The 72,089-nt window shown below is 37.7% G+C and overlaps 2 protein-coding genes and 1 pseudogene across 2 annotated transcripts; 2 read left to right on the top strand and 1 right to left on the bottom strand.

Moving 5' to 3' along the window:
* The first annotated feature begins 35 nt into the window (after nucleotides 1–35).
* LOC124846171 (putative O-methyltransferase 3) lies at nucleotides 36–1,653 on the top strand. Its single transcript, XM_047323381.2, has 2 exons — nucleotides 36–867; nucleotides 948–1,653. The coding sequence occupies exons 1-2, from the start codon at nucleotides 97–99 to the stop codon at nucleotides 1,233–1,235; spliced, it is 1,059 nt and encodes a 352-aa protein (XP_047179337.1). The 5' UTR covers nucleotides 36–96; the 3' UTR covers nucleotides 1,236–1,653.
* A 29,240-nt stretch (nucleotides 1,654–30,893) lies between these two features.
* LOC124827090 (trans-resveratrol di-O-methyltransferase-like) lies at nucleotides 30,894–40,209 on the bottom strand. The gene is made up of 2 exons (XM_088093164.1): nucleotides 39,432–40,209; nucleotides 30,894–31,380 (listed from the first exon to the last, which is right to left on the bottom strand). The coding sequence occupies exons 1-2, from the start codon at nucleotides 40,089–40,091 to the stop codon at nucleotides 31,087–31,089; spliced, it is 954 nt and encodes a 317-aa protein (XP_087949290.1). The 5' UTR covers nucleotides 40,092–40,209; the 3' UTR covers nucleotides 30,894–31,086.
* A 6,193-nt stretch (nucleotides 40,210–46,402) lies between these two features.
* On the top strand, nucleotides 46,403–48,272 carry LOC148197032 (uncharacterized; annotated as a pseudogene).
* Nucleotides 48,273–72,089: the final 23,817 nt, after the last annotated feature.

Genomic DNA, 72,089 nt, shown 5'->3' with positions numbered 1-72,089 from the left:
CAGAGTTTGCATTATAAATATAGAGAAAAACTAATGAGGTTTCATCAAAGTGAAACAACATATCAATATACATTGAGTGGTTAAGGAAGAAAAACAATGGAGTGCAAGAGTGAAGAGCGTATCTCAAAACTCCTTGGAGCTCAAACCCATGTTTGGAATCACATTTTCAGCTTCATAAATTCCATGTCCCTCAAATGTGCAATTGATTTGGACATACCTGACATCATACACAAGCATGGTGAACCCATGCCACTCTCAAAACTCACTGCTTCAGTATCACTCCATCCTTCCAAAGCCAACTGCATCTACCGGTTGATGCGAATCTTGACCCATTCTGGCTTCTTCTCTGAAGTCAAGGTGAATGAGAATGAGCTTGAAGTGGGTTATGTGTTGACTGATGCATGCACTCTATTACTTAAGGACAACCCCTTGAGTATGACACCTTTCTTGCATGCCATGCTTGATCCAATTTTGACAAAGCCGTGGCATGAATTGGCTACATGGTTCAGGAATGATGATCCCTCGCCATTCCACACAGCACATGGGATGAAAATCTGGGACTACGCTGGGCGTGATCCAAGACTGAATCATCTTTTCAATGATGCGATGGCAAGTGACGCTGAATTGGTTGGCAATGTGGTTATTGAGAGGTGTGGGGGAGTGTTCAAGGGGTTGGAGTCACTTGTTGATGTCGGTGGAGGCACAGGTACCATGGCAAAGGCAATTGCCAAATCATTCCCTCACTTAGACTGCACCGTGTTTGATCTCCCACATGTTGTTGCCGACTTACAAGAAGCTGACAACTTAAAATTTGTTGGAGGTGACATGTTTGAGTCAGTTCCTCCTGCAGATGCCGTTCTATTGAAGGTAAAATTTTCTTCAAAGTTGATTATTAAATATTTTTTGTTTTTGAAATTGGCCCCTGATTTAGTTTATTGATGATCCAGTGGATATTGCATGACTGGAATGACGAGCAGTGTGTGAGAATACTGAAGAAATGCAAGGAGGGAGTAAAGAGGAAGGTGATTGCGATAGACATGGTGTTGGAGAGTGAAAAGCTTGATTATGAATCAACTGAAACGCAGCTCATGATTGATATGGTTGTCATGGTGTTGTATCCTGGAAAAGAGAGGACCGAGAAAGAATGGGCTAAGATCATTTTCTCTGCTGGTTTCACTGACTACAAGATAACTCCACTGGTGGGTTTGAGGTCTCTCATCGAGATTTATCCCTAACACTTTACTTCTTATGGACTGTACTGTGTGGCATATTATTATATAACTCCACTTGAATTTCAGCACCACTTCGTCAATAAAGGCCCTTTCATTGCGTGATGGAATGGATTCAATGAAATGCTTTTTCTAATTTCTTTTTTAACTCTATTGTCTCTATCCTTTTCCCTTTCTGTATCATTCGTCTTCTGCCTTTTTTTTTCGTGTTTGTGTTCACACGACTGTCCCAGTATTTATCAATACAATAGAATTGGCATCTCAAATAATTCTATTGTTTGATCCTATCTTAGTGCTGGTTTTTATGTAAACTGATTTCTTGTAATGTTACTATTTATGTTTTTCTATTAATATTATAGTATTGGAAGCAAATAAATGAATTTGTTGGTCATGCATAAGCTTGACAGATTGTATTAAAACAAAAGTCATTTTGATAGTACCGTAATCCAATGTCATTTTAAGCAATAACAGTAGCATACATGAACAGCGACTAAAGGAAAAGCACAACAGTAGCATGTGTTTGCTTATTGGCCAATTGGGTATGCATATAATTTAATTGAGGGTGCAATGTGGTCACCTAATGTGGATAAGAACGTGCAAAGTAATAAATAAACAAGTTAAAATTTGATTATTTAGCCATCTGATTGAGAAAGCAATTTGGCCACGCGATCGCTCACTGTTCAATGTTTGGCATATTACTGGTTCATTGTAACCATTAATTACAGAACACGTTATATATATATATATAACTTATCATTTTGTGAACATGGTTTTGGTGATTACCGTGTTCTCTCACTGAACTGTATGGTGATTTCACAAAATCCAGACCCTGCTTGCTTATTCTATGTATAAATTGTCTGCTAGTAATGTGTATCAGCACTTCTGGTTCTACCAACGTGATTACACACTTCATCTCTGTTGAAAATCGTTGACAATTGAAGATTTTTAAGGGGAGATTTCTGAGACCTGTGAACTTATTTACTGGACCTACACTGATAAAAAAAACATGATTTTTTATAGGTTTCTACTCAAGAAACCTTCACAATCAACACAAAACGTACCAAACTCACACACCAACTAATGAAATGCCTCTTCTTGTATTAAAAGTAACCAGAATGAAATGTACAGAGAACAGAGAGCCTAACCTCCCCCAGGATAACAATTCCGGTTAGAAACTACAATCAATCCAAAAGTCCTCTAAATAATTCAAAAGCTATTTATACCAAGTCAATTCCCGCCTTTCCTAATTGCCAAGGCAGTTAGACTATTAATATTTCTTTCTTCTCTCATACACTCTCAATCTCCTAACATTACCCTCCACCTCTTCAACAACCTTGTTCCCAAGTTGAATTCGGGATATTGATCCTGGATGGTCACCCTGTCTTCCCACGTTGCGCCCTCTCTTCCTCCTTCTTACTACTCCACCAAAACTTGCTGTAACAGCTCATCTTCTTGTTGCACTTGCAATTCTGAAGGTAAGTCCTTCTCCACTTTCTTGTCACCTATTGCCTTCTTCAGCTGGAACACATTGAAAACTGAGTGTATCCTAGCTGCTTTGAGTAACCTGAGTTTGTAAGCCACCTCTCCAACTTGCTGCACTACTTGAAACGGTCCAAAATACCGAGCTAACAGCTTTGGATGAAGTCTTACTGGCATGAAAGATTGTCTATGAGGTCTGATCTTAAGATAAACCCAGTCATCCACCTTAATATCAGCTAGTCTCCTCCTTTTATTCGCCTGCTATGTCATTAAATCTTGGGCACGAGTCAAATGAAACTTTAAATGCTTAAGTGCTTCATCCCTTGTTTTCATCTCTTGAGCAACTGCTTCCACTGGTGTTTCTCATGGCACAAATCTACTCAAAGATGGGAGAGCCCTGTGCCATAGACAGTTTCGAATGGGGTGCATCTGGCCGTCCCCTGGTAATTGGTATTATACCAGTACTCGGCCCAAGGTAGCATTGTGTTCCAGCTCTTTGGCTGCTCGGAGCAGAAACACCTTAAGTAGCCCTTCACAATCCAATTTAATACCTCCGTTTGGCCATCTGTTTCAGGATGATAGGTTGTGCTCATCCTGAGTTGGGTTCCCTGCATCTTAAATAGCTCCTTCCAAAAAACGCTTAGGAATAAGGGGTCCCTATCACTAACAATCGAAACTTGGATCCCATGTACCCTCACTATCTCCTTGACGAACACCTCTGTCACTGTCCGAGCTGAATAGGGCTGTTTGAGCGGCACAAAGTGAGCATACTTACTCAGTCGGTTAACCACTACCAATATTGCATCATAGCCCTGTGATTTTGGCAGTTCCACTATAAAGTCCATACTCACCTCTTCCCAAACAACGTGAGGTATGGGTAAGGGTTGTAACAGACCTTGAGGAGAGGCTGCCAAGTACTTGTGCTGTTGGCACACCAACACTAGTGCAGAAAGGGCTTTAGACGTATGTTATTTTGGCCTTTTAAAGTCGGATACATATTTGACATCTTTGTGGGTGACGTTGGATGTGGGATATACTAGACGTCTATGTAGAGGTCGGATATGGAGACATCCGACGTCTATATTCCCTGAAATGTTTTGTTCACTGTAACTCATTGGACGTCTGTTTGTGCATTGACAGACGTCAATAGACGTTGGACATAGCATTAACCGACGTCTAGTGGGTGTTTTTTTTAAATCAATTTATTGTTGCAATAAAACCACACCTGAAAAATAGAAATTGTCCCAGAACAATATACTATATATATATATATATATATATATATATATATATATATATATATATATATATATATATATATATATATGCGTTTCATATAAAGAAAGTTCTACTTAATGTAAAAAAAAATCCAATACCAAAACTATCAAAATATAAACTTAAACTAAAGCAAAGTAATGTTCAACAAGAAATATAAGTGTTCCTAGCTCCATCTTTGCAGAAGATAAGTTGTCCACTCCTACCTTATCTGCCTAATTATGTCCGCTGGTATAGGAGATGTGCTCTTGAATCGCTGCAAAATGAAGAAAGATTCATTATGGTTTCATATATGTTTAAAGATAAATTTGATTTGTAATGCATTCAAGGTATGCATCATTACCTCATTCCAGTCATCTGTAATGATAGCTCGAATGATGGTCTTAATCCAACACATGACATAGAAGCCACATTCCCATGAATCTAGCTGCTTGTTACACTAAAATGACAAACTAAATAGTCAAGAATTTAGATCATTCAATAAAATAGAAAATGAATTAGAAGTATAAATGACTTACAACCTTTGGATACAAAATTTGAACTAGTTGACCTTGAGATTTACCAATAGCTCTATTTAGATTCAAAACACAAAGTAAAATTAATATTACTATATTTATCATGAAAGTTTAAGGTGAACATCAAATTCAAAGTCATTTTTGGAGAAACACTTACCCTTGAAGCATGGTTCTCAAGTTAGTTTTTGTCTTCCTATGCAGCGAACAAAACCATATAATTTTACATTGTTTGGGAATGATGACCATCAGTTGCCAGTGCGACCTATCACGAATCACAAATAGTTATTTAACTAATTAAGTAAACTTTAATGAACTTTTACATATAACAACACCTACCCATCAATGTATGGCACGAGGTATACGTCTCTTTTTGACTCATCCATCCATGTTTGCAAATAATGTTGTTTGCTTTCAAGTGTGTTACCAGAAGGTTGAATGGTCTGAGGTTCAACAAATCCGTACATGGAAGAGCGACCTTAGTCTACAACAATTGTGTCCATGTACCTAAAACAACAAAGTTAAGTTGTTATAAACTATGAATCTAAATAAAATTAATATGGAAGACAAAATTAACTATCTTACATGCACCATAGTTTAATGATGGAAATATTCAACATCCTGTCTCCCCGAATTACCTCCAATGCATTAGTCAATGTGATATATACTGGCACATGGGAGAGGGAGACCACATACTCTCAAATCCCAGTATAGTTCTAATGGTGCTCTCTTCAACCTGGGTAATCTTGTCATTAGCTTTGATAGAGGATCATCCTCCGCTTCAGCCATCTCATCATCTTCATCTATGACTATATCATGAATCGACTGCTTTTGAGGACGTGTGAACTAAAGAAAAGAATTTCAAAGTTATCAATAAATATTTTTAAATTTAACATAGAAATACTAATAACAAAGACATTATACCTGTGGAGTAACAATGTGTGACATGATCAATGCTCTAGGCCAGGATATAAATGATCCTATGGCCTCCCCCACAAAATGAATTTCTGGAGTGGGTACAAGCACTTGAGCCAGGGGATCCCGAACCTCGTTAATTGTCACATGCACGTGGTGGGGTAATACATGAACACCATGAATAATCTGCCTTCCCTCAAGCACTTGTTTGACAACCACAATCCGTGGGGGATCTCCATCAACCAACAGCTCATACTGACCGCTATACTGAGCAGGTTCTATAGTAGAGCATGATCCTCTAGTGCTGACACGAGGTGGTGTGGGAGCTTCAGTGGGCCCCATGGTGCCCTGCGTCATGGAATGCAGATTCTCTTCAAGCACTCTTTGTATTTCTTTTTGTTCTCGTAGCTGCTCCATGAATCGTTGCTCCATTGATCTCATGCTTTGGTTGAGTCTTTCCTCTCACTGAAGATCCATCTGCCTCAGTGCCTCCTGACTCATTGATTGAGTGTTTTTATGTGTAGGGCTAAAGTAGTCACGAAGACCAATCGCCCCAGGAACTCCACGTACATGTCTTGGGTGCTCGGACTTTCCAATGGCCGTTGTTAGAATGTCGTCCCTACCTTGGACAACAAATGTTCCCTGAGTCTGCTGCTCAACCAACTCATATTGCACATAAAAAAAACTAAGTTACTTAGAAGACATGCTATGATAAATACACAATCACACAATGTATAGAATTTGAACTTACAATTCTTTGTGACATCAAGGCAGTTGAGGAAGATGTCATGTTCCCATCAGATTTAATCCGAGCAGCCTTCCACAGCTCGTACCTAGCAGGTGCAGGTGCTAGGTCCGGGGATACAGCCCCAATGCATCCGCTCGAGACTTTCTAATTTTTTTTCCATTTTTGCATAACCACCTCATGATAACTAGTGTGGTGCATCATTTAGCCTTTGCCTTTCTTGCGCGACTAACCTTTTACCCTGTGAAACCATGTATATTCATAAGTGTAAATTCATAAAAACTCAATGAAAGACTTTGTAGAAATTAAGAAACATACCTTCCATTCCTCAGACTCTCTAGATGCACGAAACTGCATCCACTCCTCCTCTGTGAAGGTATAATGCTAACATGGATTTTCATGTTGTTTGTCTCCAAAGACATATAGTCATTTCCGCCTTGTCTTGAAATCCCTCCATCTTATCGCTATATGCGATAACACTTTCTTTCTAATCTGTATTGTGTTTGGAATATCATAATATTGTTGTTTAAAACAAAATAACATGTTAATGACATAATAAGATAAAAGAAATAAGTATATCAAAATTCTTTTAAGTAAACATACCTGAATATCTTTCCATAAGAGGTTCTTCTCGACCTCTGGGACGTCATCCCAAGATGCATGAAGGATAGAGACATGGTTTTTAGATAACTTACCCAGATAACTCCTAAACCTATCAACATTTGGCCCTGATGCCAGACCTGACCTGGGGTCAATGTCAACATGTCTGCTCTGTCCATCAACGCGTCCGGATGTCACATCTGGCAATCGTGTGATGCCTCGACCACAACTGGTCTGTCCTGATCCTGAGTCTGAGGTCGACATACCTAAAAAATATATACAAGGTTAGTAATAATTCAAATATGATGAAACTACATATAAAGTCATTACAAAAAATATCACAACCTATTAAGATATTGTTTTCTCCCCGATCCCTTCATTGTGATCACTACGAATTGCCTGGATGTCATCAACTAAGTCTTCAATGGGTCTTGATGCAATAGATGTTGTCTCAAGTATATCAAGAGAATCTTCATCATCATATCCGTGCATGTTTTTTCCTTCTAAACCACTGACCATTTTTTATTCGCTGGATCATTTACGTAGAATATTTTTCTTACTTGACTAGCCATGATAAATGGTTCATCACTGTATCTCATCTTGTTCAAGTCTACCACTGTGAAACCAAAGTCATCTGTCATGAAACCATAATTTTTATCAACCCATTTACACTTGAAAACTGAGACTCTAAAACTGACATAATCAACTTTCCATATTTCTTGTATTATTCCAAAATAACTCATGGATTTTGTGATTGGATTTTTGTCTTTAGAACTAGCAAAGTGCATAGCCTCAACTTGTAGTGTAACGCCACTATTTTGAGCTCTACTTTTGTCATCTTCTACCTTTGTCTGAAAAGAAATATTGTTTATATAGTACCCACCATATGTAATGACATTTGTGTTCGGCCCACGAGATAACCTCAATAAACTTTCAGAAACATGTGGAGTCGCATAAATCTTTTTCTTAAACCATTGTAAAAGGGTTTTGACATGCTCATTAAGATGTCATTTTTCACTCCTTCTTCGGTGTGATGCTTTTATTTCATTAACGTGTTCAGAAATGTAAGGAATCACATCAACATGTTGTTTAAGATGTACAAGTGAGCTTGGTCAACTCCTTTCTACTAACACTTTGAATTCTCACACCTCGAACACCCTTACCTTCACATTTTCCTTCATGTCTGCTCTTGGGAAGACCCACTGGTTCACAAGTTGGCATATAACTTGAACAAAATTCAATGGCTTCTTATGCAACGTATCGCTCTATAATTGAAGCTTCTGGTTGATACTAATTCTTGACATATCTCTTTAAGATCTTCATGTATCTTTCAACTGAGTACATCCACCTTAAGAAGACCGACCCACATATTCGAATTTCTCTAACTAGATGAACAATCAAATGAACCATGATATCAAAAAAAGAAGGTGGAAAATACATCTCCAATTCACATAGTAGTCTTATTCCTTCATTTTCCAATTGATCTAAACCTCGAGGGTCAACAACCTTCTTGCAAATGGCATTAAAGAAGAAACTCAGACGTGTTAGAATACCCCTAACAAAATGAGGTAATATGCCTCGAATAACAACTGGTAACAATTTTTGCATCAATATATGACAATCGTGAGACTTTAAACCAACTAACTTTAACTCTTGCATAGAAACAAGGTTACTAATATTTGTAGAATAACCTTATGGAACCTTCACACTTCTTAAACAGTTACAAAAACTTTGTTTTTCCTTTTTAGAAAGAGTGTGACAGGCTGGGGGCAGATAGGTGCGTCTTCCTATTATCTGTGGATGTAACTCAGATCGGATTCCCATGTCAGCCAAATCTTGTAATGCTTTTATTCCGTCTTTGCTCTTCCCTTTCACGTTTAATAAAGTTTTGGTAACACTGTCAGAAAATTTTTTTTTCAACGTGCATCACATCAATACAATGTCTAACATCAAGTTTACACCAGTATGGAAGATTAAAAAATATTGATCGTTTCTTCCAAATATTTTTTGCAAAGGTACTTTTATGATGTTTTCCAAACACAATGTCAATGTTTTTTACTTCGTTGTACACCTCTTCACCATTCTGGGGTCTGGACACAACCTCATCCTCAGCACTTCCATTAAATGTTTTTTTCAATCTACGATAAGGGTGATTACGAGGAAGGAATTTCCGATGTCTTGTATATACCGTCTTCTGACCATGCTTCAATTGAAGGTAACTAGTGTTTTCTTCACAAATGGGACTTGCAAAATGACCTTTAACACTATAACCGCTTAAGTTTTCATACGTTGGGAAATCATTTATAGTGCAAAACAACATTGCACTCAAACGAAACTGTTCTTCAATATGTGAATCAAACACTTCCACCCCTTCTTCCCACAACAATTTTAAATCATCAATTAAAGGTTTTAAGTAAACATCAATTTCATTTCAAAGTTGTCTAGGACCCGATATCCTCATGGACAACATCACATATTTTCTCTTCATGCACAACGAAGGAGAAAGATTGTATATCATCAACATAACTGGCCATGAACTGTGTTTGCTACTTAAGTTCCCATAAGGATTCATACCATTAGTTGCAAGTGCAAGGCTTAAGTTTCTTGGATCTACACCAAATTCTGGAAATTTTTCATCAATCTTCTTCCATTGTGGTGAATCAGCTGGGTGTCGAAGAAGATTATCGCACTTTCTTCCGACAACGTGCCATTTAAGGTTCTTTGCATCTTCTTTAACAGAGAACATACATTTGAACCTAGGTATTATAGTCAAATACCACATCACCTTAGCAGGTGCACCATCATTACCTTCATCAGTAATGTTTTTGTCAGATTTCTTTTTAAAACGGGATAAACCACATGTTGGACAATACTTTAGCGAAACAAACTCCTTTATGTACAAAACACAATCATTAGGACAAACATGTATCTTTTGATATTCAAGACCCATATGACAATTTTTTTGGCCTGGTAATTACGAATAGCTAGAGTATTATTTTCTGGAAGCATGTCCTTCAACAACTCCAACAACTCTGTGAAACTTGTATTGGTCCATCCATTCCTTGCTTTTAAACTAAACACTTCAAAGTTGTAGATATACATGTAAAGTTCGAGCATCCTGGGAACAACAGTTGCTTTGAATCATTTATAAGAGAATCATACAAATTAGATCTTCCAAAATTATCTTCACCGTCATCACGTATCATGTCCTCTAAATGATCACTCATCCATTCTTCCTCATAATCCGTTCCTCGTGACGTGGTAGGCTGGTCTAGTACTTCTCCATGCCAAGTCCAAACGATATAAGTTCTCATTATGCCGAACATGAATAGATGGTCACGCACATTGCCTAAGTCTTGCCTTATTTGATTAAGACAATGAACACAAGAACAAAAATATGTCCCATTCACAAACTTAGGATTTTGTTCAACATATTGCAAGAACTTCGAAACACCCTTCTCATATTCTTCACTGATGCGACGTTCATTTATCTAGCTTCGATCCATACTATGTTCGTAACATACTTCATCAGTTTCAGTCTTATAACTCTCACAAGGTTAGGCCCTACCCATTCAGAAAAAAATATTTTTCATAAATTGCTAAGACACATGCAAAGAAGTCTACATCATAAATTTGATAAGATTTCGGCAACATTTCGCATTGGTCTCCGAAATACACGAAATGAGAGTAGTCAAGGATGGCCACAATCAAATATGCATCCGGAGAACAACACAAATACTGAACCGAAATTTTATCAATCTTATCCATAAACTCCAACGTACATGTTATAGCAAATTATGAAAAATAATTTTCTCAAACTGTTCAATCGGACAATTCAAAATTTAATACAAACGACTAAAAGATTAATTGTTTGTGTTAAATTTCAAACGGGAACTAAGTTTCACTCAATGATTTCATACCTATAATCTAACATGTCAATTATAATAACACGACTATCACATGCATATTCAAAAGCCAATAACACATGCATACCTAAACGCCCAAAACAAGAATACGCAAAAGCCAATAAAATGCATACACAAAAGCCAATAACATGCATACAATAAAAATTTTCAACAAAGCAGCTAACCTTTTTAGCAAATTAAAAAAGCCATGGAGGGAAATGGAATAATGCACGCCCAAAATCGTAGGCCAAAAAGAGTCAAAAACGCCGCCCAAGCACACACCAAAAACTGCACCAAAACGCAACGAAAACGAATTGTAATCGGTTCAAATGGAAGATATTTCATCAAAGAGTAATTTAATCGGAGTAAAAGTAAATTTAAATGGTCCAAAAGAGAGAAAACCTACATGGAAATGCAACGCCTCAAAGAGAAAACGCGAGGAAGACGATGAACAGTATGCGTAACACTCCACGGGTTTACGTTTTCCTGTATAATAGGTTATAGACGTCGGGCGTTGGGGGGTCCAATGTCTATAATAGTATAGACGTCGGGGCCCTCACTAATATGACGTCTTTCTGATTTAAAAATTCATATTCGCGAGACTTATAGGCGTCGGTTTAGAGGGACCCCGACGTCTAGGTGAGTGTTTCACCTACCTTGTCAGGCATATAAACGTCCGTTAAGAGGGGCCCCAACGTCTATACGGCCCCCTCCTAACAGACGTCTATATGGCGGAAAAAAATAACTTCTTACCTACTCTATCAGCCATATAGACGTCTATTAAGAGGGGCCTCGACACCTATAATATTATATACGTTGGGGCCCCTCTTAACAGACGTCTATATGCCCATTTATTTACGAAAATGCCATCGGTCAATAATTTACGTTGGTTATTTGGTGGACCGACGTCTACGGGGTGACGTTAAAGGCCAATTCTGCATTAGTGCAAACATCCTGCAATGAAATCAGTAACTGACTTCTTCATTCCCCTCCAATGCAACGACTGGGCAACCCTCTTGTATGTCCTATACACTCCCGAATGACCGCTCGTTCAGGTTACATGGAACTCGACCAACAACTTTGAATCCAAGCCGATTTTGCATACAACACCAGCCTCCCTTTATAATGCAATCGGTCTTGTTCTAAAGTAAAAGCTGCATGAGCATCGGGATCCTTCTTATGATCTTCAATCACCTTTACCAACTCCTTATCCTCCTCTACCTCCTGTAATATTTCCTCAAAATCTTGCTAGTATGGCCTTGCAATCAGTCTTATCTCCTTCTCCTCTTCTTCACCGCCTTCACCTCTTCTCGACAGTGCATCCGCCACCCGATTGGTGTTGCCAGCTTTATACCGAATGTCAAAGTCATACCGCAATAACTTTGTTATCCAGTTCTGCTGGTTCTGTGTAGTTATTTGTTGATGGATTGGCAAGTGTACCAAATCGCACAAGTAATATAAAATGGTAAGACCAAGTATCGTATCCCAGAAGACTCTCGGCACTAAACAGTTGTGTGATGACTCGATTAATTAATACTTAAATAAAACTAGATCATTGGTTTAAGATGCAAAGACAGAAAATTAAATAGGAATGCAAATTGATCAATAGTAGAGTAACACAAAGATGAACGAATGTTGTTTAATATGAGATGAATATGTTGTTAGAGTTTAATTTCACCAAGTTTACTCTCATGTATATAAGAATTCTTCTTTTTACATTAATGTTAACATCACTCACTAAATTACGTAGAACACGATCCCTCGGCGCAATAAGCCTTCCTTAATTCCTAGTTCGTGCAATTCCTAGAATTCCTAGAAAATTAAGTCTGAAGATCAAGAGCTTAAGACGACCAAGTACTCATACCCTCATCCCTGAGAAATATTACCCTTAGGAGAATTCAACAAGAACCTGAATTGAAGGAACCTTTCAGCACTCATGCAATTCATAAATCTTGCTACTAAATGAGTTAAATAGAGCAAGCATTGAAACAGATGAATTCCCTAACAATTAATGAAAAAGCATATAAATTAAGAATCAATTCAAATACATGAGAGTTCACAAGGTTACATCACCCCCCAAAAACAAATAGAGTTTAGTTCCCACAGACATGGAGAAAGTAGATGAATAATGGAAAAGCATGAGATAGTGAAACCCTAAAAGTAAAAGAGGAAGCTCCCGCCTCCAGATCCACCTTTAGAGAGTAGAAGAGTGTGTTGTTGTGTTGTTCTAGCCAAAGATACCAAACCTAGGACGCCAGGATCCTTTAAATAGAACAAAAGTAGAACAGAAACAAAGCCCAAGCCTAAGTCGCCGGTGCTCAAGCGGCCCCCCACTTAGGGCGCCTGGGTAGCGAGTGGTGGTCTTCCACGCTCAAGCCTCGCAGAGGTCACCCAAGCCTTCTACATCCGGCGCTCAAGCACCCCAAAAAGAGGCGCCCGGGCAGTTAGCGGCACTTCTTGTGCTTAAGCCTTCCAAAGTACGCCGAAGCCTTCTTTATCCGGCACTTAAGCGCTACAAAAAGGGGCGTCGGGCGATGAGTGGCACTTCCTGCGCTTAAGCCTCAAAAAGAGCGCCCAAGCCTCGAGCTTCTTTTCTTCTGGTGCTTTTTCTGGATCTTGCTGAGCTCTATCTTCTTAGCACTTTATACCTGCTTTCCATATTAACTCATTTTCTATCAAAACAAAGGGAATTAGTTATAAAATCATCAAATTCAACCTCAACTCTCTTATTTACAAAACTTAACAGAAAAACATGATTCCATACAAATTTCTAAGCAGAAAAGGGTGAATTTAGTATTAAAATTACATTACAGATAACAGTATTTTCAACCGTTATCACAACCTCAAACTTAGAACTTTGCTTGTCCTCAAGCAAAACAGATTGTAACTCAGCTTTTCAGAACAATCACTACAATGACTTAACCTTTTTCAAAAACTTTTTCATCCAGCCAAGAAATCACTTTGATCAACTCAGCATACAGTTTAAGATGTATAGATGCCTTATTCAACCGATGCTATCCTTCAGAAGGATCAATCAACCAAGCAGAGATGCAATCAGAAATTAAAAGAACTATTCCTCACTAAAGAAAGTAGTTCACTCAAGTACTCAAAAGTGTATCACTCAACTCACAGGTGTATAGTGAGGTGTTGGCGTTTCTTTCACTCTGCTATCACAATGTCACATAAATTAATTTTGCCTTTCATTTAACCAAAATCAAACATACTCATAAGCATGTTTTCATAACAAGAGATTTTCTTGGCTTGTAACTTGGTTGGGCTAAGAAGAAACACGGTTTTTCAGGAATGCAAAATCCTTGAGTTAAGAGAAATACTTATGAATTTGACAATTACACACAGGTTCTCTTTTCAAGAAGATCTTTTTCTTATTCCCAACCTCTTCCCTTGCAATGAGCTTTTGTTTCTTTTCTTTTCATTTTTCTTTTCTTTTGATTTCTCTTTTTCTTTTTCTTTGTGCTCACCGCTTATTTTTCTAGCACCCCAAACTTGAACCTTTATCAATACCTCACAAATATTCTCAACTCAACTCAAGGTAAAGAATTTAAAACAGGGTTTTCAAAACATGCTTAAGGCTAAAGGTTCAAAGGATGGAACAAACTGTTCTCTTTTTATTTAGAAAAATTCATGAGTAGGCTAAAAAAAATTAAGGGATAGCAAAAAATGGCCTTGATCATATGAAACCTGCAAGTAAGTAGTTCAATCACAGAAAATTTGGGCCAGATCATTCATGCTTCCAAAGTAATAGCAATTATTCACAACAACTCTGAAGCCCAAAACTCACATAGGTAAACTCTCAAGTCCCAAAACTCAAAAAAATATCCTGCTTAGTATCTCAATCAAATTTTACCTCAAGCACCTGTTTGATACTTTTTGAGCCATCACCTGTATATTATCACATCATGCATCATCTCAACATCAATCAACACACCAGAGCATCACAAAGCAATACTTTGGTTATTACCTCCACTCCTTCCCCTGACCCTACTTCTAGACCTTCTTCATCTTTTATACCGTCTTCTGAGACTACCACAACATCTGTTGATCCAGATTCCGTTGGTGATGCTATTGACCCGCCTCTCCATGATCGATCATGGATTGAGCCTTATGGTTGAGGGTAAGACTTTAATCCCTTTTCTAATTATTCTGATGTTTTAAGTTTGCCTTAATGGGATTGAATTTTTATTTCTTTATATGCAGGTTTGTTCCATCCAAGGTTGCTTCCCAGGCCATCACATGATCAATTAAGCAACAATATTTGAGTCCATGGCCTACTTGGGGAGCAATACCAAAAGACGACAAAGAGCCATTCTGGCAGCGTTTAAAGGTGAACAACTCATTAAACTAATTGTCATTCTTATTTTAATATGTTCATTAATCAATGTTTCTTTTGTTTATTGTAATAGATGAAGGTGTAGTGGAAACCTGAACATGAAACTGCTATACAAAGAAATTTCCACAGTAAAGCATCTCATCGACTGTCAGAGATGTTTAGGGATGCCCACTTTGCAAGGGAGTGGCCTTTCTGGGTGGGCGAGCACATTTTGAACTCTTTACTCGCTCATTGGAATTCATTAGAGTTTTGCAATAAGTGTGCTAGAGCCCAAAAGAACAGAGCTTCTGAAAAGGGTGGCACCCTGCATACCGGTGGGTCAATCACGATTCATGAGCATGCCATTCATATGGTAAACCTTCATTACTTTTATGTTTCTTTCATATTAACGTATGTATTTTCTATTTCATGTACACTTCTAACTCTAAATTATGTTACAGGCACAAGCTTTGGGACAGGCGGTCCATGTTGATGAGGTCTTTGCACAAACTCATGTTCAGAAGGGAACTACTGAATTCGTTGATGAAAGGTCTCGAAAGACTCATGTAAGCAAATAACATTGCTACTACTAGCAAGTAATTTTTATTTATGTTACTATATCATTTCCTAATTTTTAATGTTTGAACATGAAGAATTTTCTAGGAGACTTTCACAGGTTAGATCCGAACATGGGTCAGCTCCTACACCGAAGGATGTGAGTAATGAGGACAATGAATTCTATAGGACACAATGCTGGGTCGATGTCATTGGTGGGAAGAAAAAGGGGCGAGTGTATGGTGCAGAACAACTTGCTGCAAACTACATAGAGCAGGTACTCTAAAGCACCAACATTCTTCTTCAACCACCACTACTGTCGAGGCCGTCGTGCGCCTGACATAGCTACTACAACAACGTGACCAGGAAAATCCGGATTTGAGAGAATAATACACTGAATTGAGAAACGAGTTTACAAACTTCAAGTCATTGGTCATGAGAGCGTTGCCTGAAGCTTCTCAAATTCATTCTATCGTCCCTCCGACCCAGCCATGACCCTCCTCATCACTCGTTATCCCTTAGCAGCCCACATCAGTCCAGCCCACGTTAGTTCAGCCAACACCAGTCCAGCCATCTACACAACAACATGATGATAAAGATCATTATGATGATGACTATGTAGATTATTAGTTTTATTTGTTGTTGGACATAGTTGTTAGAACATTTGGATGTTAGAACATTTGGATGTTAGAACATTATGATTCTGCTACATTACATTTGCTCATGTTTTTTAAACATATACATTGTTGGTCTAGATGAACATATTGTTTTATGTTTTATGTTTCATGTTTCATTTACAAATACAAATTAGTAAATTTGAACAATACAAATGATGTTATTATATTGTTGTTTACTTCATCAACGATTGAATGATTTTGGGATGCATATTATGGAGGTCTGTCTGTGGTTCGAAAATGTTATGCAAGTCTGTCTGTCCTGTTAACATGTTATGCATGTCTGTGTATTTCGATAACAAATACAAATATAACTCAATTCTGCCTGGTTCTTACCGAAGGACTTTACCCTTCAATAATTACCGAAGGCCTTTACCCTTCAATAATTACCGAAGGCTTGTGCCCTTCGGTAATGGTTAGCGACAAATGATTTACCGACGTCAAACTGGTCGTCGCTAATTCGTCGATAATAGGCATTACCGATGACTTTTTGATGTTTCCGACGAACTTTGGTCATCGGTAATGCCCCCGTTTTTGGTAGTCCACAATGTATGGATGATAGATTAGATGAAATTGATTTAACATCAGTAATGTCCTTCGCGTTTCTTCTTTGGCCTTTGATTTCACTTGTGATTTTTGTCATGAAGGCTCTGTCATTGAATATAAAGTGTCAACGTGCTCAAAATATGATGGGTCATGTTTTGTAGACCTCTCATGTCGTGCAACTTTAGTCTTCTGTGCATCTTTTGTTTTCACTTCATGCGAAGGAGCGACCATAGATTGCATCTCTAGGCATGCAATTTCAAGCATCTTTTGCTTGGTATTGACATTTTCACCAATGTCAACCTTCTTGAATCGTTCCTGTACCAGTTCAACTTCACAATCAATGCTAAACTCTAGAAGCGATTCATTAGACACAATACTTGAAATGCTTAAACGGGTCCATGATGAGAGGGTCGCACCTCCCAACAAAAGTTGTGCATAAAAGAATGCAGTATAGTACTAGGAAGTGACTCCTAGGTCGTCTCTCAAGGACCAATTTGGGTTCAGTCTCAGGTCAAACACGAAGGGGGGGGTTGTGATTTTTGTGATTCAAAATGAACTAAATTAAAACACCAATAAGCAAAGTATAACAAACACAAGTACAATCCGGAAATCTCAAAGAAAAAAAAAAACAATATAATATCACTAATGACCAACCCAACTAACTTACGCTAACATTAAATTAAAGAAAACTTGCTTGACTCACTTGAATAAAAATTGATACATCAGAAAACACACATTACATCTTGGAATAAACAATTGCTACACTTAAGCTAATAAAACTTCAATTTAAAAGAGTTGGAACCAATTGAAATTCAGCGGATACAAATTAAATGCCAAAGTGTGTGACACGTGGAAATGCAATAAATAAATGACAAGATGCATCATTACTACTGGAATAAAAAATTGAAAGCAGCTATGCCTTATCTAATAAATGAAAATGCAATATTCGGAACAACTAAGAAAGCAATAAAGAAATCTGTGTTGCACCCAATTAAAGAGAAATCAATCTCCGTGCTCTTCTAAAATAAATCACCACTGCACCTCCTGGGACATGAGCTGCTGCCTCTCCCGTGGACAAAACCAAATGAAAAAGAATGTAATGAAAATCTGCTCATTCACGTGCTGATGCTCCAAATGTGCTAGAATTGATGTGACTTCTCCCCTTTGCTGGACGTGACACCTACTCCCACCTAATATACTTCTTCCAGCTCCAACACATCACCAATCCCGTACGTTCATTCTCTCCTCTCAATCAACATTTCATTCTGCTTCCAGCACCTTCAATCACCGTGCACACCATTTCATTCTCCTAAACCGAGACACATACCACTTCCTTTTTCAATCACCGCACTCCACTCAGCACCTACTCCCATCACCTCTTCATTCCAACCGTGCATCAACGCTTCTTGCTTCCAGCCATCACCGTTCCAGCTCTTCCATGTGCCTTCAAGCAATGCTTCCACCGAGACACATCCAACTCCACGCACACCATTATCCAGCACGCACACACGTTGCTCTACGTTCCCGTTCCAGCCATCCGTATGAATCAAAATAAAATTAAAAACCAATTGAAATCTAACAGCATCCGTGTGCAAGCTTCCAGTACGTCATGGACGTGGCAGTGATGACCGAGACCTGCTCATGCATTCTCTCATTCAGCACCAATTCATTCTCAAATTAAAGGGGCCATGAGTAAATCAGCAAAGAGGAGTAGTCACATCAATTCTAGCACATTTGGAGCATCAGCACGTGAATGAGCAGATTTTCATTACATTCTTTTTCATTTGGTTTTGTCCACGGGAGAGGCAGCAGCTCATGTCCCAGGAGGTGCAGTGGTGATTTATTTTAGAAGAGCACGGAGATTGATTTCTCTTTAATTGGGTGCAACACAGATTTCTTTATTGCTTTCTTAGTTGTTCCGAATATTGCATTTTCATTTATTAGATAAGGCATAGCTGCTTTCAATTTTTTATTCCAGTAGTAATGATGCATCTTGTCATTTATTTATTGCATTTCCACGTGTCACACACTTTGGCATTTAATTTGTATCCGCTGAATTTCAATTGGTTCCAACTCTTTTAAATTGAAGTTTTATTAGCTTAAGTGTAGCAATTGTTTATTCCAAGATGTAATGTGTGTTTTCTGATGTATCAATTTTTATTCAAGTGAGTCAAGCAAGTTTTCTTTAATTTAATGTTAGCGTAAGTTAGTTGGGTTGGTCATTAGTGATATTATATTGTTTTTTTTTTTCTTTGAGATTTCCGGATTGTACTTGTGTTTGTTATACTTTGCTTATTGGTGTTTTAATTTAGTTCATTTTGAATCACAAAAATCACAACCCCCCCCTTCGTGTTTGACCTGAGACTGAACCCAAATTGGTCCTTGAGAGACGACCTAGGAGTCACTTCCTAGTACTATACTGCATTCTTTTATGCACAACTTTTGTTGGGAGGTGCGACCCTCTCATCAAAATGGCGCCGTTGCCGGGGACCAATGGTTCGGTCTTAGGTTTTTGTTGTGTTTGTGTGTGTTGTGTTTTGTCTTGTGTTGTGATGTGATGTGATGTGATGTTCTGTTTTGTGTGTGCGTGTTGCATGTATAAATGTGTTGTGTTTTATTTGTTTCGTGATTTTTAGTATTCTTCTTTTTCCATGTCTACCTATTTTGATTTCGTGAACACTGCTTGTTTTGCTAGTGCCTCTGATTATGATTCTCCTTCTGCATGTTACTCTGATTGTAATTCATATTCTGCTGATTTCTATGTTGAGAGCAATACGACTCATCCTCTAATTTCTGAGAGTGCTCTTTGTGAGCCGGTTTCACTTAAGGAGGATGATCTTCATTGTGATCTCACCCCTGGACTGATACATTTGCTGCCTAAGTTTCATGGTTTTGCAGGAGAATGCCCACACAGACATTTGGAGGAGCTCCACATCATGTGCTCTTCAATGAAGCCTCCAGATGTCCCTCTTGATTACATTTTCTTGAGCGCATTTCCGCATTCATTACAAGGAGCAGCTAAGGATTGGAATGACTCTCTTCCTCTAAGATCCGTTACCGATTGGGGATATCTTGAGCATCAGTTTCTGAGCAAATTTTCCCCTGTGCAATATGCTTACAGCAACGGTCTTGGATGGAATGACCCTACCTTGGGATGGTATGATGGTCCACAGCATCAATATCAAGAACCACCATTCCAAAGTACTTTTATGCCTCCACCAGTCCAGCAATACGAGAGTCAGCAGTATGATGCTTCTACCGAAACAGCTCCTCAGCCTTCTATTTCTGAGCCTACATTGCAGGAGTTGTTGGAGCAGATGACCATGCAGAACCTTCAGTTTCGGCAAGAGAACATGCAGTTCCAGCAAGAAATAGGAGCTGCCATTCAGAGTATGACTGATCAGATAGGGCAGATGGCCACTCAACTCGCTGAGGAACAGTCTCAAGATTCAGAGTTACCATTTCAGACTGTTCAGATTCCAGATGATGATGATAGTGGCATCAACATAGAAGATGGGGAGAAGAGTCATGAACTTACTATTGTGCCATCTACTTTCCCATCATCCTATGTCCCTACCCTTGCACCTGAGGAGAGTGATGAGTATTTTGAGGAGCAGGCAGAATTAAGCAGTGATCCTGAACCAGGTAGACCACCTTCATCTTCCCACACTTTAGCAATCTTCAAGGAAGAGGAGGTAAGCATACCTCAATTTGATTATGTTGATGATTACGTTGTTGAGAGGTATGCTGATGATTGTATTGTTGATGAGTCTGATTTTAATTTTCCCTCTATGCATGATGAGAACCAATTTTTGATATCACATCCAAATGTTTATTCTCCATGCACTGAACATGAATCTGAGTCTGTTGTTGATATTGCTTTTGAATTTGAAATTGATTCATGTTCTGAGAGTATATCTGTTGTTCAGCCTGTTACACTGGGATTGGGTGTTATACCCCTGCATATCATTTCTTTGGAAACACATCGCACTAACCATGTTGCAGGAGGTACACATGAATTTGATAGACAAACACCCACAGTGGAAAATAAAGGTGCTAACACTGACAAAAGCTTCAAGATCAATAGGCACCAGCTGAACCTGCTCATCAACAATCTTTGCTTCTTAAATCCAGCTGTGGATGATATTTCCCTGCTAGATCAAATCTGGAGGATGAAGCAGTTCGTCCTCAAAACCTTCTTGCTGGATACTGTGGTGGAAGACATCTCCCTGAAAGTCCAAAATTGGCAACTGCCACCATGATCAGGGGAGTTTTCTTTTTCTCTTCTCCCGCTTTCCCTACTTTTATTGCACTTGTCCATGATCTGTTGACTGTTCTGATTGTTTGATCTGCTGATTGTGACACATTGAGGACACTGTGTAGTTTAAGTGTGGTCTATTCGGGGAGATTCTGATTTTTCTTTGATAGTTTTTGTTTTCCGTGTTAAATTTTTTTCTTTTCTAGGTTATTTTTGTCGTGTCTTGTGTACAGTTTTACATGTTTATCTTGATTTCTGGACTTTGATTAGGTTGTAGATGTGTCTTTCACTTCATTGATACTCTGATTTGTTTGAAATCCTTGCTTTTCTCTGCTTGGGAAGATGATTATGATGTTTGAGAGGTTGATTTGATTGTGACATAAATTACCCTGTGTGAGAATTTGAGCCACTTTGTGTTCTTTCTTGTGTGTGATATGTCTCTTGATTGCTTGCACATATGCCTTGGCTTGACTCTTGTTGATAATTCTTGATTGATATGCATGTTTGGAAGTGATAAAGGCAGTTTTGTTCTTGAGCCTCTCTAGCCAAATAAGCTTACCTTGTTTTGATCCTTTGATAACCCCTTTTGAGCCTATACTTTCCCCCATTTCTTTGTTTTGAAGCTCATACACTAGCCCCTAAGTGAAAAACCATGATTACCTTAACCTTAGGGAATTTTGGAGCTTTGGAAGTGTTTTGGGAACAAGTGTGGTCTCCTTGGGGTTTCTGATGAATTGGCTGGGTGGTTCCTCTTCTTGTTTTATGTTTGTAAATATGTTGTGTATCTTGTCTCTTATAGTTGTGTCCTAAACAGAGAGAAAAGAAAAGAGACAGGATGAAAAAAATATAGAAAAAAAAAATGAAAAAAAAAAAAGAAAAAAAAAATAATATTTTGTGAATAATGGAGTCAAGAAGAGGATTGAATTAGAGGTTTTGGGTGTGAGTTGACTGTGTTTACACTTGTTCCCCATTGCTCCTCTATTTCTTTTGGTTTGTAGCTTCTCATCCATATTTATCCTCCCTTGTCCTTGGCCCCATTTCACCCATTAAAGACCTTTTGATTTGAACATGCATATGTTTTGAGTGTTGATATTAGAGGTTTGCCAAGTCTGTTGTTGTTTGCTTTCTTGAGTGCATTGAGTTGAAATTCTTCACCTTATACACTTGAGAGAAACACTGATAGTGCATCTGTGAGGTTTTGTTACTTTTGATTCACCTCTTGAGCTGATTGATCATCTTGCCATGTCTTGAATTGCTTGGATGATTTAATGAGTATCTGCTTTCTCTGATTGATTCTGTGTTGGATATTGTCTACTTCCTTTCTTGGTCCAGATTCCTGGAGAACTGTGTAATTCTGTTTCTGTTCCTGTTTTGGAGTCTTTGTTGTCTGTCTGTCGAGTCTGTGTCACCTCACTGATGTTTGAGTAGTTCCCTGGTTTTCGTCTTGGTTTTGCCCAGGAGTGCAAAAGACTAAGTGTGGTCTATTTTGATGAGTCGTTATTTATTGAATTATATTTAGTTTATTGCACTTAAATAAACCAGGGAATTGTGTTTAATTGTTTGTTATTTCCCCGTTTTCCGAATTCTGCTTAATTTGGTCGGAAATTTGTAATTGTGCTAATTTGGGTTTTCTGAGCTGATTAAGTGCATTTTTTGAAGTGCAGGAAAATTTCGGAAATACATTTTGGGACATCAGGAAGAATGCCAAATAAATTCAAGACTCTCCAAACAGACATTTTTGAATTAATTAAATTGTAATTCGGTAGTTTAGAATTTCTGTATCAACTTTTACATTTTGGGACAATTTTTGGTAAAGTAGATTAGACCCAAAATGTGAAGGATTAATGACTTGGACCTAGGGTTTTTGTATGTGTGGACCCTACCCTAAAAAGGGACACACGGCCCTTAGAAAAGCAGCCGCCACTCCTCATATTTTGGCTCAGGCTTTTGTTTTTGAAGAAACGCTGGTTTTTATCTATGAATGGAAGCTGATTTTTTTTTTTACTCCTCTTTGCTGATTTACTCATGGCCCCTTTAATTTGAGAATGAATTGGTGCTGAATGAGAGAATGCATGAGCAGGTCTCGGTCATCACTGCCACGTCCATGACGTACTGGAAGCTTGCACACGGATGCTGTTAGATTTCAATTGGTTTTTAATTTTATTTTGATTCATACGGATGGCTGGAACGGGAACGTAGAGCAACGTGTGTGCGTGCTGGATAATGGTGTGCGTGGAGTTGGATGTGTCTCGGTGGAAGCATTGCTTGAAGGCACATGGAAGAGCTGGAACGGTGATGGTTGGAAGCAAGAAGCGTTGATGCACGGTTGGAATGAAGAGGTGATGGGAGTAGGTGCTGAGTGGAGTGCGGTGATTGAAAAAGGAAGTGGTATGTGTCTCGGTTTAGGAGAATGAAATGGTGTGCACGGTGATTGAAGGTGCTGGAAGCAGAATGAAATGTTGATTGAGAGGAGAGAATGAACGTACGGGATTGGTGATGTGTTGGAGCTGGAAGAAGTATATTAGGTGGGAGTAGGTGTCACGTCCAGCAAAGGGGAGAAGTCACATCAATTCTAGCACATTTGGAGCATCAGCACGTGAATGAGCAGATTTTCATTACATTCTTTTTCATTTGGTTTTGTCCACGGGAGAGGCAGCAGCTCATGTCCCAGGAGGTGCAGTGGTGATTTATTTTAGAAGAGCACGGAGATTGATTTCTCTTTAATTGGGTGCAACACAGATTTCTTTATTGCTTTCTTAGTTGTTCCGAATATTGCATTTTCATTTATTAGATAAGGCATAGCTGCTTTCAATTTTTTATTCCAGTAGTAATGATGCATCTTGTCATTTATTTATTGCATTTCCACGTGTCACACACTTTGGCATTTAATTTGTATCCGCTGAATTTCAATTGGTTCCAACTCTTTTAAATTGAAGTTTTATTAGCTTAAGTGTAGCAATTGTTTATTCCAAGATGTAATGTGTGTTTTCTGATGTATCAATTTTTATTCAAGTGAGTCAAGCAAGTTTTCTTTAATTTAATGTTAGCGTAAGTTAGTTGGGTTGGTCATTAGTGATATTATATTGTTTTTTTTTTCTTTGAGATTTCCGGATTGTACTTGTGTTTGTTATACTTTGCTTATTGGTGTTTTAATTTAGTTCATTTTGAATCACAAAAATCACAACCCCCCCCTTCGTGTTTGACCTGAGACTGAACCCAAATTGGTCCTTGAGAGACGACCTAGGAGTCACTTCCTAGTACTATACTGCATTCTTTTATGCACAACTTTTGTTGGGAGGTGCGACCCTCTCATCAAAATGAATCCTTCACATTTTGGGTCTAATCTACTTTACCAAAAATTGTCCCAAAATGTAAAAGTTGATACAGAAATTCTAAACTACCGAATTACAATTTAATTAATTCAAAAATGTCTGTTTGGAGAGTCTTGAATTTATTTGGCATTCTTCCTGATGTCCCAAAATGTATTTCCGAAATTTTCCTGCACTTCAAAAAATGCACTTAATCAGCTCAGAAAACCCAAATTAGCACAATTACAAATTTCCGACCAAATTAAGCAGAATTCGGAAAACGGGGAAATAACAAACAATTAAACACAATTCCCTGGTTTATTTAAGTGCAATAAACTAAATATAATTCAATAAATAACGACTCATCAGTCCACATAACATGTATTTCCCCAAGAGGAATTATTCCAGGCTGATATCGTGCTAATACACAAGCACATGGTAGGCCGTACGTTGAGCTTAGAATGCATCCGCAACGAGCATTGTCCATACCTATTTGATTCACTAGCTCAACTTCATCAGCAATAAGTCCCAGAGCGTATCGTGAAACACGTCCAACAAGTCTTCTATATCTTAATCCTTTGTAAGAATCACTCATTATGTTAAGAGGTTTTTCAAAGGACGCCTTGATCTTATTATGTTGTAGGACAATGACGTTATGCATAGCATCCCAACACGAGCATAGGTCTCCCATACTAGGTCCCAATAATCTCTTCACGTTCCAGTGCACAGACTTAACCTTGTCACAAAACACATTAATAGTATCACAACAATAACGCGTGGACCGCCCTCTGATGTCAATAATAATCCTTTGAACCTTTCCAATGCCCATTTGAAAATATTTTGGCGTTCACTTGAAAGCAATGCAAAGACGGGTACGAATGTCAAACAAGTTGATGTGACTACAACAATCTCAAGCAATGGAAGACGACATTTGTTCGTCTTGTACGTCATATCCATTAAGAAAATAATATTAAATGAATTCACCAAGTACATTGAATCGGGATGTGTCCAAAACAGGTCACTTACCACGTCAGAATCGTCCAAACATCTTCTTCTCTCAATGTATTTGTCTCTATCTAACAACATCATCAACTGCTGCATTTCAGTTCTTGACCCTCTCATTTCAGTTCTCGACCCTCTCAAAGATCGTTTGTAAGTGTACCTCGCATTATGTATTTGCTTTATCGTGGTCACGTTATCTTCATTATGTTCTTTGAGAGTCAAAAGAATATTTGACGGCTTTACTTGACTCTTAGTCATGTACCTCTCCGCTAAAGGATGACCAACCAAAGTCTTTGTTAATTCATGGTCATGATAGCCGCACATAACCTTTAACACCCAACCGTGTCCTTTAGGTTTACCCCTCAACCTCAACAGGCACTCACATTTTGTTGTGCCAGATACACTAGGTTGAACATCTGGCTTATACTTCCTATACTTCCCACTTCTTTCACAACCTAACAAAATAAATGTCTTTCTTCCAGCTTCACTAGTTGTTGTGTCAGATCTTATAATGATGACAACAAATCCAAGGTCAAATGCAATCTTTTGAACTCATTCAATTAAATCGGCGCATGATGGGAAGATATGATCAATGGGAAACTTATCTGTGTAATCACCCTCACCCACTTCATTTAGAAAAGAAAAAATTCTGACACAAAATCATAATTTATTTGAGAATCGAAAAATGGATAGTTATCCATCTTATATAATTAAATACGACCTACAATAAAGATTATTGTTGAGATTGTTGATAGGGGGCACTGGTTTAGCTGAACCCACAATTTCAGTGATATTTGTGTTTTTGATGATGAAAACATATAATTAATAACACATGAGTATTTTGTGTTACATGTTTTATGCTTACATGTTATATGCTTTTGCTTACTGTGTTAAATCTGTATAACCATACTTGTGAACATGATTATGTTGTTCATTGCATATAACTGTGTTTAATATGTGATTTTATATGTGTATGCATGACATAAGTTTTTGGAAATGGAGAACCACAAGCACTTTGGTTGAACTTTAATGTGTAGCAAAACAACAGTTTTAAGTCGATTACATTATGGGATGAATCGATAAAAACTCGTGTGTTTGCACAAAATTTTATCAAGTGTGCTGTGAGTTATTTTTGAAGAGAAAAGTTTTCAAAAATGTGCTAAGTGATTTTTCTTAATCAACTACATGCAATTTGTATTCGACTAAGTTGGCTGTTATTTTGAAAACTAGTTCAATGCTTGACATAACTGTTTTAACGGTCATATTTTTAAATATATTGACCAAGCCTTTATTGTGAGTCGACTGTATTAAATGTGCATTCAATTAATGAGCTTGACTGATGTTAGTTTGTTATAATTACAAGATGTATTCGACTACATTAGTAGCTAAATCGATTAAAATGCGTCTGATGTGTGTATTACTATAAATTGACACTGATTTGAATTCTGTAAGAACTTTTGTGCATTTGACACTTTCATATCTTTTACAGAACGTTGTGTGATCTTATAGAGAAAGGAAAAGCTCCAAGAACCAAGATTGACCGTGGTGATCAAAGACTTGAGGTTTCTTGAGAAGCAAGACTTGTTGATTTGAAGGTCTGATCAATTTTCACAACTGGGTGTATTCTACGTGATCAGGATTTGCAATCTTTAAAGATTGGCTTGGATTCCCTACGGTGTTTGCAGGAAGAAGAACGATGTTTTTTACTTTGAGGGTGCCTCAAAGGGATAGACAGCAGAAGAGGGTGTTCTTGTTGCCGGTCTTGTTTGTTTGTTGCCTATATTTAGATTAGAGGGTTAGAGAGGTGTTTTACACTTTTGACGTGAGGTCTCTGTAAAAACCTTGTTGTATCTTTATAGTGTATATGTTTCCCGTGGTTGGAAGGACACTGGATGTAGGCAGGTTTGTCGAACCAGTATAAAAATCAACGTTTGAACTCTCTGATCCATACACTCTTTTATTAAGTCGATTAAGCTATTAGCATATTCTGTTAGTGTAAAGCTAAAGAGCAGAAATTTTGATGATGTCTCAAAGACAAGTCTCAAGTGCTCTTATTGTAGGAAGATCTTCATGAAGACTTGTTTTTATATTAAAGCTTTTATAATTTAGTAGATTTATGTATATAATGTGGTTTATATTTGATTTTATGTACTGTTTGCCTTAGGTTGGGTTAAAATTTATTTTGAATCAGAAAACCACATTTTATATTCAAGATAATTGATTATTAATTTATAATAATCGATTATCACTAATCAATTATGACTTGCCATAATTGATTATAATGAGCAATTATGAGAATTTTTAAATAAGTTTTTTACCGTCGTGCATTCATTAAATGGATAATTAATTACCATAATTGGATACTTGGTTATCACACGTTAATTAGTTGACAACAAATTTTTGGAAGTATCCTTAATTGAGATCTCTATAAATTAGATATGGACTCTAATTCAAAAATACGAAATACAAAATACAAAATAAGTGTATTTCAGAAAATCTTATCTGGAGTGTGCGGTGATAAGTGTTCTAGAGTTTGTTGAACCTTTGTGTTGTGGCTTTGAGAACTTGGCGTGTTGGCATAGAACGAGAACTTTCATAGGGAGTGTGATTAAGTGTTGTTGCTATTGGCATAGAGCGAGAACTTTCACAAGGAGTGTGATTGAGTGTTGTTGTTGTTGTTGAGTTAAAAGCCTATCATCCTTCGTGAAGTATTCGGAGGAGGTGTTAATCCTTTGTGAAGATTCAGAGGAGGTGTTCATTCGTTGTAGGTTACAGGTGAAGTGACTTTCATCTCTTGGGGTAACAAGAGAGGTGGTTTCTAAACTTTTACAAATTGTTTCTTTGTGATTATGATTTTTAATTATTTTGTGAGTAGTGAACTGTTTATCTTGATTTGAGATAAGCGACTAGATGTAGGATTGGTAAGATCTAAACCAGGATAAAATCATCAGTGCAAATTTCTCTCAACCTTACTCTTTTTATTTATCGTTATTATTTGTAGTAAGTTAAATTGGAAATAAATTTTAAAAGGCACACATTATTATTAAAAACCAATTCAACCCCCCTCTTGGTTTGTCATTCCACGCTAACCATTCCACTACAGCTGCTCTGACATATTCGATTAAGTTTATTGTTGTATTGCATATCTTTTAACTTGTGATTCAAGAAAAGTGTAAAATCTTATTTTGTGAAATAGATTTTGAAAGCTTATATTTTTACACCAATTCACGTCCCCCCCCCCCCCCCCCACCCCCCCTCCCTCTCTTGGTGTGGAAACTAAGTCATTCTATTTTAACAATTACAATATTAAAATTTAGTAAATAACAAATAACAAATAATAGATTAAGGAAAACTTTTAAAATTATAATCAAACTACAAAGAAGTTGTTTAAGCTAAAAACGTTCAATGTTATTTTCTTAGTGTCAGTGACAAGTTATATTTATAGACCTAGAAATAGTTATTATGGTCCCGTAAGGAGATAGAGGATCTCTCTTTCCCAAGTGGACCTTGAGTCCAATTTCCAGAATCAAAATATACTAGATTTCTCGTCTTAAAGCCACACCAATAATACATAATTATTTAATATTTACTTTAAAAATAATATATAAATTATTTTGATGCATTTTAAAATAGTTTATTTTTTAGGATTATTATCTGCTTTAGATTATATATATAATAATATAATTATTATAAAAATCATTTATACATAATTCCATCGAACGCAATTAACTGAACTAGAAGGTTATTGCAACGTCAGACTTAGTAGAAGTTGGTCTTGATGATACATTGGCATAGACATTTGAGCACCCAATATGGTTAGATTGTTAAATTAGTGAAGTAGTTCAAAAATAAATAACAAATAAGTGTAATACAGAAATAAAAAGACAGAATTAGAAAAGGACCACACTGTTAGCTTCTTCTAAGGGGAAAGATAAAGATAATTAGAGAAGGCCATTGGGAAAATGGAGAAGGCAAAAGAATGGTCAGACATGCGTTGAGAAGAATTTAGGGACCTATATAGGGCACAACGTATGCGTTGAAGATTATAATGGCTAATAACATTTTCACTATTGGGAACTTCATAACCCAACCAACTCAGGCTTACACAAAACATTAGTTGATTTTACATAGCTGAAAAACAACAACGACAAAAATTATATCTTGCTATGTACACTCATGTAGGTTGCCAGATAAGTGGCTTTGCAAGCATCATGGGTTACAGCAACTTTGAATTCTCGCGTCACTAAGCACAAAGATCTACCAAATGGAGGATATTCTAAAAATACTTACAACATGAAAGCAGACACACAATTTTTCTCATATTCAGATAAAAGTTGAAAATCGACCTTAAGATCAAAAAGTTCTACCCAGGAGGTTTTCCCCAACCTTGAAGTAACACTTCCAGAAATGGAGGCGATTCATAACTAAAACTACCCAACTTGACTCATAACTAATATATCTAATAGAGCATAATCCATAAATAACACATTAAATAAAACATCATACAACATAATACATAAAATACAAAATATTCAAACAAAATTTGTCTGTGCGAACCCTCAAAACCGCAGTTCGAAGTGCGGTTGGGGGCAGCCGAAAATCACAGTACGGTTGTGTAAAACCGGCGTTCAAACGATGGCAACCTAAATCGTAGCTCCAACTACGGTTAAATGTGTTTAATTGAAATCTTGAACTAACCTGGACGAGCTCTCTATCACAACCTTATTCCTCCTCCTCCAATGTCCACAACACCACCACCAAGAATCACCATCACCACTAATCACCACCACCACGGATCAGAACCACTAATGCATAACCTCTAAACTCAAAAAATTCAAACAGTAAAGTGAACAAAATGCTAGTAAAAGTGAAGTGAACAAAATGCTACTATTAGTGAAAGAATGGGAACCACAAAGAGGGTGCATGTTGGTTAGGGTTTATACAATTAGAAAAATATTTGGGTTGTTGGTAGTTAGGAAAATTGTTGGTGGTTACGATATCATTAAGTAATCATTAATTGTGTTTTGACTTTAATAAATGAAGGACAAATATATAAAATTGGGGGTGAAGGGTGAAAGAGGTGACGTGCAGGGAGCATCAAAGATTATTTCAATTACAGTTTTGTCATCGTGTTGTTATTTACACGCCAGATTGATAAACGTTGTTATTGAGTGTCGTGTGGTTGTATATTTTTGCACGGGTGTAAAGTTAATCCTCATTTTAATTGCATATTAATAAAATTAAAACTCTTATATTAAGATGATAATTTTTTTATACTAAAATAAAATATATCAATATTTAATATATATATATATATATATATATATATATATGTGTGTGTGTGTGTGTGTGTGTGTGTGTGTGTGTGTGTGTGTGTGTGTGTGTGTGTGTGTGTGTGTGTGTGTGTGTGTGTGTGTGTGTGTGTGTGTGTGTGTGTGTGTGATGCAATAATTTGACAAAAGGATCTATTTAATTTTATTTAAATTATATTTTATTTTAATGTAAGAGAAATATTAAGAAATTTAACATAAATTGAAATCTCACTTAATAGAAGGCTAAATAACATTATTTCAAAGTTTTAGATGACAAATAATATTAATTTCTTTTATGTATTTGACATGTCATATGTAGTAAATACTTTTTGAAAGTTCCATCAATTGATAACAGAAAATTAAACTCAAACAGAAAGAAAACATACAGAAATTTATGATAGACATAAATAGTATTTCATGAACTCGTTTTTCAGAAGTATCACACTAGGGATAAATCTCAATAATAGACACTAATCCGAGAGTGGGAGTAATCTTGTAGTCACTGAAACCAGCAGAGAAAATGAGGTTGGCCCACTCTTTCTCGTATCTTTCTTTTCCGGCGAACAACATCATCATCTGCATATCAAAGAAAAACTGCGTCTCAGTTAATTCATGGTCTTCCTTCTTATTCTCCATCACGATGTCTATGATTAGAACCCTTCCTTCGCTAGCTATTGCCTCCTTGCAATTTTTCAGTATTTTCACACATTCCTTGTCCTTCCAGTCGTGCAATACCCACTATTTGATTGTCAAAGTAAAAAGGATAAGAATCACAAAATTAAAAACGGAAATCAAAAAGCGTTGTCTATATGATGCATATTCGTTTTTTTTTGTTTCTGTGCTATGTATTTATAGGGTGATATTTCCATATGAGGCCCTCTTTAAGTTAGTGGATAGGTTTGTATTATATTTATTCTAGAGGTTACTAATTTGTCATTACGGGCATTCCTTCTATGCTCTTCAAAGGATTTTAGTATTCTTATAAGTGAATCTAATAAAAACATGTCTTTGCATAATAATTTTAAATAATGTATCAATGTTTTAGTTCACAATCAAACTACATCTAATATGTAACTACACTCTCTCATAGGAAGATGAATCGGGACGTGTTGTCACCCACCACCGTCACCACTGCCACCGCCGCCCTAGCCATATATCTCCCTGTCGATCTCGGTTAGGTGAGCTTTCGCTTTTTGGATCGTCTTCTTCCCAATGTCAATCAATGTGGTACCTCCCATTTTTGGTTGCCATTGGATTTACCTTGTTTACATGTCGACCCGATGGCAGCAAGAAAAAAAAGGCGGTCTTCTGCTATACTCTTTTAATCTCTTTCCTGCCGAGGCACACCAACCCCATCATGTCCCAAATCGTATTCCCTAAATCAATAGAGGAAGCCTACTCATCAATTAGCTCTTTTCGTAGATCAGAACGGGTTTGCGGAACGTCTAAGCAGTGTATGTGTACTAGTGCAGAATTGGGATAATAACGTGGCTAATACGCCTCGGTTTATAGAAAACCAAAACATATGAAAATGCAGTGACATTTTTGCAATTTTAGCCAACTTATAAGCCTCGATTCAAAGAGAACCGAGGCATAATAGCTCTATTACCTCGGTTAAATAACCACCCGAGGCATAATAGCTCTATTACCTCGGTTAAATAACCACCCGAGGCATATAACCCTTCAGATTTGACTTAATTCTTACCTTTCATATCACACCTTTTTGGAAACATAGCTACTAACTCGTTATAAAAAAAAAACCGAAACACATAACGCTACAAAAAACATAAAGTAAAACGAAGCCTCTGACACCTTTTTGGTCGGGGTGCTACTACCTCGGTGGCTTGGTGAACCGAGGCATATAATATTAATTATTTTGAGTGTTGAAACCTTTAGGGTGCCACTGCCTCGCGTAAACACTTTCTTCGCGAAGAGTTTTCTTCTTTCTCTGCACTTTGCTCTCCACCACCACTACTCAGGCTCCACCACTACTCGTGCCTCCCTCGCCGCGTCTCCACCACCAAGTTCATCACGCCTCCGTCGCCGTGGTTGCCCCTCCTCCGTTGCGCCCCGTCACCACTGCTCGCATTCTCCACCACTGCTCGCCTCCCTTGCTACTCGCGTTCCCCCTCTTCACTACATATTGGTTTATTTAAATGAAATTTTCTGACTTTAGTAGTTGCGTGGAGGTGAGGCACTGCCGGACGACATTTTGCATGGTGAAGGTAGTGTCTTTAGGTTTCGGTGTTTTTGATGATGGCACTCCTACTGACCCCGGCGGTTGCCATGGAGATCTTCCCTACCCACCAACCGTCATTGTCAAAGACATCGACTTACTGGCAAGGCGTGAAGGAGGAAGCAGCGATGAAACACGGCGCGACGGCTCCGAGTAGAGGAGATCGAGGAGATGTGATTCTCTTCGGCGAGATTGGGCGGCGAGATTGGGTGGTGAGTCAGGAGCTGTGACGCTGATGGCAATACTCGCTGACGACGTAGGTGGCAGGGCGTGAAGGAGGAAGCGGCGATGAAACGCGGCGCAGAGGCTCTGAGTAGAGGAGATTGAGGAGTTGTGATTCTCTCCGGCGAGATTGGGCGGCGAGTCAGGAGCTGTGACGCTGATGGCAATACTCGTCGGCGACATAGGTAAGGTAATAGCTTTGGGGTTTTTTTGGGTTTCTCTGTTCTACAGGTTTCGATTCACGCGCAATCTCCTCCTCTTCTATTCTACAGGTTTCTCTGTTCTACAGGAATATCAATCCTCCTCTAGCAGTGGTGCAGGTCTTGGGCTTGCAATTTGTAAAATGTAGGGGGAAACATCGAATAGTATTTTGAATTTTTTGCAGTCTCTCAATTCTCAATATGCTAAATGGATTTTATTACAATAAGTGTAAATAATTATTGTCTTTCGTCTATTAAGTCTGACTCCTCCACAAAATTGATTCAAATTTGTAAACCTCATTGGAGGTCACATATGGATTGAGAGCGAGGGCCCTGGAAAACGAAGCATAGCTACATTTATTGTCAAAGTTGGGATTTGTGGCTGTCCAGCTCCGTCAGATCATCAAGCTACAAACATAAGCCAAGCATATAGTGGAAGTGGTGGCCTCGCCAGATTTAAAGCCTTCATCAAAGATGAAGATGACAGTGGTTTTTCTACTCAGCGCAATCAAAGAAGTTTCTAATATCCAAGACAACAAAATTGCATACCTTCCATTTGCGGTCTGGAAAAATGGATGTGCCATTTGGAACTAAAAAAAATAAAATAGAAACACTCTACTGCCTCGGTTGTCTGTGAACCGAGGCAGAATCCGAACCCTTATGCCTCGGTTCCGAACCGAGTCAAAAAGCCTACTTTTTTTACCTCGCCTGTATATGCCTTGGTTGTGGAACCGGTGCCTTTAAGCGAAAATAACCGATGTCATTTCCCTTGATTGCACTAGTGGTGGGTGGTGGAAGAGACACGACCTTACTAGTGGGTGGGTGGCCGACAAGGATTAGGTGATCGGAGTTAGGTTGAATGAAGATCACATTCTGTAATTGCATATTTTTAGATTTTCTGTGACTTCAACTAAATCAATGCCTCATGATTTAAAATTCACACACACGTACATTATTTAATATTATTATACTCGACAAGTTTTTATATTATTGATGTGAAAAGTAACAAAACTCATTCTTTAAAAAGGAAATCGAAGCAAGTCCCTTGTCATTGTTAAGTGTTTTAACTCAAGCTGTTATTAGTTTTAGCTCTTGTAATTCAGTTAATTCGGTTTCCTTTATTTTCGTTGTCACACCTTGTTATATACGTTGCATTTTAGTGCATTCAATAACACACAGTTTATTTTCTCTGTGTCTTACGAATCCTTCTGATATCTCTTATCAGTATTTCCCTGCATTTCTTGCAATGGTATCAAGAGCCTTGGTCGAGAGAGGACCTAAGGAGCATTGTGTATCTGGGTACAATGTGGTTGGCCAAGTGCGGTTGGAACGTCCAAAGAAAACAGTTCTTGAGCAACAAAAAGAGGGTGGATCATGGTTGATATCCCTACCACGAATTTTCCTGTCCTCATAGACAAAAATTGGAACAGGTGGAACACGCAGATGAGGGTCTTGTTTCGTTTTCAAGACGTCAACAATGCGGTAGAGGGAGTGGATTTTGTGTCTGATTTTTGCGGCTCGGAGGATCAGAAGGAGGTGTTAAGGAAGAAAGATGATAAAGCTTTGTTCATCATCCATCAATACGTGGATGACATGCATTTTGGAAAGATACAAAATACTACTACGGCGAGAGAAGCTTCGAGCATTATGGTGCGCTGTCATGCTGGAGGGGAGAAGATAAAGAAAGTAAAACTTCAGACATTGAGGAGACAATATGAACTTCTGCAAATGGAGGACAATGACAAGGTTAGTGATTACTTCAACAAAATCTTGATTATTACCAATCAAATGAAAGGATGTGGCGAATCCATTAGTGATCTCATGATAGTGGAGAAGATTATGCGATCACTACCTCAACGGTTTGATTATATTATGGTGGCCATTGAGGAATCCAGAGACATTGAGAAGTTGAAGATTGAGGAACTTCAAAGTTCCTTGGAGGCACATTAAATGAGATTGGTAGAACGAAATCCCGTCAAGAATGATGAGCAAGCACTAAAGGTACAACATATCAGAAGTGAAGAGAAAAAGAAATTCAAGAAGTGGAAAGGAAAACCAGTAAGAAGAGAGTGGAAAAATGAAAACAGTGTAAATGAGCAAGATGAGAAATCTGAATCTATGGAAGGCAACGGTGGCTTTGAGAAAACCGCGAAGAAGAAAGATAAAAGGAATATAGAATGTTTCAACTGTCACAAGATAGGGCATTACGCGTATCAGTGTTACTGAAATAAAGGCAAGTAGAAGAAGAAACAACAAAACAAAGAAGTGTATATAGCACAAGATGATTCAGATTCAGAGCCATTAACTATGATGGCAACAACTACTTTTGAAAATACAAATTCTTTAAGTAAATCTTGGTACTTGGATTCGGGGTGCTCGAATCACATGACATGCAACAGGGAGTGGTTGATCAGTTTGGACGAATCAAAGAAAAGTAGAGTAAAGTTTGTAGATGATAACACACTAAAAGTAGAAGGAATGAGAAATGTTGTCATAAAGAGGAAAGATGGCTCTCATGCTATCATAGAAAATGTTCTGCTAGTGCCAACAATGAAGTGCAATTTGTTAAGTATTGGACAATTGGAAGAGAAAGGTTTCACGGTAGTCATGGGAAATCATGACCAAGTATAAGTATTTGACAAAAATAAGATGTTGATCTTTTTGATCTCTAAAAATCGAACGTTTCAAGTTTGTATGGATGTAGTAGGAAGCTGGCATTGTTTTTCTACTGTGAAAGATGATGAAAACTGGAAATGACACTTAAGATTTGGCCATTTGAATTTTAAGGATCTAAAGCAGCTAAGTGAGAGAGGTTTGGTTTCTGGAATACCATATATCAGCATACTAGGAAACGTTTGTGAATCTTGCATTGTTGGAAAGCAAACTAGAAGACCATTTCAAACAAGATTGGAGATGAGATCCAAAGAGTGTCTTGAGGTGGTACACTCTGATATATGTGGCCCCCTGTAAATTTCAACCTTGGCTGGAAATAGGTATTTTATTACCTTTGTTGATGAATTTAGTAGAATGGTATGGGTGTATATAATAAAGTTGAAAAGTGAAGCACTTGAGGTATTCAAAAAGTTCAAAATCAGTGTAGAAAGGAAGAGTGGAAAATTGATTAAAGTGCTTAGAACTAATGGAGGACGTGAATATACGTCTTATGCGTTTCAGAAATTCTGCCAAGACAATGGGATTATTCACGTGGTAACAGCGCCCTACACTCCTCAACATAATGGCTTGGCAGAAAGGAGGAAGAGGACAATTGTGAATATTGCCAGGTGTCTTCTGAGAGAGAAAAATGTGCCACGAAATCTCTAGGGCGAAGCCGTATCAAGAACTGCTCACATTTTGAACATATGTCCCACCAAGAGACTTGTAGGCAAGGTGCCACTTGAGGCTTGGACATGTACGAAACCTTCTATTAATTACTTTAAAGTGTTTGGATCCTTGGTTTTCTGTCTCATTGCAGATCAAAGAAGATCAAAGCTATAAGATAAAGGAGAGACAATGGTGCTTGTTGGATATCATCCAACTGGCGCATATAAGCTCTACGATCCTATCAAAGAAAAAATGGTGATAAGAAGGGATGTAATAGTCCTAGAAGACGAGAACTAGGATTGGGAGCGCGAACAGACCAACCGTAAGAAGATGTCGGAAGTGCATGGAATCTCTAATGATCCTATACAATATGGAACGAAAACTGCTGATATTGTTGGGAATGATGCAGATCTGGAGAACACACAATGGAGACTGAGAAGACAATCTTCTAGACTGTCTAGGTTTTCATATTACGAATTATATTCAGATATAGGAGTGAATAATGAAGGAGATCTAGTTCACATGGCATTGATGGCTGGGACAGAACCGATAGATGTAGGTGAAGCCTTGACACAACTAGTTTGGAAGAAGGCTATGGTTGAAGAACTCAAATCAATTGAGAAGAATAAGACATGGAGCCTAGTTAATCTGCCAGATGGAAAGCATTGCATTGGGGTGAAGTGGGTATTCAAGAGAAAGTTGAATCCAGATGGCGCGGTTTTGAAGCATAAGGCTAGACTCGTGGCAAGAGGTTTTCTGCAGAAGCAAGGAGTAGACTTCACAGAAGTTTTTGCAACTATGGTAAGGTTAGAAACTATACGATTAGTTCTTGCTATTGCCTGTGCTAGAAAATGGTCATTATTTGCACTTGACGTTAAATTTGCATTTTTGCATGGACCTTTGGAGGAGGAAGTCTATGTTCAACAACCCCCATGATTCAACAAGCAGGACAAGAAACATCAGGTGTACAAGCTGCATAAGGCGCTTTATGGGTTGAGACAAGCTCCCAGGGCTTATAACAAAAGGATTGACTCCTTCTTCCTCAGTCGTGGATTTGAACGGTGTGTTGTAGAGCATAGTTTGTACGTGAAGGAGAGTGCCAACGGTGGCAGAATGATGATCTCTTTGTATGTTGATGATTTGTTGGTGACTGGCTCAAGTTTGAAGGAGATTGATGAGTTCAAACAGATGATGGAAACTGAGTTCGAGATGACAGATCTTGGAAGGCTTAGTTACTTCTTAGGTATGGAGTTTACTCATACAACTGCAGAATTACTGATGCATCAGCAAAAGTATGTGAAAGATTTATTGGAAAGATTCAAGATGAATTTATGCAATGATGTTAGAAGTCCACTTGAGGCTAACGCCAAATTAAAGGTAGATGAAAATGAAGAAGATGTGAATGAAACAGCTTATAAACAAATTGTTGGGTTTGCGGTTCTTATGCAACAACAAGTCAGATTTAATGTTTGGAGTTGGTCTGATAAGCCGATTCATGGGAAATCCAAAGAGGAGCCATATGATTGCTACTAAACGAATATTGAGATATGTTAAAGGGACTGCGAGTTATGGCATTTTGTTTCCATATGGTATGAAGAAGGATGAGTTGAGGCTGGTTGGCTATGCTGATTTAGATTTCGGTGGTGATCAAGTTGAAAGGAAGAGCACATCAGGGAATATTTTCTTCTTGAATAAAGCACCTATTTCATGGTGCTCTAAGAAGCAAACAGTTGTTGCTTTATCAAGTTGTGAAGCAGAATACATAGTTGGATGCTATGCAGTGTGCCAAGGAGTTTGGTTGAGAGAATTGTTGAAAGAGTTAAAAATATTTAAAGAGAGTCTGATGCAGTTTAAGATGGATAACATGTCTGCCATAAACTTGGCTAGAAATCCTGTGAGTCATGGAAGAAGCAAGCACATCGAGGTAAAATACCATTTTTTGAGAAACATGGTGAACTGACCTATTGCAAGACTGATTTTCAACTAGCAGATCTTTTCACAAGAACACTCAAATTTGATAGATTTGAGTTTCTTAAAAAGGAAATAGGAGTGTTACTTTTTGACAGCTTAAATTAAGAAAGAATGTTAAGTGTTTTAACTCAAGTTGTTATTAGCTTTAGCTCTTGTAACTCAGTTAATTTGGTTTCCTTTATTTTCGCTGTCACACCTTGTTATATATGTTGCCTTCTAGTGCATTCAATAACAAACGCAATTTACTTTTTCTGTGTCTTACGAATCCTTCTAATATCTCTTATCAGTATTCCCCTGCATTTCTTAAATTTCTTACAGTCATTTATTCCTAAGTGTTAACGAAAGGTGATATATGAAAGAGAAAATAAAGCTTTGCTATTGTTGTGAAAAGTCAAGGCTACAGAAGAAGGTATAGCCCTGTATATAAGCTAGGGTGAATAGAAAACTACAATTGAACCTATAATAGAAACACCAAAACTGATATATGCTTAACACCAAGCCCTGGTAAAATATGCTTTTAATCTTTATAAACATAGTTAAATTTGATTTTGATCTTCCAACTTTTTGAAAATGTTGCCCCACAAAATTTAAAAGTTTCAAGAATATCTTTAATATCACAACTCCATCCATAAGAAGGGCAATTAAATTTGATTTTAATCTTCCAACTTCTTTAAAATATATCCCTACAAAATTTAAAAGTTTCAAAAATATCTTCAATATCACAACTGAAGCCATAAAAGGGGTTGTTGACATAACAACAAACATTTTATGATAATAGATATATAGAGAAAGGGGGAGAGAAGGAGATAGAGAGATGGGGGGAGAGAGTATATATTTACCTTCAACATAACGGAATCAGCCTGAGGAATTGCTTCTAACATGTCTCCTCCGACATATTTTATGTTCTGAGTTTCTTCCAAGCCTGCAACAACATGTGGAAGATCAAATACAATGCACTTTACCTGTGGGAAGGACTCAACAATGACCTTGGCCATAGTCCCTGTTCCTCCTCCAACATCAACCAATGATTCTATTCCCTCGAACAATCTCTTATACTTCTCAATCACCACAGTGGAAACCAATCGACTGTCCATAGCCATGACTTCATTGAAAAGGTTATTGAAATTAGGCTCACGTCCAGCAAAATCCCAGAATCCCATACCATTTTCACTGTGAAACGGTGAAGGGTTTTCATTTGTGAACCAGGTAGAGAATTGAAACCATGGATTAATCATAACTGGATTAAATATTAATTGCGTCAGAGGTTTCATACTAAAGGGGTGGTCCTTTAGGAGTAATATAGATGCATCAGTTATCAGATACATGACTTCAGGCTGATTTGGGGTGGCATGGTGCTCAGAGAAGAAACCAGAATGAGTCAAAATTTTCATCAAGCGGGTGATAAAGGAAGTCTTGGATGGGTGGACTGGTAATGAAGCAATGAGTTGTGAGAGTGGCATAGGTTGGCCATAGTTGTGTATGATATCTGGTATGCTCATCTCAATAGCACACTTAAGAGAAAGAGTTTATGAATTTCAAGATATAATTCCGAACATGGGTTTGAGCTCGAAACAATTTTGAAGCATGCTCTTCACCCTCGGTTTCCATATATAATTAGGCAAGTTTGTGTGGTATTAAATCTCGTATTAGCTCGGTGTATTTATAATGATCAAAAGGTGTGCTACATAAATATCTTGGTGCTTTATTTCTAACTTTAAGGAAAATTATATTTTCATAATCACTTCCGCTTTCGATAGTTAGTAGATAACTTTTTTTTATAATTAAATAATAATAAATATAAATGAAATTTCATCATAAAATAATAATACCAATAACAATAAATATTATCAATATTTTGGAAGAAATGATTTTGTTGTTTACAGTGTCTGTTTTAGATATGTATATGACAAAATGGCGAAACCACCGCATGAAAATAGCAATATTAAAAAAAATATTTTTAATAGTAACTATTTATATCCATTATAATTAGTATGTTTAAAATGTGAAGTAATGGTATAACTAGAAATATAATAACACCTTTTATATAGGTTAAGTTATAACAGAAAGTGGCACTAGTAAACATCAGTTTTCGAACCGAGGCATATTTAGGTGAGGCAGGACGCGAACCGAGACATAAAAGGGTACGATTTTGCCTTGGTTCAACCAAAGCAGTAGATTTTTTTGATTTTTTTTTATTTTTTTTCGTAGGACTTTATGCCTCGGTTCCCTTTGAACCGAGGCAGTATGTCCCCCTCTACTGCCTTAGTTGTAGCTTGAACCGAGGTAGTAGAGTCCTTTTTTATTTTTTTTTTTCATCCGCTAGCTTTTCTGCTTTGAGTGTACCTTAACCGAGGCCATAAGGGGCTTTTCTACCTCGGTTATCACTACAAAAAAGTAGGGCATTACCGAAGGCCAGAAGCCCTCGGAAAATGCCATAGGCCGTCGATAATGGGTGTTTACCGAAGGCCTATCGGCGGCCAAAAATCCTTCGGTAAATCCCCTGTCGCTAACCATTACCGAGGGCTTTCGCCCTTCGGTAATTACCGAGGGCCAGAAGCCTTCGGTAATTACCGAAGGGCAAAAGCCCTCGCTAATTACCGAAGGGCAAAAGCCTTCGGTACTTACCGAAGGGCAAAAGCCTTCGGTACTTACCGAAGGGCGAAAGCCCTCGGTAAGTTCCGAAGGGCAGGAGCCCTCGCTAATGAGCATACGATGGTATTTACCGAAGGGCGAAAGCCTTCGGTAATGGCCATACGAGGGCATTTACCGAAGGGCAAAAGCCTTCGGTAAAATGCAGGGCAGGTTTCAGCAAAATGGATTTTCTTGTGCAACCCAGACCTGTATAACAAATTTCAATTACAAACAGACCTGCATAACAGTTTTCAAACACATACAAACATGCATAATGTGCATCTCAAAGATCCAATCAATGATCAATATCCAATGCACATAAAATAATCCACAAGACATCCATTAATGTATAAATAATGTATGGGATAGTTCAAACATAAAACAATGTAACACAAGGATGTTGTAACATCCAAAGTCTGTAAGTACATCTAACATTGAAATGATATCAACTGAAAATGTTCTAATATCCAAATGTTTGTCTAACAAGTAATAAGAAAATGAAACCTAATAATGTACATAACTATCATCAGAATGATTTTCATCATCCTGCTCCTCTATTGATGGCTGGACTGGTGTGGGTTGGACTGATGAGGGTTGGACTGATGAGGGTTGGACTGAAGTGGGCTGCTGAGTGGCAGCAGGTGATGAGGAGGCTCGTGGGTGGGTCAGAGGGATATTTTGTACTTCCTGTGAGGTTTCAGGCAAGACTCTCATGATCAGGGCCTTGAAGTTCGTAAACTCTGTTCTGAGATCAGTGATCTCCTGGTCACGTTGATGGAGTTCCTGCCTCAGGCGAAGAACCTCGTCAGGAGTAGTGGTGGAAGAAGAAGGCTGGTGCTTCAGAGTACCTCCTCTGGATGCTGTATAGTTTGCAGCAAGCTGTCCCGCACCATATACTCGTCCCTTTTTCTTCCCACCAACGATGTCGATCCAGCACTGTGTCCTACGGATGTCATCATCTGCATTACTGGCATCATCCGGTGTAGGAGCTGACTCATGTTCAGATCTAACCTGTGAAAGTCTCGTAGAAAAGTCTTCCTGTTGAAACATTAAAAGCAATGTCAGAGAACGATAGTATAACAGAAATAAAAAATTAGTAATAGTGTTATTTGCTTACATGAGTCTTCCGAGATCTTTCATCAACAAATTCATTAGTTCCCTTCCGAACATGAGTCTGTGCAAAGACCTCATCAACATGGACCGCCCGTCCTAGAGTCTGTGCCTGTAACATAATTAAGAATTACAAGCGTACATATGAAATACAATATACATAACTTGTGTATGAAAGAAAAAGTTATGTAATGAGATTATACCATACGAATGGCATGCTCATGAATGGTGATCGACCCACCAGTATGCAGGGTGCCACCCCTTTCAGACGCTCTGTTCCGCTGGGCTTTGGCACACTTATTGCGGAACTCTACTGTATTCTAATGGGCCAGTAAAGAGTTCCAAATGTGCTCACCCAGCCAATTAGGGCGCTGTGCTGCATTCCGGGCATCCCTAAACATCTCTGACAGCCGATGAGATGCTTTCATGTGGAAATTTCTGTGTATCTGAGTTTCATGTTCAGGTTTCCACTGCACCTTCATCTGTAACATTAAAGAGAACAAACATTGATTACAGAACATACTAAAATAAGAGCGACAATTAGTTTAGTGGATTGTTCACCTGAAAACGCTCCCAGAATGCCTTTCTGTCGTCGTCAGGTATTGCTCCCCAAGTAGGCCATGGACTTAAAAACTGTTGCTTTATTGAACGTGTGATGGCCTGGGAAGCAACCCTAGATGGAATAAACCTGCATAAAAAAACTCATTTCAATTACAATATGGTTTAAACATCAAATGATATCAACAGATTATAAACTTACCCTTTACCATAGGGCTCAATCCATGGTCGATCATGGAGGGGCGGGTCAAGATCTTCAGCATCACCACTTGAATCTGGATGACCAAGTGGTGTGACAGTCTCAGAAGGAGGTACAGAAGATGAGGAAGGTATAGAAGTAGGGTCAGGGAGAGGAGTGGGGGTAATAAGAATAGGGGGAGGAGTGGGGGTTGTAGAAGGGTGTGCTGCAGGAGGAGGAGAAGGGTCTACTGCAGTGGTAGTAGAAGGGTGTACTGCAGGAGGAGGAGTAGGGGCTACTGCAGGTGTAGGAGTCTGTATACTAGGGGTAGGAGAAGGCCCCACAGATGATGTAGTACCGGGAGCAGGGGTAGGTAGTCTAGCAGGCACCCTAAGTACATACTTTGGTGCCTGCCGTTGTCTCTTTGTAGGCCTTGCTACCCCTTTTCCTTTATCAGGACGCTCTGAACCTTGTCCTGTCATTATTGCACTCAAATGGTTACAAATAAAGCGAAAAAAATATAAACAAATATAGAAGGATGAATTGTTTTCAAAGTCAATGTATAAGTAATTGCAAACAACTTAAAGATGGTATTTTAGATAATGGTAATGAAATGATAGTCCAATTTGCTACAATAGATGTTCAACATTCAATCATCGTCATCATCATCATCATCTTCATCTTCATCTTCATCTTCAGCATCGTCTTCTTCTTCTTGTTCTTCTTCTTCATCGTCATCATCACCATCATCTTCTTCTTCTTGTTCTTCTTCATCTTCTTCTTCTTCTTCTTCTTCTTCTTCTTCCTCTTGTTCTTCATCACCTTGTATTGTTGCTTCTAATTCATCTCCATCACCATCAGGGTCGACCAATGCGGTTATACGTTCAACTTCGATAATTTCTTGTGATTGTGACATTTGGTCAAGTTGGTAGGCTACATCTTCCTCAACTTCATTTGAGTCTATGCGACCTCTAGGCTTCGTTTGTATTGCTACGGCCCAACCACGCTTGTCAATATTGCGAAATGGTGGATATGGCACATAATAAACCTGACTGACATTAGATGGTAGAATGAAAGGATCAAAAGGCCCATATCTTAATCTCTGGTTCAGTTCGACAATATTAAAGCGTGGATCGACTCTAGTACCAGCTCTAGAAGGATCAAACCATTCACAATAAAACAGTACCACTCTGTTTGGAGAAGTAGTGCGGTTGTACTCTAACTCATATATTTTATGAATGATGCCGTAGAAATCATCATAAGACCCCTCTGTTAGGCCCTTGACATACACACCACAATTTGATGTTTTCTTTCCTTTAGACCATTCATGTGTATGGAATTTGTAACCATTGATGAAGTAAGTGTGCCATTCTTTGACACATCTCATTGGCCAATTGGAGAGATGTCTTAACTCTTGAACCGTGGGAGTTAATGCCTGATTAAAAACCTACAAAGGTACTAACAAAATTATAAAAACAATAGTCAAATTAACCTAACTCTAAACGGAGGACAAAACTACGGACATGATTTCTAAACCAATGGGGAAACTCAGAGTGTATTCTAGCAGAAGTATTTCCTTCTGTGACTTGCTCAGCCACAACAAATGAGCTGGTACAAATGAAATTAATTAGTGTATAACAATTAAACCTTTTGATAGATTATAGATGGATGATGACATACTCAAGGTACGACTTCACTTCACTGCAATTGATCAAGACATGGACATGAGCGGAGTTGAATTCAGTATCAGTTAACCAATGAGTGAATTCTTTCCCTGCGTGACGGCCTGATTGTCGGAAAACTGATAATGCACCTTGACGTGGTTCAACTTGCCATTGCATTTCATTTCTGACATGAGTGGGGGACAACATGAAGTTCTTGAAATAATGTGAACAAAAATAAGTTGTCTCTCTGTGCAAGTAAGCTGCACAAATTGTGCCTTCCACTCTAGCTTTATTTTTAACTGACCGTTTGGATTCTCCCATAAACCTTTCAAAGGGATACATCCACCTGTACTGCACGGGTCCCCCAAGCCAAGCTTCATATGCAAGATGAATTGGAATGTACTCCATTGAATCAAAGAATGCAGGAGGGAATATTCTTTCCAATTTGCAGAGAATAATCGGGATATTTTCATCCATCTTTTTAAGGGATTCTTCCTTTAGTGTCGTGCAGCACAAATCTTTAAAGAAGTTACTGATTTCTATCAGTGGATTTAACACGTGCATTGGCAAACAACTGAACGCAAGAGGGATGAAAGTCTCCATAAATACATGACAATCATGACTCTTCAACCCTTGAACAGTACCATTCTGAACATTGGCACATCTGGACAAGTTAGAAGCATATCCATCTGGCATTCTAAGCTCCTTGATCCATCCACACACTATTCTTGTCTCGTCTTTTGACATGGTGTAATTTTGAGTTTTAGGTGTTTTATGTACTGGCAGTGCTTAAATAGCAACGTTCTACCATTCTTAACTTGTTAGGATAGTTTATTTGTAGTATATTTTCCTAGTTTAGTGCAGTTTGCAAAATTAGTACAATATTTTTCAGTTTTGAGTAGTGATTTTTAGGTATTTCATGTAATTTCTGTTTAACTCCACCTTGTTGCTGTTTTCTGGGTTGGTCTTATGCACTTATACATTCTACAGTGACTTTTAACATTGCCTAGTTAATTGAATGTTATAAACTCACTTTTGGTGGTGTGAGGGAGTGATTATTCTGCAGTTTTGGCCATAACAAAGTCAGATTTCGAAATCTACCATTTCTATGTTGTGTCACACTTTGAGCAAGTCTAAAGTGATCTATAAAAGTTGGTAGCATAGTTCAATTCCTGATATAATGGTCTAAGTGCATAATAGTATACTAAACCATCAAAATTCAGTCAAAACTGGGAACTGCCAAGGTGTTTTTTAGTAACACTTTGGATGGACCAGCACTGGAAAATAATGTATATAATATGTGAGATAAACAATAATACATAAGTTCAATCTATATTTTAATGTTTGAGGGATTAAAGTAGTATAATATTTAACGTAAATATGACAAAACATTGATGGACCAGCACTGCAAAATTCACAACATGTTGTGATAGGGCTGATTCACTGCCCTTTTACCATACAAATCATAATTTAAATCAAATAGAAGTCCACAGTTGAAAATAAAGACAATACGGCTACATTTTCTAGATCTAAATGCCAATTTCGAGATTACGAGAGTGAGTAACTAAATATACGGATCAATACGATATTATTATGAAGCTAATTGGTAAAATATGAAACAGAGAAAAAGGAGAAGTGAGAGCACTGACATGACAGAGATTGGTTTGTAATGTGTAAGGAATTGTTGACAAAAACGAAGCAACAGAGAAGAGAAAAGGTGCGCAGTGTGTGTAAGAAAGAAGAGGGAGGCTTATCTGTTGGACTTGGACATAATGGTTCAAACATGCTAATGGTGTATGCTCCTACAGCTATTCTAAAGTGCCATTTATACCAAGATTCAGCTTCTGCTCAACAGACATACCCATCAAAGATCAATAACAATGTTAATTTGGTGAATTGCAAGATGAATAACAATGTTAACAAGGAGGAGGCACTGGTAAAAATGGTGACTCTCCCTCATGGTTTGGACCCTCAGGATGACAGAAGCGATGTGGCCAAACTTTTTGTTTCAATGAAAACCATCATGCCTGCTCTGCTTCCAAAGCTCATACAACACATTGATGCCTCCGATGTTGGGAACAAGATAACATATATAAGGGGACTCTTTTCTTATTTCATAAAGCATTGTCTTAATATACATAGTAGTCATTTATACAAATTACTTTTACTTGCTTTTCTTTTTCTTTTTGCAATTATCAGCTGCCAGCTCAGGAATCTAAGTGGGTTTCGTGACTATTTGTGCCTATGGTGCTACCTTTATAAACTTTTGTTGTTGCTAGTTTAAGTTAAAAATTTAAAAATTTATAAATCTCTTTAATAGGGTTTTTATTTTTCATTTAGTGAGTCTCATTTCTCAAATTAATCAAACAGTAAAAAGCAATATAGACATCTACCTACAACCAAAAGTTTCATATAAAGGTAGGGACCTATATATATTTTCATCATACCTATATTCCTAATATGGGTTTCTAAGTTTTTTCCACGGTTGTTATGCTTTAGCTGTTGAGGTCTCTTCTAAACTTAGCCTTTGACCTAATTTTCTTAAATTAAAACTGAACCCCTGCTATTCATACTGTTGAGGTCACTTGGCTGTATTCATACACTTGTCTCAAACCCTTCTAAGCCACCTTTCATAGATTGGTATTGCATTCTTGGAGTGAATATTTCATACATACTATACTACCACTTTTCTCTCTTATTTTATATGATCATGCTAATTAATCTCTCCATATTGGGTTCTCATAGGTGGAAGAAAATGTAGGGTTGCTCACCATCCGCCAGCAATACCATAAACTTGGTAGGCTTAACTCCTTTTTTTTCTTCTTTTTTTCATGGTTTCTTTCTCTTTTATAACAACAACTGTTGCTTTTTATTCACCCCTGCAACTTCATCCGGAGAAGAACAAACATCAAAAGGCTGAAATTGCTTTCAAACTTATATCTGAGGTGAGTTTCTGACACACAGTGTTGTTCACTAAACAAGTTAATTAAACGTTAATTGGATAATTTTTTGAGGCATATATGTGTCTGTCTGATGCTGAAAAAAGGAAAGGTTTTCACTCAAAAAGATCTACAAATTTCTGCTTTGAGAGCAATAGAATTCCATATACATCTAAAAAAGTCCCTGTGCCTGGCAATTCTAATGGGTCGACACGATCTTACAAAGTTCAGAGAAATATTAAAGACATGAGAGAAATGTTGAAGGAGGAGGCTAAGGTTATAGAGAAGTGTTTTCGACCAAATTTCATGTCAAAGAAATAGTCTCCACTGTACAATCCTGTAGATTACAGACATGGAAGCAGATTTCTGCATAAATTTGAGAGAGAAGTTCCTGTTTTCAATCCATTGAAATACTTGTACCAAGGATATCCTCATCTCAGAGATCATGTTCATCACAATTAGGACAGATATTGGTACTTTGATACACAAAATCTTGTGCAGAAGCACAAGGGAGAAGCTAAGTATCTCTACGTTCATTGGAAGCAAATCAAGGGGAAATTAGAGGTTGAAAGGTTCACGGTTGAAGTTTGGCGTACTTAGAGCACACACTTGCAGGCATTAGAAGCAAACGCAACAGTTACAACAATTCGCACTGTTGCTCAATCTTCACCACCTCGTTTGCTTTTAATTTTCCTAAACTACAGTTAAGGTTATTTAAACCTTCTCACTGGCATGCCAGTGCCTTGCCCCTTATTCCAATTAAAAACCAATCTTTCTCAATCAAACAACAACATACACTAACATCAAACAGATTCAAGAGAGCATTGTAACTCATAATGAATTTTTAAATGCACAACTTACCTCAACCGAGATAGCCCTTCACGATGGCAACCTTTATGCACCACGACAGAGACGCAACCCCACAACGGCCACTCCAGCCAACTCCCTCAACCAAGTTCCTTCAATCATATACTAACAAGTGAATGAACAAGTGAATGAAAAGTAGATGAAGGCAGCAATATGAACATGACGGTGTGAACGAAATTTTGTGGAACTTACCTTTATCAGAATATCGCTTCACGACCACGACAACGACAGCACCCCACAGCGGCCCCTCCAACTCCCTCAACCTCCACACCACCACCCCTCAACGAAGCAACAGACCAACGACGAACCCTAGTCCAACACTCCGAAAACCACCACGCACCGTCAACGACGACTGATCAACACACCACTTACCACCTTGACGGACCACCACCGGTAACTGACCGAGAAACTGACGGGTGAAGAAAGGGAGGGGATTGTGTGAAGAAAGCACGAAAGCGACGAAGCACAAGAGAATTAGATTGGGGATCGAAAAACATAAATTGGGACTTAAATTACCCAGGACGATACCGACGGCTTACAAGCCTTCGGTAATTAACTCAGTACCGAGGGCTTCAAAGCCTTCGGTAAAAGCCCGTCTGTAAATTGCGTTTTTCCTGTAGTGTATGACCTCAACCGAGGCATATGCCCCTGTTTTTTTTTTAAAATAAGGTCTGTTTCTGCAACATTCCCAACTACAAAAACAGACCTGCATATATTTTTATAGCCAGAACAGTCCAAAATAATCCAGAAACGTATATTTTGAATGAAAATTATATTATAACATAAATATATTCAATGGAATCATAAATCAACTTCTTAGAAGCATAAACCAATCCAATGTAATCATAAATCAAGTTTGAAGCATAAATCAATGCAATGTACAAAGTTAAACTAATAATAATGTAGAAAAGCATAAAACAACTTAGAAACATAAACTTAGAACTTACTATATCCTAATATCTATTACATACTATTATAAAATTGAATTACATATTTAGCTAGTGCTTTCCTCACGAGTTGAAGTGACTTCTCTGGAATTAGAGCAGTCCTATTGAATCTCTGCATAAAACACAATGATTTCAATTAGTGTATATGAAATATAAACTATAGAGAAAATAAAATTCAAACCTAAATATTACCGTTTTCCATCCACTGGTGTAATGTGCACGAATAATGGTCATCATCTAAAACATGACGTAGTAACCACATTCATATGACATCGTTTGTCTATTACACTACAATATATCATCATAATTATAAAATGTTAAGTAACATCATTTGAATGGAACCAAATGTAACAAAGTTTGGACTAAAATACCAAACCTTAAGGGCAACCCATGCAAGCTTTTTAGCTGTAGCAGTAGATCTCCCAGATAACATCATATGTGTTGCAAGGGAACTATTATAAAACATTTCTTTAGCATACATTTATATAACAAAGAAATTTGAAACATTAAGGTTCTTACCAATCTACTACATGTCTAAGAGGGCTAGGAGGAGACTTGTGCAATGAACAAAACCAGACAGTAGTGTTCTCCGGTATAGAGATCACAAGTAGCTGCCAGTGACACCTGAAATTGGTAATAACTTAATTGTCATATACCAAAATTCATAAATGAAGCTTTAAAGTTAACAAACTTCACTTACCCAAGTATATAAGGGAGAAAATATATGTCCTTCCCATTGCAAAGTAGGTGGTGATGTATGCTTGGATTTCATCAAATTTATTTCTTTCATGAGTCATATAGGGGTCAATGAACCCATATACATCATTGAACCCCATCTTGTTACTGACACCAAACATATACCTGAAATGAAGAAATGATCTGATATAAGTAACTTGAGGAATCAATTTTATATAAAAAGTTCTCAAACTTACATCATCCACAGCTGAACGAGTGTAATATTAATTTTCTTCTCTCCCCGACGCAAGCTCCTTAACATTTTGATGATTCAAGTACAATGGGATATGAGCTTCTCTTCCAAATGTAGTAGAATCCCAGTGTACATTCATCGGCACATCTGAAATTATTTTAGGAAGCTCGTCTAATGCATCAAGAGGGTCGTCCTCAGATAAATGAGTCTTCTCGGTGTAGGACTTCCCTCTTGACCTATCTGTTGTTACATGAAAAAATGGTTATGTTATAACGTCAATTAGAAGTAAATATTAAAATTGAGAAGTATATAGTACGAGTGTTTACTGGGGAATCAAATACATCACCAACCAAATTTCTAGGCCAGGCGACAAAGGACTTAAATGCCTTTTCCACAGTGAAGAACTCATCTGTAGGCACAAGAAGAACAACATCTAGCACGACAACTTCATCCACCGTGACCTTGACCTCATCTTCTGCAAGTTGTACACCATGCACTATAGTGGCTGTCTCATAAACAGTACCACGAGCCACTAGCATGGTCCCAATATCAGAGAGAATATATAACTGACATGGACGAGTGTCATCCATGTTGTCCCTTGGGGCACTGGCAGCTGAGCAACTTCCTTTACCGCTTCTACCTGTCAAATTAAATGTTAGGTTATACAAAAAGTAAATTAATAAACAAAAATCATTAAGTTTACTTGTAGGGGGCATAACATGTTCCGCTACATGAGATGGCGGAGGATGATTGCCATAATCCTCATAACGCTGCTGGAACTGGCGCACAACCATTTTAGCAACTTCATCATACAACTTTGCCCGAACCTTCTTTGTGATCTCCTGCGTCATCTCTTTTCTTATGTCCTCCTTCATCTTTTCGTATGAATATGGATGCGAGGAAGACCTAAAGAACTGTCGTATGCCTATGCCAGTCCCAGCAGCACGCACCCGTCCTGGGTGCTCAGGTCGTCTAATAGCTGTGGCAAGAATATCCTGACGACCTTCTTGTGTGAATTGACCTTGGGAGCTCTGCTCAACCAAGGAGTCCTATCACATAACAGAACTTCAAAATCATTTGAAAGATCTATGTAATATATATAACAAAAATAGTGTAAAAATATGATAAATGACATCTTACAATTCTTTCAGATATCTCTCTGGCAGAGTCGGAAGTGCAGGAGCCTGATGGTCTTATACGGGCTAACTTCCATTTCTCATGCCGAGATGGTGGTGAAGGAGGAGGAGGAGGGTCACCACCCTTAGAAAGTGGAAGTCTACTATCTGACTTCTACTTCATTATTTTTTCCTCAAGCTTCCTATATCCACCACGAGACAGTAGGTATGGATTTTTATTCTGAGCACTTATTCCCTGTGCTTTTGACTTTTTTTTCTTGTGACAAAATGAAACAATATTCATAAAAAAGAATTATGAATGATGAATTGAATGTTTTACTACACTTACCTGTCACGCCTCGGATGAACGAAGCTCTACAAACTGACGCCAGGTTTCTTCTCAATTGCTGAAAATTTGGAACATGGAGTTTCTTTACTTTTTGGTCCAAATATATATCTGGACGTCAATTTTGTCTTAACCCCTCGAAATCTTTTTGTAATTGCAGATAAACACCTATTCCTTAAGCTCTCGACATTTGTCATATCAAATGTCATCTGTAACAAAGAAAGTAATAACCTTATATCAATACAAATTTATCAATATAATGAATCTAGAATTTGGAGCAATATTGCTTAACTTACCAATAGATCTTGCCAGATGAGATTCCGATCAGCCTCAGATACATAGTCAAAGGATGAAGTAAGTATTGAGATACGATCACGTGCTAGTACTCCAAGGTAAGACCTAAATACATCTACATTTGGGCAGATGCAACTCCAGTGACCACGTCAATAATGACAGGTGTCCTCTCACCTGCATTTCTTCTAAGTATAAGTTGTCATAACCTCGTCGCTCCTCTCGTCCGTCTAGAAGTGGTGGGGACTTCATCCCCTGATGAATGAGGTGACTCAGCCATATATCTGTCACAATAAATAAGATGAAAGATTAATAAAACACCTATAAAATAACATATATTATTTAACAAAAGCCATAAATATTTACACAAACATGAAATTCATACATAATCATATGGATTGGTCATATGTATATTCCTTCATTGTGATCTTCCCAAATTGCTTGTATATCATCAATTAGAGGGTCGTCGTCCAAATTTATTGTTTTTTTAAAGGAATGGTTATCAGCAATATGAAGATTACTTAGATTCTCTTCTTTATCTTCAATTTGTCTTTTTCCTTGAAGAGCAACATACCAATGGTCAGACATAGGATCTTTGACGTAAAAAACCTGACTTGCTTGATATGCTATGATACCACTGTTATTGTCGACCCACTTACATTTGAAGAGTGCAACGAAAAACTTAGTGTAATCAACCTCTCATATCTCTTCAATTCTACCATAATATCTCATGGATCCAATTACAGGATTTTGATCTTTGGATGTGGAAAATTGTAGCAACTCAGCTTCTAGACTGACGTCATTATGTTGTACTGTGCTTTTATCATCCAAAGTCTTTGTATAGAATGTGCAATTATTAATGTCATAGCCTGTACAACATACAACATCAAACTTCAAACCATTTGCTAGACACAACAAAGTCTCAAAAGACCGTGATTCTTTCAAAACTTCAGATTTGAACCAGGACAAGAATGTTCTGTTATGCTCCATCAACTGCCATTTCTTTGATTCTCTTGGATACTTGTCCTTTACAACGACTTTGTGTGCTTCCAAAAATGGGATTACTTCATCTGTGTTGTTTAATATGCACAGATGTGCTTGCATCAATTCTTCACGACTTTTCGTCACCGCATTCACACCTCGGATGCTTTTACTTCTAGAATATCTATTCAACCATGATGTCCAAGGGACTCCTATCGGATTTGCTTTAGTCATATAATCAGAGCAAAACTCGATACTTTCTTCAGCAATATATCTTTCAATCATTGAACCTTCTAGACGATATTGATTTTTGACGTACCCTTTAAAAATCTTCATATAACGCTCAATAGGGTACATCCATCTTAAGTATACTGGTCTACACAACTTTATTTCTCTGACCAAATGAACAAGTAAATGCACCATGATGACAGAAAAGGATGGAGGGAAAAAAATTTCTAGCTGACACAAGATGATGATAATTTCACTTTGAAGTTCATCTAACGTTGTAGGATCGATGACTTTACTACAAATTGACGAGAAAAATAAGTAGAATCGAGTTATGGTCTGCCTAAATTTTTTGGGAAAAAATCCACGAATTGGCACCGGTAACAATTGTTGCATTAAGACGTGGCAAACGTGAGACTTGAGTCCAACAAGCTTTAAGTCTTGCATTGACACTAAGCTCTTGATATTTGAAGAGTATCCTTGTGGTACCTTGATACTCTTTAAACAACGACAAAAACTTATCTTCTCTTGTCTGGACATTGTGTAACATGCAGGGGGCAAATAAGTACGTTTACCAATCTCTCTTGGTGCCAACTCTTCTCGGATCTTCATGTCAACCAAATTCAAACACGCATTCAGTCCATCTTTTGTTTTTCACTGAATGTTTAGTAGTGTGTCAATCAAGCTATCACAAACATTCTTCTCTACATGCATGACATCTATGCAATGTCTAACATCTAACTTTGACCAATATGGAAGTCAAAGAATATTGATTTCTTCTTCCAAGGGGTCGTTACAGAAGACTTCTTGGACGTTTTCCCAAATACATGATGTACTCTATTAACTTTTTCAAGAACTTCAAGTCCAGTAAGTGGAATGGGTGGATTGTTTTTCTCTTGTTCTCCATTGAATGCTTTCTTTAACTTCGATATGGATGATTAGATTGTAAAAATCGCCGATGACGCATATACATTGTCTTCCTTCCTTGTTTTAATTGTTGAGCTGCAGTCTTTTCTTCACATATAGGACATGCTTTATGACCCTTCACATTGTACCCCGAAAAATTACCGTAAGCTGGAAAGTCATTAATGGTGCCAAATAACATGGCATGCATCATGAAAGTTTCTGAAGCAAAGGCATCAAATATTTCAACCCCATCAACCCACAACAACTTCAAGTCTTCAACTAGTGGCCTAAGATAAACATCTATGTCATTCCCAGGCTGCTTTGGACCAAATATCAATATTGACAACATCATGTACTTTCTTTTCATGCACAATCCAAGAGATAAGTTGTAAATTATCAGTATAACAGGCCAACAACTGTGATTGGTACTTAAATTACCAAAAGGGTTCATTCCATCAGTAACTAAGCCAAACCTAAGATTTCTACACTTTTGACCAAATTGGGGGAATTCTTGATCAATATTTTCCCTTTGCTTTGAATCAACTAGATGACGAAGCAACCCATCAGTTGTTATCTCATCTGCATGCCATCTTAGTTTTTTAGCATCTTTGGGATTCGTGAACAAACGCTTAAGTCTAGCCAGGAGTGGAAGGTACCAAACTACTTTCAAAGCAGAACCATTCTTTTCTGTGTGACCACTATCTTCACTGTTGTTTTTTGCCTTGTATCGTGATAACCCACATTTTGGACACTTTGTCAAAACATCATACTCATTCCTATACAATATGCAATCATTCGGAAAGGCATGTATCCGTTTATACTCCATACCCATCGGACAAAGAATTTTTTTGCATCATAATTACGAGTGGGTAATGTATTTCCATCTGGCAGCATTTCATTCAACAATGACAACAATTCTGTAAAACTCTTATCAGTCCATCCATTGCTCGCCTTTAAATTCATGAGCCTTAACACCGCTGACAACCATGTGAATTTAGTTGAATCGACATACAAAGGAGTCTCCGCATCCATGGACATCGTTTCATACACATGTGATTGGACAAAAGCTTCTACGCCAACATCGCGGATCATGTCCTCTAAGTGTCTTCTTCCGGTCGATCTTCCATATCCATGGTGGAATCATATAAATTTTCAGTTGGATAGACAGTTGGAAAGTTTCTTGCCTCGCCGTGCCATATTCATGTTGTATAACTTCGTATGAAACCATCACAGATAAGATGTTCCCTAATATCGGTTGCATTCAACTTCCTCTCATTCAAACATTTCACACAAGGACATCTAAACTTGACTTCATCATCACCACTTGTACTCACATTACATTGCGCAAACTCTATAAATTCTTCTACCCCTTTCTTGTACTCAGTGCTGATGCGTGGTAAATTAATCCATCCTCGATCCATACGCATGTTTACTGAAATTATTTACACAATTTTAATAATCTTAAATGATCACTTTGATAGTGTTTGTATTCAAGGTGTGACCCTATCCCATTCAAGAAGATTCACTTTTTTTAGTTTATTAAACATATCAATTTTAAACAACATATCTAAAATTTCACGAAATTTTGCTAGAGTTTCGCATTGGTCTTCAGGTTACACGAAATGAAAGTGATTATAAATGACAATCAAATATGCACCCGAAGATCAATACAAAACACAACTGCAAGATTTCATGAAATTTAAGACACGCATATTAAAATTGATATGTATTAATAAACAATGAAAAAGTTATTACTCTTCTTAAACTGTCCAACCAGACAATTCAAGATTCAATACTTGTAAATTATTATTATTATCTCCTCTCTATTCATTTGTAAAAAGTACATTTGTTAAAAAAAAATCTGGAGATAGTAACTAATTTTTGTATTGAATCTCAAACGGGAAAATAAGGTTAATTCTCAACAATAGAATATATTCAAACAAACAAATAATTTCATATACAATATACAATATATTCAAGCAAACAATATATTCAAGCAAACAAATAATTACATGTTCATATTAAAAGGAAAATTTTAAGGATAGAAACCTGGGAGCGTGAAAGCCGGTCAACTATCGAGAATGTCCGCGTATAAAACCTCACCACAATAATACAATATCTACACAAAAACAAACAACACATTAGTTAGTTTCATAATTTCTAACCTTAAAGTTTAATTCATCACCAAATAAACCAATTTAATCCAAAGGTTTAATACCTATTTTGGTCCCTCTTTTCGGAGGGTTTGTTCAAAGTGGTCCCTCCTTTTTTCAAAAGTTCACTTTAGTCCTACCTTTCGCAAAAACTGTTCAAGTTGGTCCTTTTTGGTAACGGCGTTAAGTTCACTAACGGTAGAACTGCCAGGTGTGCAATGTTTGATGACTTGGAACCTTTTATATGTGTTGGCAGTGTCACTTCATTATATGGGTTAAAAAAAAATTAATTTCTCAACCAGAAACCCTAGGGAGAGTTTCCTTCCCACTGCCTCTCACTGATTTGCCGCTGCAACAGGCCTCCACCCAACCAGCCACCGCGAGTTGTGGCACAAGGCGTCGCCGGCGCTGACGTTCGTTGCCGATCGAGGTGAGAGTTCCCCTCTTCCGCCGCTCGTCGCGCGATCGCTGCCACAATCTCTGCCGGCCACCGCACCAAGGTGCCTCTTCCTTCTCCTCTTCGCGCGAGGTTCTCCCTGCGCCTCGTCTTAAGACATTGATGCCAGAAAGGGTCGCCACTCCAATGCCGGCGATAAAACTCCTCTTCCTCTGTTATGCGAAGTCGAAGGTGAAATAAATCGTCATGGTTGCACCGCTTCTACTCGGAATTCACACCCGCCATCGACAATCACCTTCTTGTTTGTACTGTATTGTGTTGGGCGTGAGTCTTGGGGCGTGAAAAATTGATTTTCTGATTGGTGTAGTGAATGTTTTCTGTTAAGCATTGGGTTGGGGAAAAATGGGTTTATGTTTGGGTTGAACTTCTGGAGATGAAGGAGAGGGTGTTCAGAATTCTCAGGTTGTGATGGTAAGGCGTTTTGCTTCAGAAATTGATTTGTTGTTTGATTTTCTTTCGGCGGTGGTTGATTTGGGTGATGGTGGAAGATGAGGGATATGAGTTGTTTCAAAAGATAAGCTTTAAACCTATCGGCATGGGATTTGTGATTTGGGTCTGTTCATTCTGGAAATGCATTTGATTCTGCTACCATTTTCTATAGTGTTTTCTGGGTGCAAGCAGAGGAGTATCGAAGCCTTGATGCTGGTGGAATATACACTATTTTTTTATTTTACCCTATTTACACGTCATTATTAATTATTTTTTAAAACAAATTATAATGCCACATCATCAAACATTGCACACCTGGCAGTTCTACCGTTAGTGAACTTAACGCCGTTACCAAAAAGGACCAACTTGAACAGTTTTTGCAAAAGGTAGGACTAAAGTGAACTTTTGAAAAAACGAGGGACCACTTTGAACAAACCCTCCGAAAAGAGGGACCAAAATAGGTATTAAACCTAATCCAAATATTCCTAATTTCTATACTCTAATTAAAAATTATACATCAATTAACATCAACAACCAATTAAATCCTAACAATTCAAAATTATATAAAACCTATTTCAAACTTACATAAACATAATTCACAATTATATAAAACTAATTCAAAATTATATACACCTAAAAATTATACAAATCAACTCAATCCTAACAATTGTAAATTATATAAACCTAATTCTAAATTATATAAACCAACTAAATCCTAACAATTGAAAATTATATAACGTAATTCTAAATTATATAAACCTAAAAATTATATAAACCAATGATACAAAAACTTACCAGGAAGAAGAACACCCACGAGAAAGATGAAGGTCGTGGAGGAAGCCGCCACCGATGTGCAGCAAAGGCGGTTCAGCGCGACGTCGTGCAGTAGGGCGCCATGCAACAGGGGCGGACCAGAGACGGTGCAGCGACGGCGGTTCAGCAGGGGCGGTGTTGCGGGCAACCTAGTGCAGCGGCGACAACAATGGAGCGAACATAGCACCAATGCAAAAGCAATCGAGGCAGAGGCAATGGAGGGCGGTGAAACAATAGAAAGAAATGGAGCAACAAAGAAAATGAAGCAAAGAAGCAAACAGAGTGTGCGAGAACAACGCCAGGAAGAAGAACAACCTTTGCGACGAAGAAGAAAATGAACGGTGGGGTTAAAATTTTTTATTTATCATGACCGATACTACCTCGGTTCTACCTTTAGCCGAAGCAATAAACCCTTATATGCCTCAGTTAAAGCATCAACCGATGCCTATGCCCCGCTTATACTCTTTGGTTTGGCGCCAACTGAAGAATAAACTGACGTTTTCCACACCAGTTCTGAGTGAACCGATGCCGTAGGGGTTGAACAAAGAGAATATGAACTGCTCTGATCAGATCTGTCAGTTCTATGCAACACATATTGCCTTGGTTCTGCAGAGAACCGAAGCCGTAGGTGAGGTGACAGGCAAAACTAAGTTTGTAGAGGGGCGGGTGAAATTTTAGCAGAGTATTAGGCACCGGTTATGTACTTTAACCGAGGACATAAGCCTTATAGGCTTCAATTCCTCTTCAACCGAGACATATAAGTTCGCCTAATCTACAAAAATGCCACCGCGTTCTGATAGGCTTCGGTTTCGTCTAAACCGAAACCTATTGTGCGAGGTTAAATGTTGTTTTTTTACTAGTGTGGATGCGATCACTAGTAAAAAAAGTCTTTTTTAACGCGCTATATATGCCTCGGTTTTACTGAAACCGAAGCATATAAAAACGCGGTGGTATTTTCGTAAATATTGAGTAGTTATATGCCTCGGTTATATATTAACCGATGCCTATAAACTTTATTGTCTCGAGTAGAAGGCGAACCGAGGTAATTTCCTGTGACTGAAAGGCTTTAGGCACCGGTTTAAATTTGACCGAGGTAATAGTCTGAAATTACGCACCGGTTTAAATTTAACCAAGGTAATACCCTAGGTTAAAATCACGAATTTCTCTCTCTGCTCTCTCGCACTCTCGCATTCTCGCCCTCTGCCCTCTCGCACTCTCGCCCTCTGTCCTCTACCCTCTTGCCTCTCGCCCTCTGCCCTCTGCCCTCTCGCCCTCTCGCCCTCTCCCCTCTCACCCTCTCCCCTCTCACCCTCTCGCCTCCAGTTTCTCTTCTCCACCAAACCCCAACCTCAAGGCACGCCGCAAGCCGCCGTTCAACCCTTGCCGCAAGCCGCGTTCATCCCTTGCCGCAAGTCGCCGTTCAACCACGCCATCGGCCGCTGCCGTTCCACGGTGCTCGAGAGAGGGATCTCCTCATCGTAAGGCTTTCATCGTCACGGTAAGCCTTCTGCACTCACAGAATCATCTTCATTTCTTCTATCCTTCATTTTCCACCGAAACATTCATAGATCTAAACCCTCCGTTAGGGTTTCTTCTCCTTTTCACCATTTCCCTTCGATTCCACCGATTAAAACCTTGTTTTCACCGTTAGAAACTTTTTTCACCGATTAAACTTTGATTTACACATTTCAATCGGTCCAGAATAAGTTTCCTTTTTCTTCTAGGGTTTCTAGGGCGGAAAAGGGCTTTAAGGGCAGCGACGACGACAGTGGATGAAGGCTGTTGTTGTTGTTGGGGTCGAGGAGGACGAGGCGTTTGCAGAGGCATGCGGGACAGAAGCCGGTGAAGGCTTCGTCGGGGTGGCGGGACAGGAGGTGGAGGGACGGCGGGCCACGCCGTTGGGGGAAGAATAGAGAAACTTGGCTTTCTGTTTCACCATGTGCGAAGAGGAAGAAATTTGGCTTCTCTGACTTTCTGTTTCATCTCTGAGTTTCTTCTGTTGTTGTAATATTGCTTCTGAGTATGTAATTTTGCTGCTTCTGTAGAGAGAATTTTGACATTGGATGTTGTAATACTGTGTCTTGTTTGATTCCTGTTATGACTTTCTTGATTGTTTTAGATTTTTTAACTGAAATTGGAAAAAATCTTTGGTTTGTTTGGCTTGACAGAATGTATGAGAATGAATCGAGTTTTGTTATCTGACTTCTTTCATTTTTGACGTTTTTCGTTTTTCAATATGGGATTCTGGGGTTCAAACCCAAGCACGCCAAAGAAAAAAAAATCCTACTACCTCGGTTTAGGTTCTAACCGAGGCCGTAGAGACAGAAAAAATAACTCGGTTTGGAACCGAGGCAAAAAGGCTACCACTTTTTGCCTCGCCTGAATATGCCTCGGTTAAAAACCGATGCCTATGAGTGAAATTAACCGGTGTCGTATCCTCTTCCTGCACTAGTGGATGACTTTTTTGTAATAAAGAAGAAAATGTTTTATATCAGTTTTAGTTATAACTTGTATAAAAAGATGACTTTTTTGTAATAAAGAAGAAAATATTTTATATCAATTTTAATTATAACTTATATAAAAAATAGACTATGATAATATTTTTTTTGTAACAAATAACAAAATTTTTTATATCACTTATCATTAGAACTAGTATAAAAAGTAATTTTTTATTTCTTTTTATTTAAAATCTCTTCAATTCCATACAAAACTCTAGTCGTCACAAGCAAGCTTTTCAAAATCACATCTTCTTTCTCTCTGCTTAACGCCAACGCCAACCATATACTCCTTATGATAAACCATTCTTCTTTATTTCGTTGCATTCTCATGCCAAAAGCTTTGTTACTTGTGCCACTTGTGCCACCAAGAGTTTAAATAATTATCCCTTAACCGACATCCTTTTTAAACCCTCTGAAGAGGTTAAGAAGGAGTTCGACCTTGTCCCCATACTTCCATAAGCTTCTCTTGCTCGCCAGAAGTACACCAATTACACCAATAAGTGAAGTTGTTGTCAACAAACAGATAAAGTGCATTGGACTCGCTTCTTCTATCTTTTATTACTTCAAAATTAAAATTCTATATTTAGTTATATTTACCAATGATAATCCTTATAAATTTAAATTTACTTTTATTGGTGGGAAACAAGTTCGTCTACTTACTTCCCTTTTCTGTTTCCTTTTCCATTCGTATTGGAGTGTTAACGAATTAGCCAAAACAAATTTTGTTTCTATTTTTCACCTATTTGATGTGATTGGTATAAGTGATTTTGATGAATTTCGACGAAGTGATGGTATTTTTAATGGATGTTTGAAAGATTGCGGAAGAAAGATCTCCCTGTTTGAAATGTTTTTTTTATCAGTTGTATGTTTAACCGACATAATAACACTTCTAGAGCCACTATAAAAAATGTAAACTTTTTATGTCCTATACTTCTATATTTGTTTTAGAATCGATATAAAATTTTTTTTAACGTGTATAAAAGATCTTTTCTATATTAATTTGAGAACAAAATAAAATATCTCCATTTCCGTACCAAACTTCCTGTCATTTGTGAATTATAGATATTTATAGTTTTACCATACGAATATTTGTGCTACATAAATATATCTAGATACTTGAATAAAAATTATATTTTCATAACCACTTTTCGTTTAAATATTTTTTACATAACATGTTTTTAATTTAATCATAATGAATACAAATGTTTTTTAAAATAATAATAATAATAATAAAATAAAAAAGAAAAAGATGATGATCGATAGAATCATCATTATTTAAACTACCGCATGTGATTTACACTCGTTATAATTGAGACAAGGGAAAGCTAAATGGTTACAAAACACTTGGCGCACATAAGAACGAAAGAAATCTTATGAGAGGGTGACAATGATGTCTCACTTTGACAATGGATATGAATATTATTAATACATAATTGTAAATTGATGTCTCACTTTGACAAATGGGTATGAATATTAATAATACATAATTGTAAATTGGGTGTGGGAGAGGTGTATATATATCCATCTTTTTTCATTTCCGTACCTATTTTCGTTTTAAATGACTTAGGCACTCTAGTGTATTGGGTAATCTAAAATCATATAATCTCGATGATCTCATTTCCTTAGTTAGGTTTCATTTGGGTAACTATTATTTTTTCTTTTACCATATAAACTTTGATTTCCATTTTAGTCTCTGAGTAACATGACTAAAATTATAATGTATTAAAAGTTGTCTAACCTTAGGTATATTGTAATGATCTTTTTCTTCTACTTCAACTTAAAAATATTTGTGTCAACTACAACTATAATTAGAGTAAGGACATATGATAGTCAAAATACACTTATAAATGTCCAATTTAATGAAAAATATTAAAGCTTCCTTTATAATAAGTTTTTCATTATTTTGGATGAATTTTCTTTGAAATGAACAAAACCACACTGCTATCACTACAAAAATATTGAATTTTAGAAGGGGTTATTTTCTGGCGGTTTTGAAAACCCAGGAAATTTTCGACGCTTTAGAATAAAAACCGCCCCTAAATTGTTTTTTTTTATTTTTTAAATAATTTTTCAAAAATATCTACCTGACTCCCTTTTCCTAAAATACTTCGTGACACATTTATGCTTCTAATTTTCCCTGGACCCTAATTCTCTCTCTCAATTCATTTCTGCCTTCGTACATTTTCCTCCAAAAAGTTCACCATAATCATTTTCCTCCAAGCCCCGCACCATCTTCTTGTTGGTCTTCCCTTGCGTTGTGTTCGTCGTCGAGGCGTCGAGACGTTGTGATTGCGTAGGTTGTGTTCGCTCTCGGAATTCCTCGCAGCTGCGTAGGTTACTTTATTTTTAGTTCATTCATTGATTCGTTTTTCTTTCTGTTCATTTTCACTCTGCGTTTGAACTTATGATTACTTTCGGAATTGAAACAGTAGAAAAGCACGTTTTAGGTTTATGATTAGTCTTGTGTTTTCTATATTAATGTATGAGAAGGGTGTGAAGTATGAGGAGGTGAGAGGCGAGGCAAGGCAAGGGGTGAGAATGATGAATCTCTTGAGCTCTGTTCCAACACAGACAGCGAGGAAGCCTTTTGGAACCATGTCTGCACTGTTGGAAGCAGAGGAAGATTTTCTTCACGGATCTTGTTACACTTCAGAAATTTTAAGAAAACCCAATTAATTTGTTTTGGTTCTAAGGGATTTTCTCATTTTGCTTTATTTTGTTTTGTTTTTTGTTTTTCTTTATAACACCCTGTTTTGGTTTGAACATGACCGTAATGTGTGACACAGGAGTGTCTCCATTAACGTCAGGGAGATTGTCTCACAGCAGTGAACCTTTGAACGGTGGTGCTTCTTTAACTGGAACGGACAGTCCACCAATCTCTCCTTCTGACGAGTTTGACGATGTTTTCAAGGTATCTCTATGTTCCTTTCCACTTTCTTTTCTGCCTAGGTGGAACCCTCACCTACCCCACTGCTTACTTTCTCATAAGTACAATAATATTTTTGTAACTATTCTCTCACTTTTGTTCTTGTTCCTCTTCCCAATCTCACTTTTGAATGTTGTTGTATCTTGCTTCCTAGAACTAATGCTACGTGTGTAATAGTATATTTCAGCAGTTAATTTTGAAATGCTGGATGTGCTTTAAATTAGCCTTAAACATGTTGAATTGATTTCGATAATATTCATGTTAAATTAGCCTTAAACTATGCTACGTCTGTAATGCTTTTTTCTTTGTCATATAATCATGAAAAACTTAATTGAATCAAATATAATGACTTTTAGCTTTTACTACAGATCAAAATAGGTCAAGACGCAAAACAGATTCAGTAATCAACAACTAAATGGTTCAAGGAGAAAGAAAATGCACATAGATTTGTGGTTTTGAAAGTGACTTCTAATTTGATAAACAATTAGCCAATTCTGACCATAACAGGGCCTTAAGTAGGAAAATTAAACTTTGTTAGGCTCACTGAAGTGACAGAACTAAAAGGATAGAACAATTTTTGGAATATTCATACTCAAACCAGTAAAAGTGTAGAAACCTAACCACAACTAAACTACTAATTTTGTGAAAGCAAGATTAAAGGAGCAAAACAGTATTGCAATTGACTCTAGAATATGTTAACAAAGTGAACTCAACATTGATTTAAGGCTGAGCATGAGTGGCTCTCAAATTTGAATTTCAAAACACATTCGGTCTCGGTGAAAAACTAATTTTAAAGAGATTTTCCTACTGTGTATAATCCCATCTTCTCAACCACAATTCAATAGTATAACTTATCTCTAGATGGTCATGTGTATAATTGAAGCTGCTTTCTATTTGAATTAGTTTTGCACTTTATGTCTTTCTTCAAAGTATAAGTGAGTGGTGGATTTAAATAATGGTGGCTAGCACAAACAATGTTGAGTTATAGCCAAAAACATCCTTCATTAGCCTGGAATCTAGGCTAGCATTAAGATGTTGCTATAATTTGTAGAATACATTATATTTTCTAAGGCACCTTCTCATCTCATAAGAAACTTAAACAGTCTAATAAGGAGAAGGAGAGTCCAGGGACACGTCCATAATAATGGCAACACATTAAATGATTTCAGAACCACGATGGAAACAATAAGAAAGGAACATATCCATGAATATAAGTATAACCTGTAATCAAGTATAGAGTCTATAAGACAACAAACTTTGGAGGTCAAAAGCCCCATCTCCAAGTCGAATTCAATATTGTCACCAATAGACCACTTAGCATCTGAGTAAGAAAAGAACATTGTGTGAAAATTAACTAATGCTAGAAATGCAAGCAAAAGATTTATATTTAAGATTTCACCATTTCTCTCAGTGGCTGTAGAATCATTACCACATTGCAAGTAACTTTTTAGTGTGTCTATACAGGCCAAAATAAAGTTTTTAGCAACTTTATCCCCACAGTGTCCCCATGAAAACGAGTCAAATTCACTAGAAGATAAAGAATCAGCAGCAATCAGATATGATTCACTAGTGTTGAAGCAAAAGGGGTATATATGTTGTCCTATCTATGAAGTATTGTGGTTAAGAAAAAGCCTTAAAGTAGCAAAACTAAAAAAGAAAGGTTAAAACCATTTATAGTATAAATCTGGAACCTCCCAGCCCCATTTTGTATTGACAAGTACTCTCATACACCTCTTGCATATTATGAAGCTGCAATTCTCTCAAAATGTCCAAGCCTATTGTCAGCCAACCTTGAACCATAAGTTGAATTCTTGTACTCGAACCACGTAAACTCTTTGTATAGGCTATTGTCAGCCAACCCTGTGTCTCACACTCCGAAACCGTCCATTAGTCATAACCTATGTTCATGCACCCACCAAAACAAAAAGGAAAAACACAGGCAATGAACACATTAGAGTACTCATAAGAAACTATGATAAACCGATATAAAAAAATATAATGTGACAACCCTTTTGAATATTATATTACTGACATAACTGTTGGGTACCCGACAGAAACTTTGACATCAAGCAACCAACCCCTTCCAAAGAGATAAAGAAAAGTTTGAGAGGGAAAGAAAGAAGAAAAGGAAAGAAACAGAATAAAAAAATCTATAATATCGATTAAGGGTTAAAAAAACTAAGCAACAGACAAGCATGCATTGTCTTTTTCTATCTTCTGGAAGGAAAAATGTAAAACTCCATATAAAAGCAGTTATTGTAAAGCCACTTTATTCCCAAAACTTGAATGTACTAATCCATGAATTATAAATTTAATTGTCAGCATTGTAAAGCACATTCACCCAAAATAAACTCGATGAAAGAAGATCTTATGAGAATTTAGAATATTTTAAGAGAACCATCTTGTTATATGTTCAATGTAATTACGTGGAGCCTTCGATATGCAAACTACATCTATACATTTATACATTTATTTTACCTTCACAACAGCCATCTTGTCTCCAACCTTTTCTAACGCTTGAATTTCTGGAATATCCAAATGAATTATAATTTGTTTCATTCCCTGTCTAAGCAAGCGACAAGAGAAACTGCATTTGAAAATTATGTCAAACACAAAATCCAACATAAAAATTAGAGTCCTTAGACCTGCATCAGCATATTGATGAACATGTTCCATTGTTTTCTATGGGAATAAAATCTACTACAAATATAATGTGACAACACTTTATTCTCACACACCCCCCCCCCAACTTTTATTATAATCATAAAACAATAATGTCACCCCTCATCTCTGCTTCCATCTAAAAGAATTACCTTTGTGTAGCCCTCAAATGAAGATGCTCTTCATTCACCACTTCAAGTAGGAGGAAATTCTCATGTACAAGATGAACATGAACAAGATGAAAATCAGGATACTTTGTTGGAAGAGGGTTTAATCAATTAGGATGGAGAAAAGGATTTCGGTCCAGCAGAGTGGTGCCACGTTTGTGAGGTGCTTGCCACGGCTGATTCACATTGCGTCCAAGAAGAAGAGGTGCTCCATTGGCTTTGATTCACGGCTTGGGAAAATGCTCAAGCGGTGAATGTTTTTATTCATTTTGTTGATTAAGGAGAGCACATGAGTCACGTGGAATGGTAGAAAAAAAATTTATCTTTTCTTATTTCTTTTGCCTTAGGGTATTTTACATTATATGTGGAATTGTTTGTCATCCTTTTAATTAAGTGTTGCATTTTAATAGCATAAAATTGTGTTGGGATATTTATCTGTTGCTGTGTTCAGTTTAGTGTTTTTATGCACTTGAATACCGTCAATGATATTCGGTTGTGTTCGATTTTCAAGTTTTAATTTAGTTCATCCGCATTTACAAACTTTTCACACCCCCCACTGCGTGTTTGACCTGAGACTGAACCACAATTTGGTCCTTGAGAGACGACCTAGGAGTCACTTCCTAGTCTATACTGCATTCTTTTATGCACAACTTTTGTTGGAAGGTGCGACCCTTTCATCAAAATGGCGCCGTTGCCGGGGACCAACGGTTCGGTCTTAGGTCTTTTGTTGTGTTAGTGTGTGCTGTGTTTTGTCTTGTCTTGTGATGTGATGTGATGTGATGTTCTGTTTTGTGTGTGCGTGTTGCATGTATAAATGTGTTGTGTTTTATTTGTTTCGTGATTTTTAGTATTCTTCTTTTTCCATGTCTACCTATTTTGATTTCGTGAATACTGCTTGTTTTGCTAGTGCCTCTGATTATGATTCTCATTCTGCATGTTACTCTGATTGTAATTCATATTCTGCTGATTTCTATGTTGAGAACAATACGACTCATCCTCTAATTTCTGAGAGTGCTCTTTGTGAGCCGGTTTCACTTAAGGAGGATGATCTTCATTGCGATCTCACCCCTAGACTGATACATTTGCTGCCTAAGTTTCATGGTTTTGCAGGAGAATGCCCACACAGACATTTGGAGGAGCTCCACATCATGTGCTCTTCAATGAAGCCTCCAGATGTCCCTCTTGATTACATTTTCTTGAGCGCATTTTCGCATTCATTACAAGGAGCAGCTAAGGATTGGAAAGACTCTCTTCCTCTGAGATCCGTTACCGATTGGGGATATCTTGAGCATCAGTTTTTGAGCAAATTTTCTCTTGTGCAATATGCTTACAGCAACGGTCTTGGATGGAATGACCCTACTTTGGGATGGTATAATGCTCCACAACATCAATATCAAGAACCACCATTCCAGAGTACTTTCATGCCTCCACCAGTCCAGCAATATCAGAGTCAGCAATATGATGCTCCTGTCCAAATAGCTCCTCAGCCTTCTACTTCTGAGCCTACATTGCAGGAGTTGTTGGAGCAGATGACCATGCAGAACCTTCAGTTTCAGCAAGAGAACATGCAGTTCCAGCAAGAAATAGGAGCTGCCATTCAGAGTATGACTGATCAGATAGGGCAGATGGCCACTCAACTCACTGAGGAACAGTCTCAAGATTCAGAGTTACCATTTCAGACTGTTCAGATTCCAGATGATGATGATAGTGGCATCAACATAGAAGATGGGGAGAAGAGTCATGAGCTTATTGTTGCGCCATCTACTTTCCCATCATCCTATGTCCCTACCCTTGCACCTGAGGAGAGTGATGAATATTTTGAGGAGCAGGCAGAAATAAGCAGTAATCCTGAATCAGGTAGACCACCTTCATCTTCCCACACTTTAGCAATCTTCAAGGAAGAGGAGGTAAGCATACCTCAATTTGATTATGTTGATGATTATGTGGTTGAGAGGTATGCTGATGATTATATTGTTGTTGAGTCTGATTTTAATTTCCCCTCTATGCATGATGAGAACCAACTTTTGCTATCGCATCCGAATGTTTATTCTCCATGCATTGAACATGAATCTGAGTCTGTAGTTGATATTGCTTGTGATTTTGAAATTGATTCATGTTCTGAGGATGTATCTGAGGTTCAGTATGATAATTTGGGTGTTATACCCCTGCATGTTATTTCTTTGGAACCACATTGCACTAACCCTATTGCAGGAGGTACAAATGAATTTGACCAACATGCACCCATGCTGGAAGACAAAGGTGCCAGCATTCACGAAAGTTTCAACATCAACAGGCACCTGCTGAACCTGCTCATCAACAATCTTTGCTTCTTAGATCCAGCTGTGGATGATATCTCCCTGCTAGATCAAATCTGGAGGATGAAGCAATTCTTCCTCAAAACTTTCTGGTTGGATCTTGTGGTGGAAGACATCTCCCTGATAGTCCAAAATTGGCAACTGCCACCATGACCAGGGGAGTTTTCTTTCTCTCTTCTCCCCCTTTCCGTACTTTTATTGCACTTGTCCATGATTTGTTCACTGTTCTGATTTCTGATCTTATTGTTTGTGACACATTGAGAACACTGTGTAGTTTAAGTGTGGTCTATTGGGGGAGATTTTTATTTTTCTTTGTTAGTTTTTGTTTCTTGGTTAAATTTTTTTTCTTTTCTCGATTATTTTTGTCGTGTCTTGTGTACAGTTTTACATGTTTCTCTTGATTTCTGGACTTTGTTTAGGTTGTAGATGTGTCTTTCACTTCATTGATACTCTGATTTGTTTGAAATCCTTGCTTTTCTCTGCTTGGGAAGATGATTATGATGTTTGAGAGGTTGAATTGATTGTGACAATTACCCTGTGTGAGATTTGAGCCACTTTATGTTCTTTCTTGTGTGTGATACGTCTCTTGATTGCTTGCGCATATGCCTTGGCTTGACTCTTGTTGATAATTCTTGATTGATATGCATGTTTGGAAGTGATAAAGGCAGTTTTGTTTTTGAGCCTCTCTAGCCAAATAAGCTTACCTTGTTCTGATCCTTTGAAAACCCCTTTTGAGCCTATACTTTCCTCATTTCTTTGTTTTGAAGCTCATACACTAGCTCTAAGTGAAAAACCATGATTACCTTAACCTTAGGAATTTTGGAGCTTTGGAAGTGTTTTGGGAACAAGTGTGGTCTTTTTTGGGGGTTTCTGATGAATTGGCTGGTTGGTTCCTCTTCTTGTTTTGTTTTCGGAAATATGATTTATATTTTGTCTCTGACAGTTGTGTGCTAAAAAGAGAAAAGAAAAGAGACAGGATGAAAAAAAAAATGAAAAAAAAAGTGTGAAAAATGAGAAAAATAAAAAAATTTGTGAATAATGGAGTCAAGAAGAGGATGGAATTAGAGGTTGTGAGTGTGTTTGAATGTGTTTACACTTGTTCCCCATTGCTCCTCTGTTCCTTATGGTTTGTAGCTTCTTATCCAGATATATCCTCCCTTGTCCTTGGCCCCATTACATCCATTAAAGACCTTTTGATTTGGCCATGCATATGTTTTGAGTGTTGATATTAGAGGCTTGCCAAGTCTATTTGTGTTTGCTTTCTTGAGTGCATTGAGTGACATTGATTTACCTTAAACACTTGAGAGAAACACTGATTGTGTGCATCTGTGAGGCTCTGTTGCTTTCGATTCATCTCTTGAACTGATTGAATGTTTTCCTTGTACTGAACTGTTTGGATGATTCTTTGAGTATTTGCTTTCATTGACTCTGTGTGGGATTCTGCCTATACCTTTTACCGTCCAGATTTTGTGAGAATTGTGCAACTGTGTTTCTGTTTTGGAGTCTTTGTTGTTGTCTGTCGAGTCTATGTCACCTCCCTGATGTTTGAGTAGTTCCCTGGTTTTCGTCTTGGTTTTGCCCAGGAGTGCAAAAGACTAAGTGTGGTCTATTTTGATGAGTCGTTATTTCTTGAATTATATTTAGTTTATTGCACTTAAATAAACCAGGGAATTGTGTTTAATTGTTTGTTATTTCCCTGTTTTCCGAATTCTACTTAATTTGGTCGGAAATTTGTAATTGTGCTAATTTGGGTTTTCTGAGCTGATTAAGTGCATTTTTGAAGTGCAGGAAAATTTCGGAAATACATTTTGGGACATCAGGAAGAATGCCAAATAAATTCAAGACTCTCCATACAGACATTTTAGAATTAATTAAATTGTACTTTAGTAGTTTAGAATTTCTGTATCAACTCTTACATTTTGGGTCAATTTTTGGTAAAGTAGATTAGGCCCAAAAGTAGAGATTAGTGACTTGGAACTAGGGTTTTGTTGTGTGGACCCCACCATTATTAAAAACAGACACACGGCCTTAAAGAAGTGGAGTGGAGTCGCCACACATTTGGCCACACACGGGACATTCTCGGTTTTTTTTTGGTTTTGGGCGGATGGTGTTTTGGAATTTTTCTTGAGAGTTGAACGTGGTCTTTGAATGGAATGAATGAACAGTTGTAATGATTATTCCTTTTGCTGAATTCTGATTGAATTTTCATTTGGTTTTGGTGCACTTTTATTCAATCTTTTCTCGCATTATGTGAGCTTGGAATGGGGAAAGTGTTGTCTCGGTTGTGATAAGAGTAGCTTGGTGAAGCAATGTATGAGGCACAGGTGGAAGCACGGGAATGAGGGAGAAATTAGGTGGAAAAGAGTGAAGCTTGGGAGCACACACGGAGTTGTTGCTGCTGCCGCCACGTCCAATAAAGCATTTCATTCTTCTTTCTGGCAGCGGTGCACATGCTTGTGGGACGGGATTCAAGAAGGAGCTGGAGCAAGGATGTGCTGCCACCGCTGGAAGCATCTCTCGGTTTATTATTCCAACAGCACTAGGGATTTATTCTTTCTTTTAAATTAAGGAGAGGTGTTAGATTCATTTTGATGTCCAGTAAAGTGGTGACAAGGTGATTAGAAGGGGTGATTCATTTTGCTTTAGGAAGTAGCGCTTATTTCATTTGAAAGGTTTTTGTTAATTTCAATTGGAGAAAGGTAGGTGTCACGGCTTGGTTGGGAGAAGCACACCATGTCACAACATAGGTGGAGAGGAAGCACACAGTGCATTCATGTCTTGGAGGAAGAGCTCCCAAGATTGATTAATCTTTTATTGTAGAAGAAGGGCACAACATTACGGCCTTGATGGAGAGAAAAGTTTTCACTTTTATTTCATTTAGAAAGAAAACATTGTCCCATCACGAAAGGAGCTACCATGTCTAGCATTTTTGGAGAGGAATATTTTGTTTTATTTTTAATAGGAGGTTGGGAAGAAGAGAGCACACGGTCTTGATTACAGCTGCCAATTAGTAAGCAAAAGTGGAACCTTGATTCACGTGAAGGAAGAGGGTTTAATCAATTAGGATGGAGAAAAGGATTTCGGTCCAGCAGAGTGGTGCCACGTTTGTGAGGTGCTTGCCACGGCTGATTCACATTGCGTCCAAGAAGAAGAGGTGCTCCATTGGCTTTGATTCACGGCCTGGGAAAATGCTCAAGCGGTGAATGTTTTTATTCATTTTGTTGATTAAGGAGAGCACATGAGTCACGTGGAATGGTAGAAAAAAATTTAATTTCTTTCTTTCCTTTGCCTAAGAATGGTTTACATTATATGTTGAATTGATTTTCTTCTTTTTGGCAGTGAATTGTGTTTGAATATTTATCTGTTGTATTGTTTTCTTTAAAAGTTTTCAT

This window comes from Vigna umbellata, chromosome 6 (assembly GCF_029865625.1).
Source record: "Vigna umbellata cultivar VRB3 chromosome 6, Vumbellata_1.0, whole genome shotgun sequence".
In the NCBI taxonomy this organism is placed as follows: domain Eukaryota; kingdom Viridiplantae; phylum Streptophyta; class Magnoliopsida; order Fabales; family Fabaceae; genus Vigna; species Vigna umbellata.
Note: the sequence above shows the minus strand (reverse complement) of the source record. Positions and strands in the feature narration are given on the sequence as shown.

Bases quoted from the DNA above. Each gene is read 5' to 3' on its own strand.
- LOC124846171 (XM_047323381.2), top strand. From the start codon at position 97: ATGGAGTGCAAGAGTGAAGAGCGTATCTCAAAACTCCTTGGAGCTCAA. The intron at 868-947 runs GTAAAATTTTCT...TTGATGATCCAG, and splicing joins CAGATGCCGTTCTATTGAAG to TGGATATTGCATGACTGGAA.
- LOC124827090 (XM_088093164.1), bottom strand. From the start codon at position 40,091: ATGAGCATACCAGATATCATACACAACTATGGCCAACCTATGCCACTC. The intron at 31,381-39,431 runs GTAAATATATAC...ACAATCAAATAG, and splicing joins CTGATTCCGTTATGTTGAAG to TGGGTATTGCACGACTGGAA.